Source organism: Phyllostomus discolor, chromosome 11, assembly GCF_004126475.2.
Source record: "Phyllostomus discolor isolate MPI-MPIP mPhyDis1 chromosome 11, mPhyDis1.pri.v3, whole genome shotgun sequence".
NCBI classification, from domain to species: domain Eukaryota; kingdom Metazoa; phylum Chordata; class Mammalia; order Chiroptera; family Phyllostomidae; genus Phyllostomus; species Phyllostomus discolor.
In genome coordinates, this window is record NC_040913.2 from 57,911,097 (window position 1) to 57,983,185 (window position 72,089).

Sequence of the window (72,089 nt, forward strand, 5' to 3'; positions counted from 1 at the left end):
GGGGGAATATAATGGCTTTGAGGTGCCAACCCATGTTAAATCTTTATGAAACTTCTTTCTTCCAAAAGTCATGTCGTATAAGTTTCCCATCCTACAGTCTTTAGATTTGTGTGACTGCTTTTAATCTGGGGCATGCACATGCATCAAGCCTCCCACTACACCTGCTCCTGGCTTCTTGGACAACAAAATGGATGTCAACACAACAATACCATGGAGTAGCTTAGCTAAACTCTGGACAACTTCGCACTGAATTCCCAGCATTCTCTTTTCACTCCATGGGGAAGATGGTGGCCAAATGGGTGGAAACTGAGTTCACTTGCTCTTGCACCCAGCTCAGACACTTGGCTGATCTAAAAAATAAACTGAACATTCAATAAAATCTTAGCTGATATGAAGTTTGGAAGCCAAGAAGTACAGAAGATGCTTCACAATGGGCAGTAAGGAGTTTATACAGGTGGATGGGGAAACTCCCCTGGTGAGGTGCCAGCAGCCATGGTACCTACAGCTGGCACCTGCATTCTTGGAGAGCCTGGTTAGAGATTGCAGCATTTCAGTTCCCTCTCCTTCCAGGGTCCCAGGGCAGAGAATCCCCAGAACTGGGCCAGGTTCAACTGGATACACAAAGTTGGGGAGATCCAGGCTGTATACACACACACACACACACACACACACACACACACACAGAGCGAATAGCACACCCATGCTACAGGCAACCAAGAGAGTGCCAGAGACAGAGAGAGAGAATCTATGTGCACTTGGGTCTGGTGGAGAGGCTGGCAGTGGCCAGCCATGACTGTGAGAGTCTCCTGACTTTTTGTAGAGGTGGTATATATAGTGACTTGGTGCTGCACTGGGAGTGCCCAGAGAGACTTTTTTAAAGGGGTAGCTGAGGCAATGCTGAGCAAGGACCTGTGCAACTCTGCCCTGACAACAAGGGGAAAGGATTGAGGGCTCAATTTGCTCCCACTCAGTGCAGCCAGGCATATTGGTCAGAAAGGAACAAAACAAGGGGATTTCTTGGTCCTAACCCAGAGCAGCTGCACAGAGTGGAGACAATTGGCCTCTGTATGCTACAAGGACAGTAGGCTGGGAACTATGCACCTGAGATTATTTAAAGCCAGACACAGCTCCCTTTCCAGTGGAACCTCTGGGAAGGGAAGATTGCAACCAGCCTCCACCTCTTGGAGGAGCTTGGAAGGTCTGCAAAACAGGCGGGGCAGGCTCATGAACCCTATAGGGTACAATTCCACAAGAAAAAGGCATGCCTAGATGAATGCCTAAAGGGCCCATTTTGAACTTCTCTCAGGGACACAAAATGCACTAGCTCCTAGGGCCCTGTTTCACTGAGATCATTAAAGCAGGGAGATCAAGAAATGGTGCAGCAAGGGGGATTCAGGGCACCATCTGGCCATGGCATGCACACAGAGCTGCTATCAACACCAAGCAGGAGAAAGCTGACCCTCTTACACAGACTGCTCCCTTTCCCCATGATATGGATAGCTATGTAATCAGAAACTATACATTATTGGAACTAAGTTGGGACAGACCAAGATGGGTGGTGCAGGGGCAGGGGAACACACCCACAATTTTCCCTAAAAGACTGAACAATGACTCTCAGGAGAAACCTAAAGGCCCCACTCTCTTGATCACAACAGAAGCTCCCTCTAGAGGCAGGTGAAGGGGATATAGACAGTGTTGCCAGAATTTGGGCCACCCGTCCTGGGACCTGGAACTGATAAAAAAACAGAGGTGGATCCAGAAAAAGAAGTCAGAAGGTAAACACCAAATGGCTGAAAAATTTCACCTCACTTTTCTTCAGAATTTGTGTCTTTTTCCTTTTCTGCCTTTCACATAGCTTTTTAATATTTCTTCTTTTGCTTCAGTTGTATTTTAACTAATTCACCACTCTTTATCTTTTGGGTTTTCTTTGTATTCAGATTTTATATATATATTTATTTTATTGTTATTACAAATCTCATATTGCACCCTTTCTTTGTTTTACTCCATTTTCCCTTCTTCCTGCCCTTTCTTATTTTTGTCGTAAATTTTATTTTCTCTCATGCTACACCTTGCTCCTATTCTTTACTGTTACTACATTTCCTTTCTCTATCCTCTTGAAAACATTCTTTCTTCTGTTAGTCAGCTTATATTCTTTTCCTACCTCTTATAATACTATTATTTCCTTTCCATCTTTAGAAATTGTCACTTATAATTTGTGGGCATGGATATAAAGGTTATTGCTATTCTTCTTCAATGGTATTCCTATTTGTTCACTATGTTTTGTACTTCAAATCTCATAGGTTACTCTCCCCTGTCTTACTCCATTTTGCCTCCTCACCACCCTTGATCATTTGAGTTAAGAATTTTATTTTTTGGTCTTTCTTAGCATGGATTCTACTCCTTACTCTTATTAGTTTTCTTTCCCTTATCCTTTCAAAATATTTTTTCTTTACTGTAGACATCTCATATTCTCTTTTCTATACTATTCTTATTCCCTTTCCACTTTTATCAGTCTTTGCTCACCTCTTGTTATTGACCCTGATTTAGTTTTTCTACAATTTTGTTCCCTTTAGCACATTACTGTTTTAATATTATTTCAAACCTCACAATATATTCTTCCCTTTTCTTACTTCATTTTGCCATCATCTTTCCCTTACTTACATTTTAAATTTTATTCTTTGCTTTTCTTTGCTTTGTTTCTATTCTCTACTCATTATTTTTCCTCCCTCTTCCTACTCAAAGCCATTTTTCTCTCCTTTTGTTATCTCATATTCCTTGTTATCTATATTATAATATTCTTCACCTCTCTCCACCTTTATCAATCTTTGCTTAATTACTATTAATATTGCTGATTTGATAAGGGGATATTTATGCTGGCATGGTTTTGGCTTTCTGGTAGTATTGTTTTACTAGCCAGCACCTGTACAACAGCATGCAAAATGTGGCAGGAGTTGTGACTCCCAGTCCAACAGCTGGAGGGGAGAAACCACTGATGAATGAGACACCAATAAGCAAGCCCATGTACAACAAGAGAGCCCACATAAACTGAAAAAGGGCAGTGCTACAGCATCTTGATCAGGAGATAAAAGAGGCTGCAGCACTGAGTCCCACAGAATTCCTACCAAAGAAGCCCACCTCAAGAAGACATACCGGAAAAGCAGAACAAACAAAAAGAGTCACCTGAAATGGGGAGACAAAGAAACAACACCCAATATAAAGGAACAGAGGAATCCCCTGAACAAGAGCTAAATTAAATTGAGGCAAGCAATCTATCAGACATAGAATTTTTAAAAAAATGTTTAATAGGATGCTCAAAGAACTCATTGACAAATACAAGGAATTGAGTGGGAACTATAGTGCCATGAAAAAAACATAGAAATTATGAACAAGCGCAAGGAAGAAATGAAGAATACAAAATTTGAAATGGAAAATATATGAGAAGGAAGTAAAGGCAGGCTAGATGGAGCAGAGAACAAAATCAGTGAGCTGGAAAATGAGGTAGAAAGAAATATCCAGTCAGAAAAACAAAGCAAAAAATGACTCAGGAAGAACAAGGCTAGTTTAAGAAAACTTCAGGACAACATAAAATGTAACAACATTCACATCATATGAATATAGAAGGAGAAGAAAAGGAGCAAGGATAGAAAACCTGTTTGAAAATATAACAGAAAACTACCATATCATAGAGAGGGGAAAAGTCATCCAAGTTCAGGAAAGGCAGAGGTCTAAAGAAGATGAACCTGAAGAGGTCTACTATAAGACACATCATAATTAAAATGTCAAAATTTAAAGATAAAGAGAAAAATTTAAAGACAGCAAGTGAGAAGCAACAACTAACATACTAGGGAGCTCCAATAAGGCTATTCAGCTGATTTCTCAACAGAAACATTACAAGCTATAAGGGATTTGCATAAAATATGTGAGGTAATGACAAGCAAGGGATTACAACCAAGATTACGCTATCCAGCAAGGCTCTGGATGGTGAAATGGATGGTGAAATAAAGAGCTTCCCAGGCAAAAGAAGGCTAAAAGAGTTCATCTCCACCAAACCAGCACTGCAAATGATACAAAAGGTACTGCTATAAAAAGGAGAAGAAAGAGACAGAGAGAGGGAGAGGGAGAGAAAAATAGGTACATAAAAAATTGCCATGAATAAGTATCTATCAACAATAAATTTAGATGTAAATTGATTAAACGCTCCAATCATAAGACATAGGGTAGCAGAATGGATAAGAAAACATGACCTACATATATGTTGTCTACAAGAGACCCACATTGGAACAACAGAGATATAGAGACTGTAGAGCATATAGACACTGAAAGTGAAGGGCTGGGAAAAAATATTCCAAAAAATGGACATAAAAAAGCCAGTGAAACAATACTTGTATTAGACAAAATATATTTCAAAACAAAGTCCATAAAAAGAGACAGAGAAGGACACTTCATAATACTAAGAAGGAATCTATCAAAAAGATATAACCATTGATAACATATATGTACCAACATAGGAGAACCCAAATATATAAGGAAAATCTTGGAAGACTTCAAGAAAGATATAGACAATAACGTACTTATAGTAGGGGATTTTAACACCCCACTGTCAACAATGGATAGATTTTCCAAACTAAGTTCAACAAAAATACTATAGCACCAAATGGCACTGTACATCAAATAAACTTAATTGATGTGTATGGAATCATTCACCTCAAAGATGCAAAATATACATTCTTTTCAAATGCACAGAGAATGTTTTCTAAGACAGACCACATGAAATCTCAACAAATTCAAGAAAATTGAAATCATAAGAAGCAGTTTCTCAGATGACAAAGGCTTAAAACTAGAAACCAACCTCAAGGAAAAAAACTGCAAAAATTCAAATTCTTGGAACTGAATAACATGCTATTAAACAATAAAAGGTTTAATACAGAAATCAAAGAAGAAATCACAAAGTTTCTAGAAATAGGACAATGAAGCCCACAACAGCCCAAAACCTATGGGACACAGAGAAGGCAGTCCAAAGGGGGAAGTTTAGAACAATACAAGTCCACTTAAAAATATAAAAAACAATTCAAATAAACAACCTAACCCTACAACTACAATAACTGGAGAAAAACAACAAACAAAGACCAGTGTGAATAGATAGACAAGAATAATCAAGATCACAGCAGAATTAAATGATGTAAAGACTAAAAGAACAATTCAAACAACCAATACATCCAGGAGCTTGTTCTTTGAAAGGATAAACAAAATTGTCAAGACTTTAACCAGACTCATCAAGAAAAAAAAAAAAGAGAGAGAAGAGCCAAATAAGTAAAATCAGAAATGAAAAAGGAGAAATGACCACCAATACCACAGAAATAAAAAGGATTGTCAGAAATTACTATGAACAACTATATGCCCAGAAATTTGAGAACCTGGGTGAAATGACAAATTTCTGGAAGCATATAATCTTCCAAAACTGAATCAAGAAGAAGCAGAAAGCCTGAATAGATGGATAACAGCTAGTGAAATTGAAGCAGGAATCAAAAAGTGCCCAGCACACAAAAGCCCTGGAGTGGAGAGCTTCACAGGTGAATTTTACCAAACATTTAGAAAAGAGCTAACTCCTATCTTTCCCAAATTATTCCAAACAACTCAAGAGGAAGGAAGGTTCCCTATTTCTTTTTATGTGGCCACTATTATACTAATTCCAAAACCAGGTAAAGGCACAACAAAGAAAGAAAGCTGCAGGCCAATATTGCTGATGAACATAGGTGCTAAAATCCTCAGCAAAATACTGGCAATCAGGACCCAGCAATATAATAAAAAGATCATACATCATGATCAAGTGGGATTCATCCCAGGGATCCAAGGATGGCAGAATATTCACAAATCCATAAATGTAATACATCACATAAACAAAATGAAAGACAAATATTATATGACTGTGTCAATAGATGCTGACAAAACATTTGATAAAGTATAAAACCCATTTATGATAAGAACACTCAGCAAAGTGGAAGTTGAGAGAGAATGCTTCAACATAATAAAGGCCATACATAAGAAACCTACAGCCAATATCATACTCAATGGGCAAAATCTAAAATGTTTCTACCTATGATCGGGAACAAGACAAGGGTGTCTGGTTTCATCATATTTAACACAGTATTGGAAGTTATAGCTACAGTGATAATATAAGAAAAAGAAATAAAAGGCATCCAAATTGGAAAGGAGGAAGTGAAACTGTCATTGTTTCTAGATGACATGACAGTGTACAAAGAAAACCTATAGACTCCACCAAAAAAGTATTCCACCTAATAAGTGAATTTGACAAATAGTGGGCTACAAATACAATATTCAGAAATCAAAGACATTTTTGTACATCAACAATGAAATGTCAGAAACAGAAATCAGGGAAAATCCCATTTACTATAGCAACAAATTTAAAGTACCTAGGAATAAATTTTATAGAAGGTAAAAGACATTTTCTGTACTCAGAAAACTACACAACACTGAAGAAAGAAATTGAGGAAAACACAAATAAATGGAAGTGCATATTGTGTTCATGGACTGGAAGAATTAATACCATCAAAATGTCCATACTATCCAAAGCAATTTTTAGATTCAACACAACCTCTATTAAAATACCAATGACATATTTCCAGATCTAGAACTAATATTTCATAAATTTGTATGGAACTATAAATGACTCCAAATAACCTCAGCAATTTAAAGAAAGAAGAACAAAATAGAAAGGATCACAAACCTGACATCAAACTAGACTAGAAGACCACTGTAATCAAAACAGCCTGGTATCGGTATAAGAACAGACACACAGATCAATGGAAGAGAATACAGAGCCAAGAAATAAACCCATGTCTCCATGCTCAATTAATATTTGACAAAGGGAGCACAACTATTTAATAGTGTAAAAATAGCCTCCTCAAAAAATGGTGTTGGCACATCTGGACAGGAACATAAAAAAATGAAACTCAACCACAAACTTATACCATGCACCAAAATAAACTCAAGATGATAAAAGACTTAAATGTAAGTCATGACACCAAAAAAGTCTTAAAGGAGAATATAGGCAGGAAAATTTGAGATATCTCACACAGCAGCATCTTCACTGATACTGGCCTAGGGCCAAGGCTATAATGGAAAGAATAAACAAATGTTACTACATCAAATTAAAAACTTCTGCACAGTTAAAGAAAACACCAGCAAAATGGAAAGGGAATCAACTGTATGGGAAAACATATGTGTCAATAATACCTCAGAGAAGGGTTTGATTTCCAAAATATGGAAAGAACTCATATGGTTCAACACGAGGAAGACAAAAAATCCAATTAAAAAATGTGCAAAGGACTTGAACAGACACTATTCCAAGGAGGACATACAGAGAGCCATAAGCATATGAAAGAATGCTAAACATCACTGGCCATCAGAGAGATGCAAATTAAAACCACAAGGAGATACTACTTCACATCAGTCAGAATGGCCATCATAAACAAATCAACAAACAAGTGTTGGAGAGGATGTGTAGAAAAGGGAACCCTAGTGCACTGTTGGTTGGAATGCAGACTGGAGCAATCACTGAGGAAAACAGTGTGGAATTTTCTCAAAAACTCAAAATGGTACTGCCTTTTGATCCAGTGATACCATTGCTGGGATTATACCTTAAGAATCCTGAAACATCAATTTAAAAACACCTATGCACCCCAATGTTCATAGCAGCATTATTTACAATAGCCAAGTGGTAGAAACAGCCTAAGTGCCCATCAGTAAATCAGTGGATCAAGGAACTGTGATACCTTTACACAATGAAATACTATGTAGCAGAAAGAGAGAAGGAACTCGTGATCTTCATCACAGCATGGATGGAACTGGAGAGTATCATTCTAAGTGAAATAAACCAGGTGACAAAATACAACTATGTAATCTCACTTTTAAGTGGAACCTAATGAACAAAACAAACAATTAAGCTAAATAAAACCAGAGACAATCTGACAGTGGCCAGAGGGGAGGGGGAAGGGGAATAATAAGGGAAAGAAGGGGAAGTGTCTACTCAAGGAACATGTATAAAGGATCCATGGACATGGACAACAGGGTAGGGATTGACTGTGGAATTGGGGGTTGAGCAGGGTAGGGGAGAGCAATGGGGGCAAAATTGGGGCAACTGTAATTGAACAACAATAAAAAATAAAACAAGATTTCTCATCCTACAGTCTTTAGTAGTCATCCTTTCTTTTGACATCAAATGAAATGATTTGAGGAACCATGCCCACATTTCAAAATCAATGACAAATCCTCTTTCTTTACTTCTTTTCTTGTTGCCTTCCTCTAGTAGATTGGGGAGAAGGAAGTTTACCTGGCCAGCTCTCCTAAATTAGTATATGCACTACTGTTTTTATTTTTTAATTTTTCCCAATGTTACCTGAAGCTATTTCCTCAATGTTTGTTCTAGGCCCTTATGACCAATGCTCTTTTCAGCATCATTTAACCCCTGTCCCCAGAACCTTTACTAGCCCTGCTACAAAGTGCATTGATGCTAGGCTATAGTAACATGGCAACATTATGCTATAGATCTGAATACTGGGGAAACTACCACATAAAAGAATGAAAACAGTAATGAATTCGATCTTTCCTAGAACTAAATTTGTCTTCCTTTATGGCACAGTATAGTTTCTAGCCTTTCTTTCTTGTCTTAAATGTTCAAAACTAGGATTATTTCCTACCATCTTCTTTTTCTCTCTTCTCTTTTCAAGTACTTATATTGGATGCTACATCAAAATGCTGAATTCTCATTCCTTTGTTTCATAATTTTAAAACACATCCACACATTATTTGTCATTTCTGTCTATTGAAGGTATACTATATGACCCTTCTCTTGAATATCCATAGGACTTTAATGCTACCTCAAAGACTAAGAATGTGACCGAAGTGATGATGCTTGACTTCAGAAAAGGCAGTGCATTCTTTTATACCTCTTGGGATATTTACTGTGGGAGCCTTCAGTTGCATATAAGTTGTCTGTCCTGAAGCCACCATGTGTAGGGTCCACTGGGATCCTGGAAACTCATGAACACATGCAAGCATACACACACACAAACATGCTGGTGGAGACGATATCACAGAGCCCCAAATGTTCCATCTCTAAGCTGTCTGAATCTTCCTAGCTCAGGATCCAGGCATGTGAGTGAAGGAGACTTTAACTTGACCTCAGCTCAGCCACCGTGTGACTTCAACTATTTGATAGGATTCTAGGAAGAACTGCCTTACTGAGTTCAATCAACCACACATTTGTAAACAAAATGCATGATTATTAATTTTTGAGTTATTATTTTTAATGATTTGTTATGTGTCAAATGATAAGTGGAACATTTTGTTGTACAAAGACTTATAATTGCTTGAGATTGCTGTGGATTGTAAGAATGTCTTTTTCTGTCATCATGTCACAAACGATTTGGTAAAAGAATTTCTTTATAAACCTTAACTTGGATACTGAGTTAGGAGCACTTATCTCTTGTTTGCTTTGATTTTACTTTTATTATTATCTTGTAGGATGAGTCACATCTGAGGATAACTCTGGTTGCACTTTTAAACTCAAGTGAATAACACTTTCTTGTATTAAATTGCAGTGATCAGAATACAATGGGAACAAGTAAAATAGTAACTTGTGGTTGAATATTTGAAAATTTGTTTTAGGGGCATTCATTGCATTGCTCAGTTTTGTTAATGCCAGTTGGATGGTTCTTGCTTTGGTGAAGTGGACATAGTCATTACTAAACCCATCTGTAACTATAGGAGCTTGAACTTTACTTGTCATTAAAAGAGACAGGCATCCTGAACCTCAGTACTCAAAAATAGCAGTGTAGTTAACTGAGGGGAAAAAAAATCAATGCTTCTTCACTCCAAGGATTTTGATCAGTGACTCTCTTTACAATACCCCAATTCTTAATCCTATCTCCTTCTTTTTTACAAAAAGAGAACAAATTCATAGAAATAAATATAAATTCTCAACTGAGCTATCTCTTATTTCCTTTTAAACAATTCATCCACTCCAATTCTCTCCTTTCTTTGCTTAATACTAAATGATGCCTTGGTTCTTCCACTAAAAGCTTTTTTATTCTTCTCTTTTCAATTTTGCTTTATTATTTTTGGCATGTCCATAGCTTTGAAAAACAAATTTTGTGCAGAACTGCCTAATTTAAAAAAAAATCTCTCTTTTATTCCTAAAGGTGTCATAGATTCTTTTTTTTAATTGTGGTTCAAGTACAGTGGTGTCCATTTTCACCCCACCATGGCCCCCCACTCCACCCATTCCCACCTCTCATCCTCCATCCTATCCCCTTTGGATTTGTCCATTTGTCTTTTGTTCATGTTCTTTGATGGACCTTCTCCTATTTTCACCTATTACCCTCTTCCCTCTCTCCTCTAGTTACTGTTGGTTTGTTCTTTATTTCAATGTTTCTGGTTATATTTTCTTTGATTATTTGTTTTGTTGATTAGGTTCCACTTATAAGTGAGATCATATGGTATTTATCTTTCACTGCCTGGCTTATTTTACTTAGCATAATGCTCTCCAGTTCCATTTATGCTGTTGTGAAAGGTAGAGCTGCTTTCTTTTTCAGATATTCCACGCAGCAATATTTTCACCAATATATCCCTTAGACCAAGGGACATAGAGGAAAGAATAAGCACATAGGACCTCATCAAAATAAAAAGTTTCTGTATGGCTAAAGAAAACAGCAGTGAAATGAAAAGAGAACCAACTGTATGGGAAAATATATTTGCCAATGATACTTCAGACAAGGGTTTGATCTCCAAAATATATGAAGAACTCACATGACTCCACTCCAGGAAGACAACTACCCAATTAAAAAATGCACAAAGGACTTGAGCAGACACTTCTCCAGGGAGGACATACAGAGGGTCCAGAGTCATAGATTCTTAATGACTATAAACCCCACCCCACAGCACTGCAGTGATATAATTTCAAGGAACTGGTGAGCAGGATTCTAATCCTGGTCCAAGGCCCTCTTCAGTGATGAAAACAATGAAGTGAATCAGTACTAATTGACCTTGTAAAACAATTAGATATTCTCCTTTGCACATAATTTTTTACACATGGAGTCCTCTTGTTTTCATCCTCACATAGCTCTTTAGTGCATTTAAGTCAGAGAATGTGCATCAATATCCCAGATGCATCACATATGGCATTTTTTTTCTGTCTCCTCTTTGCATAGAAGCTGCCACCAGCAATATGTAGGTTGTCAGTCACATGTGCCATCTTATGATGAGTGGGACAGAAGACATATGTGTCTAGCCTTTATGGTATTGGTCTCAACTCTCTTATAAAAAGTTAGCCTGGCTAGTTCTGATATCAGTTGAACTTGGGGCATGAACATTTAAAGTAAAAGAATCTGTTTGGGTGATGTTTCACATTTTTGGTATGATTATGATTACTCATCATGAGAGAATAAGAAGCAATTCTTGATGCTGGTTATATCAGTCAGTGTTATCAAGAGGAGAAGATAGATTGAAAGAGAGGGGAAAGGGTGAAAGATTGATTTATGGAATTGGTTCATGCAATTGGAGCTGGCAAATGTGAAATTTATATGACAAACTGACTGTGTGGAATTGTAGTGAAGAATTGATATTGTAGTCTTAAGTCAAAACTCCTCAGAGAAGCCTGCTAGAAACTCAGGCAGGACTTCTATGTTGCAATCTTGAGAAAAATTCCTTCTATATCTGATAACCTCTGAGTTTTTCTTAAGGCATTTAACTAATTAGATGAGGTTGGCAACATTATGAAGGGGGGTCTGCTTTACTCAAAGTGTAATGATTTAGATGCTAAAAAATACCTTCACAGCAACATATAAATTAGGGTTTCAACAAACTACTGGGCGTCATAGTCTAAGACAAGTTGACACATAAAATTAGCCATCATTTTGGCTCCTATATAAGGATGTGTTCAAACTATCCAACCATTGGCTTTCTTCAATTTCAAATTAAGTTTTAAAATCGAGATGTTGGTGGAGGTTGGAAGAGAGTATAAGGGGGATAAATGGTAATGGAAAAGTACTATAAAAATAAACAACTAAATAAAAATAAAAAAATTTTAAACCCTCCATTAGTCCTGACTGATGTGGCTCAGTTGGTTGGGTGTCATTCTACAAAATGAAAGGTTGCTTGTTTGCTTTTTAGTAACGGTACATGCCTGGGTTGTACCCCAGTCGGGGCACTTACAAGAAGCAACCAATCATTGTTTCTCTCTCACATAGAAGTTTTTTCCCTCTCTTTATACCTTCCCCTTTCTCTAAAACTAAATAAATAAAATCTTTAAAACATAAAATCCCTGTGTTAAAATTTTCCCTAAAGTTTAACTTTTATTTATTTATTATTATTTTTATTTTTTCTAAAATTTAATTTTATATCCACTTGTCTTTGTGTTCTGTCAAGTAGAAATGAATAATAATTAAATACCTTATCTAATTCATATGCTTCTATAAGCAACTTTTAAAAATAGTCCTCTAAGAGATGAAATTCCAGCCTACTTTTGCACTTCTGAATTTCAGTTCCTAACCTACTTCTATTGTAGCTACATGTTGTGTGTTCTCATTTGACATTATACTACTTACATTATAATTATATAATTATTATATAATGACCAATTATAATTATTTTTAATATAAAATTGTCAATTACTCATTCTTGAAATTGTCTTATTTCCTCCATATTGCTTCGTGTTAGGTGTTTATACCTATATATTATGAAAAAGTGATCAGCAACATTTATTGACTAAATCTTGGTTGTATCTATAGTTATTTGCTTATACAAAAGAAATGGTAATTTTCTTAACTGAAACTCAGAAAAAGAATTTTTTATAGTCATACAGCAATCTCTTCCCATTACATATAGATATTTTTAAAAATGTGGCAGGCAAGTATATAATTAACATGTATATAACTAATACTTTAATGCCTGTACAAATAAAAATACTTATTATATTATGTATATATACATATATGTCACACATACAAATGTATGATGTGAATATTTTTAAAATTTGTTTCTCTGCAATCAACTCATTCTTTTAAAAACAGGGTGCTTATATAAATTATAATGCTATAATAATTTCCCTATATATTACTATCTAGAAACTTTATTTTCAACTATATTATATTAACCAGTCAATACCATGAACATGAATATTCATGACATGACTGAATTCATATCAAATTGGTGATACCTCAATGTCTGGAATATTACTGGGAGAGTGGGCTAGAGATTGTGTTATTTACCTGATGCATTGATTTAATAACTGAACTTTCTGTACATAGGTAATTGTCCTTTGTAATATTTCTTGTCTTATTTTTATAAAGTGACAACAGTAGACTAATGGGGTACAGATTTATTATTGTGGAATATTTGTTTATTTCTGTATTATGTCACTTATTCTTGAGTGCCTAAATTGTCCCAGTCTTCTATCCTTCTATCTGTGTTGGAAACCCATGATGAACTGAGGGAACCTGCCCTCATAAAAATCACATTTAGACTAATAAATACAAAATTACAACTGCTATAAGTGCTGAAAGGAAAAAGCATGCAGAAAAGATGGTATCACATTCTGACTTCAAGGGAATGAGTGTTGTTTGTTTTATTTTATTTTTAAAATATTACCAGCTGGTACAATAAAACAGCAATTTTCTTTTTCAGCATTCTATTGACAAAGGTCCAATCAAATGTGTTGGCATTTCTCCTTTGAATGACATTGTAAACATTGTGTTTCCACACTGGGAGAATAGAGCAAAGCAAAGGCTGACAAAGGGCAGAAGAGGCATTACATCATTTATCCAAATAGGAATACCTGAACTACAATTATTGATAAGGAAGTTAAAGTTGCTTCATGGTATGCTGTTCCCTTGTGAGAATCACAGACTCAATTCTCAGTAACCAGCTCTGGAGCATGTCTTTGGACCAGCAATGGGATCATCTGTGTCTTTATTTTTTTTCAGAGGGAGGAGGGGGCCACCTGACCTTTTTTAAGACCTTGGTTGTATGGGCAGTGTTCTACCTGCCCTGTTGGTCTGGGTTTAGACCAACTTCTTTTTTGCTTACTCTTTCATGTAATATATAAAACAAAAAATAGCATATGAACATATATACTGTTTATAAAAATTAATACATATGCCTTCCAGTTCTCTACCAATGTACCTCCTAAAACAACTGTTTTCAGCCTTTTTCATCTCATGGCATACATAAACTAATTACTGTGATTTGGGGGCACACCAAAAAGTATAGATTTTTTGCTATTCTGAGAAAAAAGGTATAATTTTGACTCATTCACACCAGATGGCTATTTTTGTATTGGCTGTTGTCATTTTTTATTTGACAATCCAATAAAAAAAGAGGTCAATACCCCTCACTAAAGAGTCAGGTACTGCATGTTTTAAAAATCTTTGTGGCACATCAGTGTGCTTGCTGTGGCACACCCGTTGAAAATCACTGCTCTAAAACAATGCAAAATTCTGGTTCGATCTACCTAGGTGTTCATTACTGAACATATCTTTCTATTTTCTCAAAGGTAACTGCACTCCTGAGTTTTCTTTTTCAGCAACTCTTGCTTAATATGTTTATCACTATATAAGGTTCCCCTCAAAATTTAGCTTAGCTTTTGTGAATCTCCTGCAGCATGCTTTGTTCCCTAGAAACTTGTCACACTACCACTCTCAGTGAACTCTTAGAAAACAAAGGCCAAGTCTAAAATGAGGGCAGCATGGTTTAGAAAAAAGAAATTGTGAAAGCCTGATTGGCATTCTATGTGTATATAGAATAAAGAATAGGGTAAAAGTTGAAAAATATTTTGGAGTTGGCCAGTAGGACAATAAAAGAGATAAGCAGCATAGGATGGTGGAAGATGGTGAAGGCTCTAGAATGAGACAGGTCTGAGTTTGAATCTCAGCTTTTTCACTTTGGAGCTGGTGGCCCTGAGAAGTTAATTGACCCTTCTAAACTTCAGCTTCCTCAGTGCAAAATGTATTGAGAAGGACTCTTGCAGCTTGTGAAGATCTGGCATCTAGTAAGGCTTCAATAAATATTAGATTCTTTTCCTCTGTATGACACCCACTTAAGCACACAATTTCAATAATTGTTTCTCTCTGTTTCCCATCTGATTTTTTAAATATATTATGATCTTTGTCTTGGCTTTGTCATGATTGACTATTTGCACTGCCAGACCACAGTATTGTAATTTTATCTAATTCTTTCTTTTTAAGCAAAATTTCACCCCAAATCTTGGATTTTTAGGTTATCCTGCTACCTTGCATCTTAGCTTAGTCTTTTCAGCTTTTTTGCTGTTTCTTAAAAACAAAATTTCAGTTTTCTCTTATGCCATAATTAACTGACAATAACAATATGAAGAGTCTACATTTATCAATACAAGTCAGATGAGCACAGAGTCAGGAAGGACAAAAGTGTTAATATCAGATTGATTCTCCTGGGACCAAGGGCTGATGAGGCACCTGATTCCACCTCTTGGTCACTTACTGCAGTCTCCGGGCTGCTGTGAGCTTGACCTGTGGAATTCATTGGCTACAACTCATTGTTCTGTGTTTTATGGAAACTTGGATTTGGATCTCTGTCTTCTGCACCTCTCATACCTAGACCAACACGCAATAAGTCTATAGTGACCTGGTAGGTAATTGAACAATGTGGGTATTTCAGACTCAGAAAAGGATGCAAATCTGACACAAATAATGATTATTATTTCCTGCAACAAGAGCTGGATTAACAAGAAGTGGTGATAACATAGTGATGCATTGGAAAAATGTTGGCAAGAACCTTGGAGTATAAAGTTCTCCTTAATGTTTTCTTGTATGTAGTTGCACCTGTATCAGCAAGTTCTTTTTTAAAAAATTGGTACATGAAAAATTTGTAGGTTAAATGTCAGTATTGAGCAAAATGTTAGAAAGTGCAATACTCTTCCAGGACACATGCTATCGATTTATTTTATTGAGCTTCTACAGGCCTATTAAGGCCATGCCTTGATGGGTTTTTTTACATCTGAAAGCACTATTTATATCCATTTATAATACTTACTCAAATAAAACATCTGAAGATTTATATCCATTTATAATACTTACTCAAATAAAACATCTGAAGATAACAGCCACAGAGATCCCCCATCCCCTCCCCAGACAGCTTTTGATAAAAGACACATATGAAACTTGTTTCATTTAGCCACCTGGGAGACAGTAGAAAATCAGTTGCTAAATGTAGGTGGTTGAAGAAAGGATGGTGGCTTTCAAATAATAGTCATATGACATTGTTTTGGAAACTTTAGAGATTTTTTAAAGTAGTTCTGTAAGGCAAGAGGTTTCTTTGTATAGGTAGCCCAGGGCTTATTGAAGATTATAGGATACTGAAGGAAGGCACACTTACATGCTTTATTTATTCAAGCTGTGTGTTGCTAAGAGAGTAAGTGAATTATAGATGGGAAAATCTGAACATGCAGGAAACTAGAAAATTAAATATTTAAATTGGCTATTAATTTATGACTACATTCAAGATGCTTGAATATGATGTAAGCTGTTTATATATCATATTTGCCTCATGGATGTGCTTCATGTGATGTGATGTGATTTATTAATTCTTCTTCTGAGCCCAAGCTGTATGTTGCCTTTATGACAACTCTGCACATTAATGAATGTCCTTGAATATGAAATTGTTAAAGTTCATAAGAAGTTAATAAGTTTGGAATGTAAACTGAATGAACAAAGGAGAAAAAATGAATATCTACAACAGGGCTTGGCAAAGATGGAACATTTACTTCTTTTAAAAACACTGACAAATGACAAGTAGATGATTAATGATCAAGCATTGATGCAATTTTTCTTCTTTATTCTCTATTGATATTGGTGCAAGAGACACAGACTAAGACCAGAATTCACACCAACTAAGTTCTAGTATGAGCTGTATCTCCTCTAAATGTCTTTGTTTCCTTATTTTTCACTCCTATCATATGAAAACCAAAATATATGATTTAATATTTTTATTATAAAAATAGTATCTTAACTACTGGAAAGTTACATATCTTCAGGCAGGTGAATGACACTAACATGAAAAAAATTATTCTGTGTCAATTGTCTTGCTGATTGATTATATGGTGGGTCATGTTCAAATCATGAATCAAGGCCATAGCTCTTATTGGCCCAAGGAGTGAAAGAGAAAACAGTGGCTCAGGTCATATACTGTGGCTTAATAATCTTAAACCTGTCCAGTATGTTCACAATTTGATGTCTGGCTGTAAAGTTTAAATACTAGATTATATGGTAGAAGAGCAGTCCTTAGAAGTAGTCAGAAGGAGGGAAATAAAAAATATCTTAATGGTTACCGGCTTCTAATTTGTTTCAATATACAAACTGAAATGATTTTTTTTTCCTAAAGGTTAGATAAATGGTGACTTATAACAGGAAATTTAAAATATGACCAATGATAATAGTATAATTAATAATGGATTCAAATGAAAATCATCCTCTTTATGAGGTTTTGGGGTTCTTTTTTATATATTTTTTAACCCTTAGAATACAAAATTTATAACCTTGGGGTGTTGGGAACCACCCTGCCTGGTATCAGAAGCTGTAACCCCTGCCTAGGCTAAGGCTAAGGGAATGCCCTTGGAACCATAAGCCAGCAGGGAGACAAAGCTTACCTCCCTGACAGGAGCGCCACTTCTGCTCCTTATACCTCATCCCAAGGGGGGAACGACTTAAGACAGGCATGATCACGTGGGAGGCCCCCAAAAGAAGGACTTTGGGGGCTATGGCAAAAGGGGCTGATGGACTCTCACCCTTTGGTTTTGACAAAGCCCGAGTCCTCCTGCTCTGCAAGAAAATCTCTTAATCTCTTGGCTGCCTTACTTCCCTTGCTCCACCTAAGCCTGAAACAATGACAGGGTGGTACCGCCCTGTGCTGGAAAGGGCAGATTCCCCGGGTGATCAGGCCTAAGAAAGAACCTGTAAATTCCCGTGAAATCTTCTTTGTTTAGAATGCCCTCAGTTGAATGAGAAGGGTCCAAGGAGGAAGTTAGTTTGTTCCTTAAAGTCTTACAGCTCTTTGACCCTGAATCAGACCCTCAGAGTTCCTTGTTACCTATCTTTTGATCCTTACTTCCTCGCAATGAGTAATGTGCTTTACCTGAATTCTTATGCAAAATGAACCCAACAAAAGCCAGGTTGTACAGTAAATCTGCATGCTCCCCACTAGAGGGGGTGGCCATTCCGTCCCTACTTCTCCACAGAAGAATGCATAGTCTGTCTCTGTGCATTTTTTTTCTCACGTTTTGAGGAGCCATCTGCAGCGTTCCGTGATTACTGCTGGCCGGTGACCCACGCATCATTGGGGTTGCCTTCACTCTTATCCAATATCTTATGTATCATATCATGTTTAAAATCCTATGATTTATTTACATCTCAGGGGCCTTCACTTCTACTGTTTTCAGTCTATTGCCTCCTACTTAAAGCCTTTCTCATCAGGCTCAAGCAACATGTTATGCTATTGTATCAGGACCATGAAGTCTTAGGTGACAAGTGATTTTAATATTTAAATGAAGGAATTACCTCCTGAAAGCTGCTTTTTAAAAATGAATTTAAGGAAGTTTACTATGTTGCTTCATTTAGTCATTAACTAAATAGGATTTCAATTTTATTCCCCTTCAATTATTATACTTATGAATTGACACAACCAAATAGGAATTTCCCTTCCATAAGTGAACTCAGTATAAAATGGTGAGCCAGTTATGCTACATTGAACTTGGGGCACATGCAGCATTGTTATCATTTGCACATTTATTTTTAAGGCATAGAATTGTGTACATACTATTTTTTTCCATATGTATTCATCTGTCTAAAGACATATTTGATCAAAGACTGAATGTATTAAGTAAAATAAAATCTTGTTTCAATACAAGCAGGTGTCAAGACCATTTCTAAACAAGTTTCATTTATTGCTATGTATTATAATGATATTCATTTAACTGATATTTTATAGGAGAAAAAATTACAGTAATGATTATACCAAAAGTGAACAAATTATTGAGAATACCTAAGTGATCAAAGACTTTATGTTGTTCATCTTTTGTAAAGCTCACAGTCCTGTGATGGGGGCATTTGTTACTACTCTAATTTTCAGTTGAGGATTTGAGGCTTGGGAAGTTAAGAAACTGGCACAGGATCATACAAGTGATAAGGGTGAGAAAAAAAGAATTTAAATCAGCTTCCCAGACCACATGATCTGAAATTAGCACTCAAATATTCCTTCTCAAACCTTGATTCCAGAACCAACATCAGCAGTAACACTTGATGCCAGACAGAGGCTCAGAATCTCAGGTAGTGTCAGCAATTCATACTGGTTTTCTCAGCATGTTCACATTTTAGCTATGCAACTCCTTTGTCCCCCAAACACTTTTAGTCTTGGGAAAACCCAGATTACCATCCCCATCTCAGTCCTTGCCCTGGAGTCAATGAGCCAGAGTCTACATTTTAAATATCCCAGAGTCACTCCTGTAGGGGGCCGTTCTGCGTGGTGTGGGCCCAGCTCCCACTCAGAGATGCACAAGACCCATGCCCATGGATAGGTTCTCCTGTGGGGAATCAGGCCTGCCATGTACCTAGGCCACTTTGAGTCTTGCTTTTGCTAAAAAACTCCCTCACTCTGAATTGAGAACATTTACTGCAAAGTAACTTCCTAAAATCCATGCTAAACCTTCTAAGGATGAGTGAAACCAGTTCAATCACTTTTTTCCTTTTCATTTGTAAATATCCCTCTTCTGTGATGTGATTAGTGGCATTGGCTCCTTTGTTTTCTGTAAAAGGTAACCACCTAAAGTGAACCTGTGCATAGTAAATGAGGACCTTCAAGTAATGTGCAGAGAAACCCAATAAAGGCTGGTTATAGCAAGGGCCAAGGCTTTTGCTCCCCTTGAGAGAAAAGCCACACTGTCCCTTTTCCTCCCCCAGACTTGGTAGTTAGTGTGAATGTCTCATTTCATCCATAATGACATGGACACTTCGGGCTGGTGTCTATATCACACTATGATGCACATAGTAACTAAAATGCACATAGTAAGTGGGAATCATTACTTTATAAAGTTTCATTCATTTAATGAATATTTTGTAAAAACATTTCTAAAGAAACCAACTCTTAGAACCAGCTTTTGGTTTTAGCATTGACAGCAACACAACTGATCTAGTCATACACAGTGCTCATATGAATTAAAATTCTGATTTACTTGTCTCCAGAAATTCACTTCTCCTGAAGGAAGTTGTCCCACTCCAAAGAAGAGACATTAAACTACTCAGAGATGTCATGATTTGAGTTCACAATTCTATAAAAACTAAAAAAAATAAAAAATAAAAAAAGGAGAGAGAACACAGTGGGATTATTTTCACTGATTTAGCAAGAAGGATGTAGGTTGCCAAAAACTGTAGTTTTAAATGAAAAGTGACATATAAATGCATTGATATAGTACAGAACATACCTGACAGCTGTATTGCCAGCCTTGGTTTGTATCCTCCCTGGATTAGGAAGCTGCATCACTTTATTAGCAAAAGCATGCTTGTCATACCTCAGTTTAAATGGTATGGCTTGTTTAATAAGCCTTTCATATTTCACTTATACACTTTTATGTCTAAGATTTTGCAGATAACATTCTCCCAGCATGTGAAATCTCAGGGGACATAGCTAGAATACTGAGAAAGTTGGCAGTGGCTGTTTCTATTTTATAGCGTAGATTAAAAACAGTTAGACCTAGAAGAGGCCTTGGGGAAAATATAGCCCATCTATTTTATGAATTAGGAAATTAGACCTATCACAGTCAAATGACTTGCTATGGCTATCCAGCTAGTTCACAGTGCAAACAGGTCCAGAACTGAGTGTGGTTGAGAACAGCTCTGACAACATTAGGTTTACCTTTAATGTTCCTCATGTTATTTGAAATATAAATTAATAACTGTTACACTGAAAGAAAATTTTACTCATATTGAAAAATTATGTTATTGCAGATGTCCATTTATGACATTGCAGAGAGATTCAGTAAGGATATCTCCCTTTTCCACTTGTGATCAAGTCAGCAACAAGGAGTTTGAGCCTCAGGGAATTGTTCCACATTCAATTTAATTTTAATGTAGGGAAATTAACTCTTCTGTATTTTACTCTTATTATCTCTAAAGTAGTCTCAAATCAGTTCCTTCCATGATGGAAAATGATTATTGGAAGGAAGACATAACTAACATCTAGCACTACAAAGGGGAAATAGTGAGGGGGCTTTCTCATAATTATGCAAATTTTTTTGCTACAGAAGAGAAGAAGGGGGGTTATAAGATGGGGAGTATGAGTCAAGAGGGAGATGAGCAGCAGTGAGATAAAGAACAGGAAAAAGAAACTGTAATCAAAATTTAAAAGTCTCCATTTCAAACTCAGAAATAGAACAAGATAATAAAGTGTTGAGAAGAGGAGCAAAAGTAGTAAAGTTTTTGAATTTTAAAGAAAGGAAACCATTAACTTGAGAAGGAAAGTAGAACATCTTTATTAACTGTAGAAAGAATGAATGACATTAATATTATTAGATTAAAGAACAAGTTTTATTTTTTTAAAAAACATTGATTTTTAGGGAGGCTTGAAAACAGATGTGTGCAAGGTTCCACCTTTAAAGCACTTTTTTCTCAGAAAATCTTGATTAGAAAGCCAATGAAGATGACACAGTCCATCTTAGCAGTCAGAAATGCTTAGGAGTGGGCAAACTATGAAAATTTATGAAAGAAATTTCTGGAGAAAATGAAAATTGCTGACTGAACATCACCAAATGGCATGAAGCAGAAGCAAGGTCAGACTGTTTATACATTATTTACAAATGAAATGCTTGCTAAAGAAGACATACATATACCTATAATGAAAAGGCATTAGAAGATTATGTCTACTATGTAAGAAACTGGATTGTCCTTAGGTGTAGACAAGAGTATATAAGTGTGAGGACATTTTTTTTTTTTTGCCTAGGGACACTAGAATAAAAAATTTATACTTCAACTTATCTCAGGTTGAAGATAAGTTCAACCTGGGCAGCCATACATTGGCTATAAATGCAGACCTGCATACTATTTAAGGATGAGGTTTCTCTCTTACCTCAATGTTTGAGGTGGGAGGCAAGAGGACACAGAAGCACATAAAAATTTCTGTACTTTGTGCTAACAAGGGAGAATAGGTTTACTCCAAGAGCTTACACTCAGAATAGGATTTAGAAGAAATTCCGGAATTCACCAGAAGTATGAAAGAAATGGCACTAAAATGGATTTGTCTAGAAATTTACATACTAATAATAGGCATAAAATGTTCAATGAATGAACCTTATTAGTATGGATAATAGTATATAGGCCTATTATTAGTATGAGAATAAAGATTTCCAGAGACTACAATATGCTTAAGGGAATTCAATAATAAATATTAGCTGTGGCTATCTTATTTTCCAAGGCTGAAGGAGGGGAAACAAGTTAAAGATAAAAAATAAAGTGTATCTATGCAATTATCTCTCTCTCACTGCTAATTTATAATCCAACAACAGGTTTGGGCCATTGAATGGAAATTACATTGGTTCCTCACATAGCCACTTCCCCAACTCCGATCCAGAATTTTACAGCAGATGCCTGCCTACTCCTGTAGACATCACTCACTTTGTTCTTTCATTTACATTATAGTCACTGTCATTCTGCTATTTCGCCCCTAACAATTCTCCAAGTCCCTCTAATGTTGCTAAAATAAAGTCCCAACTACATAAACTGACTTGTCCCAGTGTGGACTTAATTTGCTTTTCCCACCATATTTCTTAGGAGTCCTCTACATAAACTTTAGGCCCTGTTGACCCTGTCCTTCAATGTGTTAACTGATCCCTAAACTAGGCTTTTAAGTAATCCCATTTATGTTTTTAAACACATTTGTTCCTGAATAACTGTCCACACCCCACATCTACACCATCCTGCAATGAAACCTCTTCTTAACTGTATAGAGTGTATCATCTTGAATAATTGATATTTATAAAACAGAGTCACCCATGTTTAATTCTGTATGGTAATATCTTATATCCTCAGATATAATAATAAATCCTTGGGGCATAAAGACAATATTTCTTCTTTGCCTGTAGGAATTAAATGTGGATAAATAAGTTCCATGAGAAATACTGGAACACAGAACACAGAAGAATTATTAAAACTAATGAAAAATGAAAACTAAACATGTGACATAAGCAGAAAAAAATCAGAAAATCACTAATATTTATATAACTTGTTAAAACATGTGGTTGACTAAAGAAAGCCCAGGTTAAGGGATTGAAAATGATTAGTAATCAGAGGGAGATTCCCATTCACTTTCTAGCAGATCCAAAGTTAAAGATGACCAAGGAGACACAATACATGGAAAGAACTCTGAGTTTTAGGAACAATGAGTTGAAAATAATCTGTGTAACTTTTATAGAAACCACATAGAAGGGTAAGTTAGAGTAAATGCACAATTAAAGACAGATTTAATGTTTGTAGCATGGATTAATTATGCAAACAGTGGACGTGTGTCTGCTGTACAACTGCCTTGGCAAAGAAATGATGTCAATGGGAGTAATCAAGGCCAGTAAGGCTTTGACTTGGTTTCACTTCTCTGGGCTGCGAGGGTAAGTCATATTGATGTGTTTTTCTCCCACTTCCTTTTTCATTCTATCATAACAGAGAAGCCACAGACATCTCTGGGTATAGCCTAGACTTGAACTTACAATCTTTCCTTCCACCACTAGTCTGGTGTGTGACTTATGTTTCACCCTAAAGATTATCATAAAAAGAAATAAGAAGATAGTGAGTTCTGCAAAGTCTGTGGCATCCCGCACATATACATGCATAGGAGAAAATGTTTCTCAGTGCTATCTCCATTTCTGGATATTACAAGTTTAATGTTCTGAAGGGACATTTGCAGCACTATAGGAAAAACTGTTCCAGCAGGAACTGCCAAAATAAAAAATTGCATATGACACAAAGTGTCTGAAGTCTTTCTGTATAAAGGGAGAGATACTATCCATACCATATGCCATGAGAATTCATTTATAGGAGAAAATATACAGCAAACTAAATTGTGGAAAGTTTATTTCTCACCAAGAAAAAAAATTGTTGATATTGTGGTATGAGAATTAACAAGTTTCTTAGATGTGGCATTTTGCCTTGGAAAGGAGAAAATGTAGAGATGGATAAAGAAACCCCAAGATTGGCTGGATTAAATAGTGATTAAATGGTGAGGAGGACACTGGGTGGGAAAAATATTTTTAAAAGGTGGAGAAAAGGCAGTAAGAAAACAAAGCAAAGCCACTTAGAAAAGAAAACAGTCCTTGGTGTTGGGAAAATATCTTTATAGACACATGAGCAAAAGAGGAATGACCTGAATAACAGATTTAAAAGCAAATGAGAAAAGCCTGTTTTATAGCACCGAGGAGGTAATGGGGAAAGAAGCTGAAGAGAAACCTGAGGAATAGCTGGTGGCCAGAGAGATCCCTCAGGTTGAAGCTGATGCTGGGCCTCCTGCTGTATTGCGCTCTCTGTCTCTCTCTGTCTCTGTCTCTGTCTCTGTCTCTGTCTCTGTCTCTCTCTCTCTCTCTCGCTGTCTCACACACACACATGCTCACATTTAAAAGATTTAAAAGAAGTCACTAGGAAGGATTTGTATTGTGATTTGTAAGAGGATATGTGGCCAACTGATTTTATAAGATGCTTGATTGGAGAAAACAGGTGGGCTTTTGATGCAAGGGATTTGCTAAATCAGTTACTGATAGTTTTTTCTTCTATTATTTAAATATATGTGCTTTAAACAAATGTGTTCAGCTGAAAGCAAAACAACACCAAACCAAACCAAAACAACAAGGAAGCACAGGTGAAACCTGGGTAGAATGAAGATGCATATTTCTTACCCTTAGGGCCTCAGTTCACACCCAGGTTCTGTCTGGCTCATGGTGACTGCTCAGAAACTTCCACAATAGTTTTGTAATTCTACCTCAATAACATCATGAAAAGTAATGAAAAGAGAGAAAGGGAAGATGTGTGAGCTATGTGATGCACACCCATAAAAGAGGAAGTACTTTTTTCTTGTCTCCACTTTTCTTTTTGTCTTGAAGGCATAGGCACATGGGTAGTGATGCAATTACATTTACTTTGACATTTGTCCAAAATTCAGGTTTCCTTTTCTCTCATCCATCAGTTCTACAATGATTGCACTCTCACTTTATTCAGAGCACAATTGTAATCACATTTCACTGAGCCTGACTTTGTTGTTACATATAGTGGGAGAAAAATGAATGTAGACATTAAAGGCTCTTACCCTGCCAACAGACCATAAAACCTGTGATCATACTTTGGTGAAGACTGCAGACAGAAGTGTGAGCAGGCAAAAATGGAGGGAGGACCTGGCTAAACTAAAAATTCCCCAAACAGGCGCTGATGTTTGGTGAAGCCACAAGAAAAAGAAGTTCTCTTCTTTGTGGTTTCTGTTTCTGGAAAGTTCTGGTAGACTCCCATACTGCCACTTATTGCTCACACCCCCTCCAGTGTGTCTTTTCAGGGGAATATTCTTTTATAGAGCATCTTCCATTATTAGCTTCCAACTCTGTTTTTCTGTTCCAGTATGCCTTTCCAGAATTGTATCTTATTATCTGTGCTCTTCCTTCTCTAAGGGAATAACTGTGGTAAATCAAGCATAATACACAATAATGCTGTTAATATATTTTTGATATTTAATTTGTAATTCATTTTCATACATATGTTTTTTGATATTCATAAGAATCTGGATAATTGCAGACAGTTATGACAGGCTCATTTTGTAGATCATTGAAATGAGATATTTAACATCAACCACATGAATAGAAAAAGGTAAAGTTTGGAGTTGAACCTGACTTACTTTATTGCAAGTCCAAATATCTTAACCCTCCTAGTGATATTTCATCTAAAAAGTCTTGCTTAACCACTTAGATATTCATCCTGAATGGCTGAATTTCAAGCTAGCTAGCTGGGGTGATTATTTTGTGGTACAGGAGCACTTCCAATAATGAAACTGAGCTTATAAGACCCTAAATTTTGGAAGGGGAAATAGATGGTGAATAAAATTCTCAAAGTATTTAAATCAGGCTATCTTTGGGCAGGACAGAATATTTGTTTTTTAATTGTATTCTAAATTGATTTGATAAAACTTTAGGCTGCCTGACAAATCTATGAAATATGGGAATATTTGATTGTTATTTAACTGAAATAGTAAAATAAATGGTGGCACAGTTCACATAAATGAGCCAACAAACTATTAATAAATACAAAAGTAACAAATGCAGGAGGAACTTATAATAGGAATAAATGTATTGGCAAAGCCATTTATTGTTATTAAATTAACTAACAGACTAGTGATGACAGAGAATGTGACAAATTTCTGTTTTCAAGGTCATGATAGAACATAGTGCATTTAGTTCAGTATCAATAAATATGCAGGGAGAATAATTTGTTTAAGAAGGAAAAATTATAATGAAAAAAGCTCATTAAAATCCTAGCTATATTTAAAGTTGATCACAAAGAAAGAATAATGCAAAAGTCTGGACAGAAAACATTTTTTAAAAATCTATAAGGAAATATGAAGGAAGGATAATTGCTCTCTCTTTGAAATAAAAAATATACGATTAAATGTAATTAGGAATTCTGTTAACATATAAAAATGGTTTGGGGGAGTGAACTGAAGGCATGGTTGGGAAACCACACAATCTACTTCATCCCCCTCTTTGGGGGGGGGATGACACATGGGAGGAAGACAAACCATTGATTGACAATAGGCAGCCTTTCATGCTTTGGAAGTTGGTGGCTGTGTGCTAAACTCAGAGCATTGTACATTTCCTTTCATGAGAGACAACTGCTGTGGTTCTTGTACACAGAAAACTCACATGCTTGGAAGCAACCCACAGCCCCTTGTCACTGCTCTATGAAGACTTCTGGATTTCTACACACCCTGTATTTCTATGAGCTCATCTTCTCTCCAGCTCTCAATGGGGGAAGATTGGGCTCACTTATAAACCTGAAAATGCAGCTCATTTCTAATAAGTTCAAATTTTATGACTTAAAAATCCTTATCAGTAAATAAAGGTCAACTGTCTGGCAGCAATGTGTCTATTTGGCTCCATTTTGGTTTTCTACACTGTTATAAAAATATTACAGTCTGATATGATATTAGCAAAATGAGACATCTGGACTTATACAAAATATAGGAATTGGCAAGGGGACTAATTTCACTTCTGAAAAATTGTCATGGCACAAAGGGACCAAAGACAACCCAATGGCTGATAATACAGCCCTGGACATTGCTGTAATTAGCTAGCAGCATCATCCAAAACATCTGCCTGGAAAATGGAAGAGGCCTAACTACGCCAGAGGATCACACTGATGGATTGCCATGAGCCTTTGAGGCTATTTTAATTAAAGAGAATTTTTTTTCCTACAATGTTCATATACTCAAAAATTATATGAGACTGCTTCAAGAAAAAAAAATACTGTAGGTATAGCAATAATAAGTCCAGGAAGCTTTTCAGTGGGTTTAGATGTTAGAGCATTTACTTTGGGAGTTAAAAATGAACAATTAAATTTTGGCATTGCTTTTAGGTAGTAATAACTTTTATTAAATTCCTTTTTTGTTGACCTCTTTTATGAGTTCAAGACAAATGGCATATTTATATTTTCCCCTTAGGCTCTCTGGGTACATTTTAACTCACAGTAATCTAAAAGTTATCAAGCCACTGACAAAAAGAATACATTGCATCTGTACAGGACCATTGTGCAATTTCACTTGGAAGCTAATTTTTTTTTTTAAGAAAAGAGAGAGGATCAAGTTTAAAGGAAATTTCTTACTTCACCCCTGAGCACTCAATTTTTGTGAAGATTCAGGCACTATTAATGGCTGGTGGTACTATCAGTGGGAAATTACAGTAGCAATTTTTCACAGGAGTTAAAAAATCCCTAAAATTAAAGAAATTTGGATGTTTAAAGCTGTAATGCCTAGTTAGGGGAAACTAGAATGAAAAATGATCAATCAGAAATCCAAAGTATTGAAACAATGAAAATTTAAAGGTTTTACAAAATGGTGTATAATAGTAACAGGGAACACATTTGTGACTTGTGGTGGCAGCATGGCATTTCCTTTTTTTCCCCCTGGTAAGTGGTGGTGGCCAAAATTAAATACCATTAGCTTCCTTCTGAGTGCTCAATGCCCATCACTACTTGATTTCCTTATTTAAGATTAAAATAACAAATTGTTGCCAGTTCCCATGTGACTTCCCCTGAGCACCTTTCTTAAGGGACCACATAAAGAGAAGATTATTTAGGAGAAAGGGGACAAAGGGTGCCCTCTCCTGCCACAAGTCAGGACATTTTTGGAGCCCACCTCAGAATAAAGGAGATGAAAGGTTTTAGCATTTCCAGTTTCCCTCCAAAGAACTCACAGCATGGAGAGGTTCCAGGGCCCAAGAGAGGATGGGCAACCTAGCATGAAGGGCAGGTCCCTGGGCTCCTCCAGTTTAGCTCTTCTCAGCTAATTACCACCATCCATACCAGGGGGCTTTATCATTTGTTGTTATGCTTCAGACTCTGAATAATTTGCATACTAGTAGTTGTAGAGAATGACTGTGGGCTTCTGGAACTTACAGGTATGATTCCAGGGTTAGAAAGGGATCCGGGCACCAGCTCAGTTTTGACTTGCCTTGATTAGTTCTATTTCTGGAGAATTAGCTTCGCCAGAAAACATCATAACCCCTCCATCATTTCGTGATCATAAAGATGCAGCACATTTTGTTACTAAAGAAACTAAGATACAGTGAGTGCCACTGGCAGTGAGATTTCCCTGCCCTTCACTACTAGAAAAGGCTGCTCTTCTCCTTTTTCTCATGCACTTTTCTTTCTTTCCTCAGTGGAAAAGAAAAAAGATAAAAGAAGATCCTGGAACCTAACTCCCATAGGTTGAAAGTTGTGGCATCCCCCACGTGCCCAGTGCACTTGGAGATTCATAGACTAATGACCCACCTTGCTCTGTCAGAGAACACACATGTCTGATCTTGACCTTCTTGTGTCTTTTCTCCAGCTCCTGGCAGTTGTCTATGTTGCTGCTCTGCTTGCAGGTAAACTCAGGGCTCTGCCTTAGTGCCTGAGTCAGGAGAGGGCAGGCTTCAATGAAGAGTCCCTCCTCCACCTTTTTCTAATACTGAGGGTTACATTGGAGATACATAATCAAATTGGGAACTGAGTCAGTGGTTTATGTCATAGCACTGCATGCTACCAGGAACACACTCTTAAATGATACCTCTCCACTTCCCTTTTCTTTTTATTGAGATCTAATTTTCATACCATAAAATCCAGTTTGGGAGTATGAAATTCAGTAGATTTTTCATTGTACCATTGTCACCAATTCCAGAGCATTTTCATCACCCTGAAAGTAAAACTATACCCATTCAGCCCATTCCCGTTTATTACTTTCTCATGGCAACCACTAATCTACTATTTATCTTTACAGATTTTCCTCTTTTGGACATTGCATATAAGTGGAATCATGCAATATGGAGCCTTTTTACCTGGCTTCGTTCACTTAGCATAACATTTTCAAAGTTCATCCAGCTTGTAGCATGTGTCAGAATTTCCTTCCTTTTTAAGGCTGAATAATAGTCCATTGTATGTGCATACCATTTTCTTTTATCCATTCATCCATTATAGAGAGTTGAGTGGTTTCCACTTTTGGCTATTAAAAATATTGCTGCTAGAAACATTGTACACATTTTTCTGTGATTGTATGTTTTTAATTTTCTTTTATGGGCTTAGGTAAGAGAAGTAGATCCTTTCATTTTTATCTTTTTTTTTTGAGAAGCAGGTGTTCAGTGGAAAAATATGGATTTTTTAGAAAAGAGCACACAAAACTGGGTACAATTTCCAGCTCTGTTGTCTAATTTCTCAGCCTCAGTTTCATCTTTAAAATGCATATGAGTATTCCTATTTCAAAAGGATAATGTGGTTTGGGTGAGATGTCAACCCTTTTTGGGGTGAATATAAATTCCTGATACTTTAGCCTTAATTTTAGTTTCTACCAGTTTAATCACTAAAAGTTCTAGTTTAACTTTGTCCCAAACATAGCAAAGAGACCAGAGGTCCTACCATTTGCTTTGTCATAAGAGCTGTACACTCCCTCTGAGACCCTCTTAGTTGACCTTCATTTCTGAGGATGATTTGAGTTATTTTCTGAATTGAATCCCCTGGGGCTCACCATTGTGGGAATGAAGGCTAATCCTGACAATCGGGTAGCCTCCATTTCTCAGGTATCAATGTCCCCCTGGAGCCATCTCAAGGTCAAGAGACATCCCCTAGGCCTGGACTCTATATTCTTTTTTTATACTCCCCCTTCTTCTAGTGACATAGTAATGATTAGAGCAATGATTATGATTTGCACTCCAAGCCTTTATTAAGAGATAATAAAAGAAAGGAAAAAGAAATAATGAATATGTATTTTGGAAGACTTTTTGTGAAGAGGGAGGCTGAAACTATATTGAGCACACTGCATATATTGTTACATTTAGTTCTTGCAACAGTCCTGTAAGATAGGTACCTTTTTCTTTCTAGATGGGATGAATTAAGAGATGTCAATTAATTTGTTGAAGTTCACAAAGCTAGATTTGGTATCTGATCTTAGATAATTTTGATGTGAAGACTCTAATTCTTTCTGCAAAACTGTGGCCTCCAGAGCCATAAACAGCATCTTACTTTATAACTGTGCTATGTAAAATGTGATGTTTTCCTCAACTTCTTCTAGTTTATGCTGTAGTTAATGAGAAATCCCCAAATCTTAGTGACTTACAGAAACAAAGTTTTATTCTTTATTACATTAAATATGGGTATAGATCTACTCTTCATGTTTTCTTCATTTTGAGTCTGTGATGAATGAGAAGCCCTATCTGGGATATGCCTTTCTTGTCACTAAATGTAAGGAATACTGGTAGAACCATGGAACAGCTCTGAAGGCTTCTGCTTTGTGTATAATGTATCACTTCTTCTCATAGTCTATTGGCCACAGCTAGCTACATGGCCAAGCCTTATGTCAGTGTTGTATGAAGAATATTACCCCCACAGGGAAAGCCACTCTAGAGCAGTGACTGGTAGAAAATACAGTGAATATTTTGACTGTATTTCCATGAAGTCTTCCATATGTGACTTCCATGTTACCATGTAGGTAGTAGTAATAGTAAGAATTTTGACGTCATGTTTCCCTGGACTTCCTTCTTCATTGATGGCTCCTCTATCCCACTTTCTCTGGTTGGTTTTTCCTCTTCCTTTAACTAGCCTCTAAACTTGAGTTTGTATCCTACGATACTTTTTAGGTCATCCTCTTTCTTTATGCTCAAACTCCAGATGACCTCATCCTGCATGGTTTTAATTACCCTCAACTTGCTGATAACTGTCTAATTTATCTTTCAAGTCCTGATCTCTTTCTAGGCTCCAGCTGCTTTATGATATCTAGACTTGGAATTCTAATGTACAGCTCAAATGTAATACATCCAAAATGAAACTTCTGACTGTTATCCATCCCCACTGTGGCTGGCAATCTTCACTGTTGTAATAAATGGTTCCATCCTCCACCCAGTTACTCAAAGGAGAAATATGGGGTCCCTCTCTTCTTCTCACTTCCAAGTCAAATCCATCAGTAACACATGCTATTTTCATCTTTCAGATAGTTCCCCCAAATGTCCACATCCCTCAGTTGTAAATGCCAACACTAACTCAAACCACTATTACCACTCACCTTGATTACTGCAGTAGTCAGCTCATTGGTGTTTGTACCCTTTTTCTTTTCTATCAAAAACTTTTTCTTCACAAACTATTTCAAATATACATGTATTAGGTTTTATGTATTTTACCCTGCTAAAAACCCTTGAAAGATTTAACATTATGTTCAGAATACAACAGCAATCCATTTCATATCATGGGTTACAAGATCCTGTATGATCTGACAATTGCCCACTGTATGGGTTAAAAAGTTTCCCATAAATTTTGTTTGCTTGGAACCTCAGAATGTGATCTTATTTGGAAATATCTTTGCAGATGTATATGTTAAAATGAGGTCATATTAGAAAAGCCTGGACCCTAAATCTAAGCCTGATAGAAGAAGAAACATAGATACATTAAGAAGATACATAGGGATGAAGGTCATATGAAGATGGAGGAAGAGATTGGAGTAATGCAGGTATAAGCTAAGGAACACCAAGGGTGGATGTCAACTATGAGCAGCTAGGAGAAAGGCATGGAACAGATTCTCCCTCAAAAGCCTCCAGAAGGAAAACATTTTGCTGATACCTTGATATCAGTTTAGGGCCTCCTGAACTGTGAGAGAATATACTTCTCTCATTTTAAGCCAACCAGTTTTTGTTGTAGGATCCCTAGGAAACTAATACAATCACCTCTTTTTGCCTCATTCCACCATTACCCTCCTGCAGTAATGCCACAGAGGCCTTTATTTTTATCACAAAGCTTACCATCATCTCAGAGCCTTTGAACTTGCTCTTCTAATTGTGTCCCACAGCTTTCCTTAGGACTAGTTCCTAGTTATCAAATATGCCTCTGCTTATACTACTATAACCTCTAATGTTAGTTCTACATGTTTACAGTAATTTCTTGACCTGGATGTATTCAGAAAGTTTCATGTATTTTCTTCTTTGGTGTCACTTATTTCTATACCTAAGAAATCCAAGGAATAGTGTACACAAATACTTGAAACATCTTTAAAAAGTAGATTAATTTGATTCCAAGCATGGGTCAGATAAGATCAGTATGGAGGTGGGGATAGGAAGATATTATTCAGTCCATGAAATTCATGAAATTTAGGATGAAGTGACTCTCTGTGATCTGTTTTTCTCCTTTCAAAAACCAGAGGCAATAAATTCCCTCCCACTGTGGTGATGTCACAGAAACAAAATGTGCCTGTTTCACGTAGCCACAGAGGAAATTTTCAGGGCGAAGTTGGTCAGAACTTTCAGAACGTACACATTGGAAAAAGCAAATTTTGGAATTAAAGAGATAGATCTCACTTAATTCCTAAACTCTGAAAAAAATCTGATGGAGAATTAAAAATTTTCTAATTTGGAATAAAGTCCAGATTTGAGGAAATTTTTATTTCAGTACAGAGGTAGCAGGGTCTGGAAGTGAGCTTATAGATACTAATTACACAGAAATCGGATGAATAAGGAAGAATGTTTGCATGGTTTAGAATATTGTTTCTTTTTTTTTTCTGGCTTGGTCACATAGGCGATAGCACTTGTTGGTTCCCAGTGAGAAAAAACTGGAAATAAACATATGAACAAATATGTATGTTATTTGCAGCTTGAGTGTATATATGTGTGATTAAGCTTAACTAATTTAGCAAACTGAGTAGAGTTCACATTTCTTTGGTTTGTGTGGTTATTCTTTTTTTAAGTATATTTTATTGATTATGCAATTACAGTTGCCCCAATTTTTTCTCCCCTTTATCTCCCTCCTTCCTGCACCCCATGCTACCCTCCAGAACCCCCCACCTTGGTTCATGTCTATGGGTTGTACATATAAGTTCTTTACTTCTCCATTTCCTATACTGTTCTTAACCTCCTGCTGTCTATTTTGTGCCTTCTTATTATGCTTCTTATGTCCTGGGACTATCCTCCCCATTCTCCCCCTCCCACTCTTCACTGATAACCCTCCATATGATCTCCATATCTGTGAATCTGTTCCTGTTGTCATTGTTTGCTTAAATTTTGTTTTTTTAGATTTAGTTGTTGATAGTTGTGAGTTTGTTGCCATTTTGCTCTATAGTTTTGATCTTCTATTCCTTATATAAGTCCCTTTAACATTTCATATAATAGGGCTTGGTGATGATGAACTCCTTTAACTTGACCTTATCTGGGAAGCACTTTATCTGTCCTTCTATTCTAAATGATAGCTTTGCTGTATAGAGTAATCTTGGATGTAGGTCCTTGCCTTTCATGACTTTGAATACTTCTTTCCATCCCTTCTTGCCTGTAAGGTTTCTTTTGAGAAATTAGGTGATAGTCTTATGGGAACTCTTTTGTAGGTAACTCTCTCTTTTCCTGTTGCTGCTTTTAAGGTTCTCTCTTTATCTTTAATCTTGGGTAACTTAATTATGATGTGTCTTGGTGTGTTCCTCCTTTTGTTTAATTTCTTTGGGACTCTCTGAGCTTCCTGGACTTCCTGGAAGTCTGTCTCCTTACCAGATTGGGGGAGTTTTCCTTCATTATTTGTTCAAATAAGTTTTCAATTTCTTGGTCTTCCTCTTCTCCTTCTGGCACCCCAATGAATCAGATGTTGGAGCATTTGAAGTTGCCCCAAAGTTTCCTAAACGTCTCTTCATTGTTTTGAAGTCTTGTTTCTTCATTCTGTTCCAGTTGGATGTTTATTTCTTCTTTTTGTTCCAAGTCATTGATTTGAGTCTCCATTTCCTTCCCTTCACTGTTGGTTCCCTGTACATTTTCCTTTATTTCACTTTGTGTAGCCTTCATGTCTTCCTTCATTTTGAGACCAAGCTCAATTGATTCTGTGAGCATCCTGATTACCAGTGTTTTGAACCTTGCATGCGATAGGTTGGCTATCTCTTCATTACTTAGTTGTATTTTTTCTGGACCTTTGATCTGTTCTTTCATTTGGGCCATATTTCTTTGTCTCAGCATATCTGTTACATTGTGAAAGGAGGAGTATTAGGTATTTTCCAAGGCAGGACAACCCTCTTTGCTTCATTGTCATGCTGTATGTGGGGGAGAGGTCAGAGAGGGAACAATGCTGCTTGCTCAGCTCTTGCCCCACCTTCCATCACCTCCTTCACTTCCCACAAGTGGATTGTGCCCTTTCAGGTGTTAATTCACAGGTGGGTGGGTTTGTGTACATTTTAGGACCTTCTGGGCCTCTCCAATGGACTCTCCTATAAGATTAGGAGTTTCCCTCACTGCCACAGCCTCCACAGATTTTTTTTACAGCCAGGGGTTTTGAGTTTTTATTTTACTGCACTGCAGTCCTGGGTTTCGCAGTCTGTTTCATTCTGTCTCCACCTCTCCTTCCAGTCCAGATGAATTTTTCTTTAACTTTATACATTTTAAAAATAAAGACCCCCTTTAGGTAGTATATAAATATCAAAACTGAGTTATCCTTAATTGTTATAGGTTAGTATCTAATGACCCAATCAAACCAATAAATCAATAACATTGGTAGTAGGGGAAGAATCCTAACAAACTAACTACCCATTTTAGGAAACAAAACATAACCCCTGTTCAGTGTGGTCATGAATGTTTTTATGGCTCACAGACCCATAATCTCTTCAAACAATGGCTCCCCACAATAGTGTTTATCATTCTGGGAAGTTCTCAGTGGCTACAAGGAAGTCTTTAGCTCTGTAATTTTACCATAGTATCAATTCTTACTCTTGGTTTTTACTATTTATTGGGGATACATTTCAGAACTAGCAGTGTCACTGTGTGTACCTCAGTGAACTTCCCCAGATGATTCACTCAGTAATGTTTCTGTTCTCCAAAGTTCAAACTCTTGCTACAATACATGGCTCCTTTGTAGTCATTCAAGCTCATGATTATATCAGAATTGAGCTTTCTAAACTTTTATAAACATGCTTTTAACCTTTGTATTTAATTTTTTGCACAAAAACTGAGGAGGAATATTTATTCTCCTCAGCTGATATGGAACCAGAGATTCCTCATTGTTGATTTGCCCCTGGGGCATAAGTGTCTTGAACTCAGGTTAATTTCAAATTCTTCCTGAACCTGGAGACTGGGTAGAAGATCAGACCACCAGCACTATAATAGACTGAAAAGTGCACATTAGAAATGAATTTGTTCAGGCCTACTGCAAACATAATCCTAGGGAGGGCTGACCATATTAATACAACCCTATAGGTTTAGATAAATTCTGATGCCCATTTTTGAAGTGAGGCATCTGAAGCATGAACACATTAAGAACCTTGCCTGAGGGTGCACAGACCTAGTGAGTGCTAGAGTAAAGCCAAGAAGAACTCCTATCAGATGAAGCTATAGATGATATTTATGCTCGCTTGTCTCGCTGCCCAAAACCATGGGTCCAATGTTGGCAGGTGCTGATCTACTCATTGTTACATCTATGCCCACATGCTCTAAAATCTCTAGAGAAGCCAAGTGCAAAATGGAGTTCTTTTCACTGGTGTCTTGGACAGCAGGTTGCCAATGGCTGAAAGCATACAGAAAGGAACAATAAAAATAAAAGAGGGAAAAATTAGGATTTCAATGATGAAAAGTAGTTTGAAACAATGAGGTGCAATAAAATACTTGTTACAAATTCTTTGTAAAAAATAATTTGCTTCACTAGATTTTAAGACCGGAAGAAGTGAAAATGCAGAATTATTTTTATTATAAATTGGTTACCTCTGGTGGGCCCCTCGGAGGAAATGCGCAGCATTCATATGCTTGAGAGTGTGACAGATATGCTACATGGTGAAAGTGTATTAGTCATTCGGGAGTAGAAAACAACCTTACAGGCATCAAGCCTCAAGATGGTTAATTGTCTTTGCCTTCCATCTCTACATTTTGTTTTCCTTACCAGTTTGCTTGTTAATTTTTGTCTGAGTTTTACTTAAAGAATGTGCTAAAGGAAACAAATCATTCAGCTCAATTAAAATGTTATATTCTCAAAAGCATTTAATTTAAACTATTTTTTTCTGTTTTGAGAAATACTAAACCAAGATAAAGGTTTCCTTTTTATATTATAATTTCAGCCCATTAATTTATTGTGTTCCTTCTTCAGCTGCCAGCAGGTATCTTATATATATTTTTGTTGAACCAATACTTCTATTTTTAGGTGAGCACAAAGTCATTTTCGTTGACTTGTAAGTAAAATAGTCATCAAATCACATACATTCCTCCAGCATTCCTTTATCCCTAAATGATTATAAATGCTCAGAATAGATCACAACAAATATTGATGTTAAAATACAAATAAATTTTGTATGAATTTATTTTAGTGCTCTACACATTTCTTCTCTTCAGGAAAATTTAAGTATCATTTTCTGCTATTGTTTTAGAAATTAAAACCCCAAATCTGAATGTGAAATAAGAATTTCTTTTACCCCTGCTTTACTCAATACAAAAAAATCAACTCAAAATAGATTAAAAACTTTAACCTGAAACTTAAAACTCCTAAAAGAAAACATAAAATAAATCTTTAGGACATTGGTCTAGGCAATGATTTGTTGGGTATGTCACCAAAGGCATAGGTAACAAACACAAAAATAGACAAGTGGGGCTATATCAAAGTAAAATGTTTTTTTCTGTATAGTTAAGGAAACAACAGAATGAAAAGACAACATATGAAATGGGAGAAAATATTTGCAAATCATATATAGCCCTTGCTGGTGTGGCTCAGTGGCTGAACACCCTCCTGTGAACCAAAGAGTTGCCTGTTCAATTCCCAGTCAAGGCACATGCCTGGTTTGCAGGCCAGGTCCTGAGTGGGGGGTGTGGGGGGTGTGAGGACCAACCATAGACTGATGTTTCTCTCCCCCTTTTTATCTTTCCCTTCCCATCTCTCTAAAAATAAATAAATAAAACCTTAAAAAATTAAAAAATAATTGAAAGTCATATACATGTGATAAGGGGTTAATATAAAAAATCTATGAAGACCTGCTACAACTTAATAGTGAAATAAAAGTTAACCTGATTAAAAAGTAGACAAAGAACTTGAATAGTCATTTTTTCCAAGAAGACATACAAATGGGCAACAGGTATATGAAAAGATACTCAGCATCACTAATTATCAAGGGACTGCAAATTAAAACTATGTGAGAAATCACCTCACATCTATTAGGATGGTATTTATAAAAAGAAAAGATAACAGGTGCTATGAGGATCTGGAGAAATTGGAACCCTCATACACTGTTGGTAGGAGTATAAAATGGTTTAGCTGCTATGGACAATAGTAAGAGTAGTACTCAAATAATTAAAAGTAGAATAGCTATATGATCTAGCTCCCGCATGTCTGGGTATATATTCCAAATAATTAAAATAAAAATATTGAAGAGATGTGTGCAGTCCCATGTTCACTGGAACATTATTCACAATAGCCAAAACATGAGAATACCTTAAATGTTTATTTATGGACAAATGGATAAAGGAAATCACAAATTGAGATACACACACACACACACACACACACACACACACACACACAGTGAGATGCAATTCACCTGTATAGAAGGAGAAAAGGAATCTGTTGGTCACTAAGAACTTTACTACAAGAAGGAAGAGAAGGTGACTTGGGATTGACCATACCACCCTAAACACATTAATGTTTGGACTTCTTTTTATACATAAGTGTAGCCTTGAAATTACAAAATTTCTTTACACTTAAGTTCAAATGAAGGCCCTTTGGATAACTTTGTTTAGGCACAGATCAGATGGGGCCACTGGATACGCATAGAGAGATCTTTGGCGATGCCGTAGTGGAGGAGGATGGGCTTTTTTGTCTGAAGTTAGCAAATTTATGGGAGCTAATAACATACATCCAAAAGGGATGATGATATTCATCCATTTAAGATAACAATTAAGAACCTATAATTTTTGATAGCTTTGGTTTTCTTCCTCTTAACTATGTAATGTTATCTTATTATTTCTCATTCTTATATCTGGTCACTTCTGTGATATATCTGGCTTCAGAACAGTTATATATCTCCCTTTGTCACTACAACTAAGGAACATGTTTAATATAAACATATTATTCCAGTATAAATGCTAGTAGATGATGATAGTGATGTAGAGAATGATAATGATGATGACATTAATGGTGAGGACTATGAAGGTATTTTAATTTCACTGTGAACCCCCAAATAACTAGTTTGGGTCTTGTGGTTGCACAAAAAATTCATGAGAGAAAACTTAAGCTATGTGAGTAGGTATATCTGTATATCCTCACACTAGTATTTAGTGTCACAGCCCTTATGTGAAAGAAGGAATCACCCCCTCTGGGATCAATGTGTTGGTTATCCCCTGATCATTATTATTCCTTAGTAACACACAAGGTAATGTAAGTGTATCTCTCTTAGTTCTTCATTTTGTCCTCATATCTTTGTCCTTCCTCCTTGTTTTTTTTTATTTCCCCAAATTTTGACAGTGATTTTCAAATAAATTTAGTATATAATACCATATGATCTCAACCAACTTGAGCATTCTGGCCAATTCCACACAGTTCTAACCTCAAACCTCAAATTATAATTCAAACCTATAATTCCTTCCACTTTACCATAGCAGATTCCTCGACTTTGAATTTCATAGGCAGCATATTTCACATTTGTTTAGGTCTGGATTAAACACCCACCTTAAAATCTCTAATATTTAATTTATTGTTCTTTCCCCTGCACAATGGTATTAGTCTAGTGTTTTGCATTTGCAATACATACACAAGCACATTAAAATGAGATAATAGTATTTTGGGTTGTAAATGAGTCTCTTCACTTTCATACACACATTTCAAGTGTGCGTCGTTGTAAATTAAATGAAACATTTATAAGAATGGAGAAAAAACAAGATCATTTTCCCTACAGAAATTAAAATATCACCAACTGAACTTTTTGACCTACTCATAAACCAGCCTTAACCCCATTAATTCTCCTTCTCATTTTATGGACACTCTAGAGATTGTCTCTTTTGTAAATGGGAGAGTCCCAAGGGTCCCTTTGGACACCCTTCTCATGTTTTGTAAGCATGATTCATGTTGCTAAATTTCAAATTGTTTTTTCATCATGTGTCTCACACTATATTACATTATCCTGATGACTCACTATTGTCATTTGGAAGTTACCTCAGATTTAAATTATTTCATGCTAGCAGTATATGCATGAGGCTTTTGCTTTAGTAATTTTTCTCAATTTACTCAAGTGGTTTAGAAAGGTCCAGATGGAAATGAACATATTGAATGCTTGAAAAGAAATGTTTGTGTTGTTTATACAAGAAGTAAGACTCATTTATTAATACACAGAGAATGTTGTTTCTCTTTCTATTAGAAGTTACAAATAAAGTAAAATCTTGGACCTCTGCTTTCCCCTGCAGTAGTTAAGCTGATGCAGCTGATAAGTTGGTCTTAATTATTTATGGATGAGCCATGTGAAATGTCTGCCAAAGGTAGCAAAGGGAAAATAATGCCTGGTATTACACAACTGACCTTGAATCCAGCTCTGATAGAAATTAAATACCCAAAGTTTTAAAATCTCAGCTTTTTATATTGGTGATAATGTTCTTTTCTGGTGATAATGAATAACCCCATTGTCTTAGCATGAGCTTTGCTTATTACAAGTATTTATTTCAGAGAATTTGGTGCATCTGATCCTTGCAGGGAAAATTTATTAGTTGATTTGATTTTCCCCTTAATTCCTACATATTGTGTTACCCTAACATTTAGCCACTGACATGCCATTAAAGTCAGATGTTATTTTATAGAACAATTATAAAAATTAGCTCAATTTTTGGCTGACCTCTAGAATATTTAGCCACTCAGAAGTAACAAACAGATTGCCTCATTTTCTTTTCTTGTGTTTTGGGTTGTCAAACTAATGTGCATTAGAAGTGAGCAACAGAATTGGGGAGATTATTATTTCTGTTAATTCTCATAAGCTGTCAGTCTTCCAAAGGGGAGGATAGTGGGTCAGGATGGAGCTGATGTTAACTCATGAATCCAGTTTTTAGAAAATATTTGCTTTGAAGGTACAGTGGCTTCTTCTATTATTTTTAGGATCTATTTTGTTGTTACATATTTGGGTATTGACAAAGGTATAACCCCCAAAATTCCAGTTGCTGTTCCCCACAATCTTCAGGTTTGTTCATGCTGAGGATCATATCAATGGTAGCTGGAGGCGGAGGTTCCACCAGAGGAAACTTCACTGACAGAAAAATGAGAAATGCCACACTGAAATGCTGAGAGAATTCAGTTGTAATAAACAGTAATTAAACAAGGGTTATTAGGGTGGCACATTTACGATGTGAAAGTAGAAATTGTGTCAACACCTTATAAAGTCTTGAAAGTAATTCAGCTGAAACATTTGCTCTGGGCTGAAGAACAAGGTTCTATTCTAGGGAAGACATAAGTTTGCTGTTTGTTTTATTGAAAAATTCTTTATAATAGTCTTTCTGATTTTAAGCATTTAACTAAGATATCTCAGGGTTTATAGTATTATGGCATCTAAAGGACTATTGCTTATCATTGGTCCTTTCTCATAACTAATTCTGTTCCCTTTCAAAAGGTATTATTAAAATATATACATAGTAACTTATTTTTTTTTTTTGGATATTAATCTCAGGCAAGATAGCTTCCCTTTTAAAAACTGTTGTTGGAGAGGTCAGGTCTCCCTTTTTCTTTGTAATCTATCTCTGCCTTTTTGTTTCACCCTTCCAGCCTACTGGACTCACCTATCAACTTAGTTTTTAATAATAGCCTTAGGTAAAGGCAATTATGCTTCCCCTCATGCTCTGTGCTTATTTCATCACTCCTATTTTCTTCCTCAAGAACCTTGTTGGAACTAAACACTTCTATGTTTTAGCCTCCCAGGCTTGGTTTGTTTAATCTCTGATGTGTTCATGGAGAGTGTGTAGGAAGACAACCTTTTTTTTCTTCTTTTTTATTTAATAATGTAATTATATTTTAACATTACCATTTAGTCCCTTTATACCCTCCACCCCACAATCACCACACTCTTGTTCATGTCCATGAGTCCTTTTTACTTTTTGCTCAATCCCTCCACCCCTTACCCTCCTCGCCTTAGCTGTCATCCTGCTATCTATGGGTCTGCCTCTATTTTGCTTGTTAGTTCAGTTTGTTCATTAGATTCCACATATGAATGAAATCATACGATATTTGTTATTCTCTGACTGGCTTATTTCACTCAGCATAATGTTCTCTAGGTCCATGCATACTGTCACAAAGGGTAAACTTTTCTTCTTTTTTATAGCTGAGTAGTATTTAATAGTGTAAATACCCCATAGTTGTTTTACTCACTTATCTACTGATGGACACTTGGGCTGTTTCCTTACCCTAGTAATTGTAAATAACACTGCAATGAACATAAGAGTGCCTATATTCCTTTGAATTAGTGTTTTGTGTTCCTTTGGATATATTCTGAGAAGTGGGGTTGCTGGATGAAAAGGCGGATCCATTTTTAATATTTTGAGGTGTCTCCATACAGCTTTCTACAGTGGCTGCATGAATCTGCATTCCCACCAACAATACAGAAAGGTTCCCCTTTCTCCACATCCTTGCCAACAGTCATTGTTTATTGATTTGTTGATGATAGCCATTCTGACAGGTGTGAAGTGATATCTCATTGTGGTTTTAATTTGCATTTCTCTGATGAATAGTGATGTTGAGCATCTTTTCATATGTCTATCAGCTATCTGTATGTTCTCTTTGGAGAAGTGTCTATTCAGGTCCTTTGTCAATTTTTTAACTGGGTTTTTGTGTTTGATTTGTGTTAAGTTTTGTAAGCTCTTTATAAATTTTAGTTATTAACCCATTATGAAATGATTTGGTGAATATGTTCTCCCATTCTTGGGTTATCTTTTTATTTTGTTGATTTCTTTCGATGTGCAAAAGCTTTTTAGTTTGATGTAACAACAATCCTGAGAAAGAACAAAGTTGGAGGCATCTTGCTATCTAATATGAAACAATACTATAAGGCCATGATAATCAAAACAGCAGTGTACTGGCATAAAAAGAGACACATACATCAAAAGAACAGAATATAGAGCTCACACACTCTTATAGTCTATATTTGACAGAGGAAGCAAGCACATACAATGGGCTAAAGAAAGTTTATTTAATAAATTGTTTTGGTAAAATTGGACAGATACATGCAGAAAAATGGAACTAAACCAACTTCTTACACCATACACAAGAATAAATTCAAAATGGATTAAAGACAAATATTACACCTGAAACTATAAAAATCATAGACAAAAACAAAGGTAGAAAAATTTCAGACAGCTCATAGCAATATTTTATTAGCTATATCTCCCCAGGCAAGGGCAACAAAAGAAAAAATAAACAACGTGACAGTTTCCTTTTTCATAGTTCAACATTTATTTGGCCTTCTGGAAACATTTCTGATTAATAAATAAGGATCTTTAATAGTAAGAGTTTCAATTAGGTAAGAAAAGAAGATCAGCACAATGATTGTTCAGTCAGGACTAGTTGGAAGGTTGCCTTAAATAGGGTTTGTTTTCCTCTTCCAAATTATGTTATCTAGTTGAGTGGACAAAATATACCATGTAAACATTAGACTTATCCTATGGGAATGGTATAAAATTTCAGTTCAAATGATTTAAAAAAATAAAAGAGAAGGGCATAAGACAAAAGAATCACATTTGCTTTCAAAGCATCAATACCTATCTTCTAGACTTTCATTTGGAACATGTAAAAACTTTTCCTCCCTCATTGTTAAAATACCATTTGAAGGAACCAATAGTGGTGTATTGGTCTAAGTTTCATTTAATTCATATTTATTTTGCACCTCCTATATTCCAGAAACTTTCTAGCTAATGGGAAAACAAAGGTGAATAAGATAACAAATTCATATTCAGAAAGGTTTTTAGCTAAGAAAGCCAGCTATCAGATTTATTATTTCAAAACCCTATAATATGCCTTATTAAGTAAATTAGCTTTAAGTATCCTTTAGCATACAGAAACAGAATATTCATCCTAAGAAACATCCTCTGCACAAGTCATCCATGATGACTGTTGGGACTCTCAGCCCCAAGAAAGGACTGTGGTACTTTCTTGACTTGAAAAATGGCCACTTGTTAAGAGAGGGAATTCCAGAAGAAACAGAAAGCTTACTAGAGTAGGAAGATGTAGTAATCTATTTCTACTTTCATCTCACAAATAGGGCATTTAAGTTTACAATCACTGCTGAATAGCAATTTAACCAAGAATAATTGATTGTGATGAAACAGAAAAGAAGCTCAACAGACAAATTTGGAAAAAATGGAGATTTAATTTTTCTTCCAATTTATGGTAAGAGAAAATTATTTCTAATGGATAGAACATTGCTAGAAAGAAATGGATAGGCTCTCAAATAAGAGGTTCCTCCAGGGAAAGATGTGGGGGAAGCTAAGAACAGAACAGCCAGTAAATGATGGTTGAGGGATACCTCAGAAAACAGGTGCCTAGAGATCCTAAATCAGAGGTCTTTTGAGAGTAGATAGCTTGACCAAGGTAGATTCAGAAGTAAAACAAGCTTAAGAGTTAAAGAATTCTTGGGTTTTTTTTTTTTGGAATTTTAATAATTAGAGTAATATTTGTGGAACACATACCTAAAGGCTCTGCCTTTAAATTCATGTTGACTATCAAAAGTCTTCTGATTAATCTTACAATTCTTAAACTTTTTCTTAAAATATCCTTTCTAAGTGTATAACTCTGGGATAGGTCAGTAAAATAAATTTGCTCAGGATTCTTAGTTGGGAACTAAGATGCACAGGAAGAACAGGATTTTGACATCATTCCTTGTCAGCCCTTCTGCAATAAAATTACCCAGGATTCTTTATGACAAGATCATTTTTAATACAAGAGTTGCATGCATGTGTTGCTTGTTAATCAGAATGGATTCACAGTATAGTATAGTGGAAATTGCCTAAATATGGGAGTCAGGAAAATCTCAGTTTAAATCTAAGTTCAATAATTTACTAATTGTGTGACTTTCACAAACTGCCATAATAGACACATTTGTGCTGCTTCCATTCTTTTTTCCATGGGAAACTAATGATTTCCTTACCTATGACACTACATTGCCCTTTCTTTCAATTTACTTGAGCTAATGTTTATGTAGACTTCTTGCCCAGAAAAACTGTAGTCAGTGAATTAATTCAGTTACTATTCATAATAAATGTAGAGTTAAATTCTACTCTGTCAATTTCACAATTTATCAGAAAACCCAAAGAGATTAACTAGGATTTGCTGACGCGCTGGAGGGGAGGAATGCGGCAGGCAGAAAACTTGGAAAGAAAAGAGCTGTGATCCATCCCTTCCACTGAGAACATACTTTCTTTCAAGGAACCTCAGTTGTGTGGATGCAGGTGTGCCAAGACAAAAAAAATGGCCCAAATGGAAGAACAGATCAAAGCTCCAGAATAAATACAACTAAGCAAGGAGGAAGAGATAGTCAACCTATCAGATGCACAGTTCGAAGCACTGGTGATCAGGATGCTCACAGAATTGGTTGAATTTGGTCACAAATTATATGAAAAAATGAAGGCTATGCTAAGTGAAATGAAGGAAAATGCTCAGGGATCCAACAGTGATGGGCAGGAAACTGGAACTCAGATCAACGGTGTGGACCAGAAGGAAGAAAGAAACATCCAACCAGAAAAGAATAAAGAAACAAGAATTCAAAAAAATGAGGAGAGGCTTAGGAACCTCTAGGACATCTTTAAACATTCCAACATCCAAATCATAGGGATACCAGAAGGAGAAGAGGAAGAGTAAGAAATGGAAAACTTATTTGAGCAAATAATGAAGGAGAACTTTCCCAATCTGGCAAAGGAAAGAGACTTCCAGGAAGTCCAGGAAGCTCAGAGTGTCCCAAAGAAGTTGGACCCTAGGAGGAACACACCAAGGCACATCATAATTACATTAGCCAAGGTTAAAATGAAGGAGAGAATCCTAGAAGCAGCAAGAGATAAGGAGACAGTCACCTACAAAGGAGTTCCCATCAGACTGTCAGCTGATTTCTCAAAAGAGACCTTGCAGGCAAGAAGGGGCTGGAAGGAAGTATTCCAAGTCATGAAAGGCAGGGACCTACATCCAAGATTGCTCTATCCAGCAAAGCTTTCATTTAGAATGGAAGGTCAGAGAAAGTGCTTCTCAGATAAGGTCAAGTTAAAGGATTTCATCATCACCAAACCCTTATTATACGAAATGTTAAAGGGGTTTATCTAAGAAAAAAAAAGAAAAAAATGTGAATGGTAAAATGACAACAAACTCACAGTTATTAACAACCACACCTAAGACAAAAACAAACTAAGCAAACAAGTAGAACAGGAACAGAACCACAGAGATGGAGATCACATGGAGAGTTATCAACAGGGGAGTCAGAGAGGGAGATGGGGGAAAAGGTACAGAGAATATGTAGCATAAATGGTAGGTAGAAAACAGATAGGGGGAGGTTAAGAATAATATAGGAAATGTAGAAGCTAAAGAACTTATATGTATGACCCATGGACACGAAAGCAGGGGATAGGGAGGGGAATGTGGGTGGAAGAGGCTGTGCAGGGCAGAGGGTAATAAAGGGGGGAAAATGGGGCAACTGTAATAGCATAATCAATAAAATATATCATTAAAAAATCTGTTGTTTTTGAAAAAAAAAGATTAACTAGGATTGATCCTGAATATATTGCATTGTTCCCAAAACTCAGAAGCATTGACTATTTCTTCAGGAAGCAATGCCTCCCAGCGAGTAAAGGGAATTAAGAAAACTGCATTTACATATAATTTTCCCTTTACTAACAATCTAAATTGCTAATAATGCTTCTTAGTATAATTCATACTTTATATCATTTAAAAATATTTATTGATTGAGTTAAGAGAGAGGAAGGAGAGAGACGGTGAGAGAGAGACATCTATTTGATGTTGTATTTATATATGCATTCATTGGTTGCTTTTGTATGTAACCTAATTACAGATTGAACCCATAACCTCAGTGTACGAAGGTGATGTTCTAACCAAAGAACTTCCTAGCCAGGGCCCACATTACATCATTCTTTATGCTTAAAGAAATTATACTGGATTCTACTACAATATTCTTTGTTCTTTCCTACCTTTATTTACTTTCTATACTTAAAGTTCTCTGATAACATGTCAAGAGAGGAGTATATATTAAATAAAGGGCAAAGACTAAACATATAAAATACTTATTTTTTCAATTATATTCTTTCATAAATCATGTGTCATGTATAGTATGTATCTTTGGTATTATGGCTGAAATGCAAGGGGAGAAATATTATAAACTATAACTAGAAATATCATTTTTATATGTGAATTTATAGCCAATAAGCTCAAATTTATCAAACAACAAACACAAATAAGGAACCAAACCTTGTAAAAAGTTGCAAAATTCATGACAAGTTTTAAAGCACAAATTAAACAAAGAACAATTAGTATGCACTTGGCTTCCGTTTGTACTTAACAGCTCATCTAGGTGTGTTTAGGAGCCTGAGAAGGAAAATCAGTTACCTGTAAGATTTCTTGTTTAAAATGACCTGCATTGCTCCTTGGATTGTCATTTTAAATGCATTAGTTTCCATTAATTCTATTTAAAGTGTGACATCAAGTATTTAGCCAATTTTCCCCTTACACATTCAGCAGAAGGAAAAACATTAGAAAATACAATGTAAATGGTTAATAATAGTATTATGACCTGAAGACAATATATAACTTTTAATGACAGACTCATTAAGATTTAATTTGACCACCAAAAAATTTCTTTTCTATATCTTAAGCAGCTGAGATCTATCAGGTTAAACTATCACAGCTATCCAGTTGTGTCAATATGTGCAAATATATTCAAGGTAGATTATAGATCACACTCTACATATGGAGCCATCATGGTAACAAGAATACTGTTACAATGTGACTTGTAGTCTGAAGAAATTTAACTGTTATTGGGAAAGACATTGATTTCTCAGTTGTCTTTAAAATATATTGTAATCTGAAATTATAATATCCTTTCATATATGAATTTAGTCATTCATTCATTCATTCATTCATTCATCTATCCATTCACCCACCCATTGACCACTCCATCTCCTTTATCCTTTGATCCGTCATGCATCCATCCACCTTTTCATTCCTCCATCTACATGACAATTATCTATCGAGTGACTACTCTATGTTGGGAAATGAATCAGGGACTTGCAATGCAAAGAGGAATAAAATAAAATTCCTAATTTCAAGTCGCTTAAGACCTCCTATAAAAAGACAGACATATAAATCAATTGTTACAACAATGGATTGTGGTGAGTGCTGTCCTTGAGAAAGACTTTGGAAAAAGCAACTAAATTTATCTGCCTGATTGGGGTTGAAAATGGAAGAAATGAGAAAGAACCAAAATGTAGTTGATACATTATATGGAGTTTGAATTAAATCGATGGCTATAAATGATGAGGGACTATAAAAGCAGAGAAATTTAAAGTGCAAAACATGAAAATGCAAGGATAATTTAGACAAAGTAGGCTCTTTAAAGTAGTGGAAGTACAAGGTACATTTAGTAGTAGGAGATGAAGGTGGCTGGATCAGGGAGAAAATTAACATACTGAGGTATTGAGCTTGTACACCAGAATTTCCTAAAGTTAAGTAACGTATGGATGCCACTGAAAACAAAATAGCTCTTAAGGCTTCCATTGCTCACTTCAATACCTTATCATAATCTTACTTACATATGTACACATAAAAAATGAATTGTAAATTCCCTGTATATGAAGATCTTACATAACCAAAAAATAAGTATAAGTTAAAAATAAATAGAATTATAAGACTATTACAATTCAAGGTTGACGGGATGTTACTTTTCTTTTTTATTTAAAATGCTTCTCTAATGAGAACTGCTTTGATTCAGGTCTTTTGACTTTGACATACCTATACCTTATGTCAATTCACTCACAATGTCTCTATAAATCATAGGGAAACTTTGGTTTGTTTGTATACTATGCTGGAATACCATTTGGGGTTAAGATATGTTAGCATATGTACTTTTTTTTTCTCTTAGCCACAACAATGAATGTAGTGTCTCTGGTTGCTAATGAGATTGTTAACACTGACAACAATGTAGCCTTGGAAATCTTATGAAATGATTATGTCATTTTTATCATATGCTTATGTTTATGTTTTGGATTTTCATTGGAAAATGAACAACTTGTAAATTCATACATAAGTCTAGGAATCCTGGAATCATGGATAAAAACTATCTGCAAAATATAGCCAGAGTCAGGTAAGGTGTCACTAAAGGGTCACAAGCAAGAGAAACATGCAGATGAATTTTCTTTTGGAAAGCTCACTCTGCGAAGTTAGACAATTTAAAATGGTCTAGGCAAAAGATGATATAGAATTTTTAGCAGCCATGGGAAAAGGGAGGAAAAGAAAGATTTGAGAGTGAGAGGTGTATAATTGATTGGGTCTGAGATTGGATGTGGGGGGTAAGGGAAATCAAAAATTCAAAGATGATTCTCAAATTTCTATCATGGTTGCCTGGGTAGCAGGGGATACCATAGGTTAATAGGGAGAATGTTAGAGACAGATTAGGCTGTGGGTAGAAAACAGTAAGTTTGGCTTTGGATATGTTCCACTTGAAATGAAACAGCTGTAATGGAGTAGACAATCTGAAATGTGAGACTGATGCTTAGGGAAAGAAACTGGGTTGTGGTGGAGGTTTGGTCACCATCAGCATATCTGTGGTCATCATGGCTTTGGACTTGTCTGAAGTTCCTATGGGGAATGCATACGGAGTTAGAAGGAAGCCAAAAATGGCCTCCCAGGGGATAATGATACTTCAGGGTGCACAGATGGAAGAGGGCAGCTCCAAAGGAGACTGACAAGGGCTAGAGAGATGAGGAGATTTAGAAGAGTAGGGTATCATTGGTGATCACTGAAGATACTGTTGTCTTGCCTGAATTACTGTAGCAGGCTCCTAAATTATTTTGTTTTGAGTATGGTGTCCTCAAATCTATTTCCATCTCTGTTGCCATGGTAAATATGTTAAGCTTAAGTTGTTCCTACTCCTTTCTAGTCCAGTATTTTTAGTGTTCATTCATGACTTCCTTACTAATGCTTAACATTGTGTTCCCCTACCAATGTCATATTTTCTGCAATTTAAATATTTGAAAACATGGATTAAAGCAAGATGCAGTACATATATGCAATGGTTGATTCTCCCTACAGAAGCACAGCTCTCCCTCCCTTTTACCTGATTCCCATTTTGACTGTCCTAGGAATCAGCCTTAGCCTCTCTTCTTCTATTAATATTCTTTTTCATGGTGATCTATATGTTGCTGACTTCCAAGCATTTCCTTCCTGTATCTACTTCAATCTATCTCTCTATATGTCTATCTATCCATCTATTTATCACTCTGAACTCTAAAATTTATATCCAACAATCTGCTTGCACTCTACTTGGCTCTCCATAGAAAAATCAACTTTTAATGTCTCCAATCTCCAAACTTGCTTATTCCCAAGTTGTGCCATCTGAGTAATTAAAAATCTTAGCAATAATCATTTCTCTTACTCTCATCTCCTACATTAAAGCATCAGCTAATTCTTAACAATATATTCTGAATCCAAATATTTATCTCTTCCAAGATCCCATTAACTCTCACGTAGATGCTAGCTCACTCTGCTCACTTCTCTACAAACTATTTTTGTATAGCCATGTGAATGATACTGAAAAAGACAACTCATATCACTCCCTAACCTGAAACCCACTAATAACTTTCCATTGCTCTTAGCATGAAATCCAAGCTCCTTATCATGATATATAGGATGCTACAAGATCTAGGATCATTGAATGCCCTGTTCTCTTTTTCATTGACTTCATTCTGTTCTACAGTGAGCTATCATGTATGTGTTCCTCAAGTAAGCAAAGTTCTTTGCTGCGCTATTGCCTTCAACTTGCTGATTCTTCTACTTCATCTTTCAGAGTTTTGCACAACTGGTTTCTTCTCATCATTCTAGTTGCAGCCCTAATAAGACCTTAGATATGTCTTCTCTGTAACCATTTTTAAAACATAATTTTGGCCTCTCTCTCATCACTCAGTCATACTACCTTGTAATTCGTTGTGCCAGGAGAGGTTGCAGGATGGAATGTTTTCAGTTTTGGGGCAGTATGGAGAACAATGGATAGGTGTGGATGGTAGAAAGGTGTTGGCAACAAATCTGGATTTGAAACCTATTGCTTTTTTGCCAGTATGGCTAGTGTCTGACAATTTCTAAATTACAGTTTTCTCACCTGAAATAGAAAAATGAATTATTTCACAGTTATAATGAGTATTAAGTGAAAGCACATATGAGTAATCTAACATGGCTCAGATCTTAGCACATTATAATTGCTTATAAAATAAAATTCTTTTTCCATGACCTTCATCCCTACCTCTTTTCTATTTTCCCTGGGTAAATATTAAGAGTATAATATTTAAGATATCACAAAGATTCTGGCTAATATCAAGTATTTGTCTTATTCTCCAATTGGATATTATCTAAAAATTAACTGGAAATTTGGCCATCCAGCTCACAGAGGAAGGTTCTAAAAAAGATTCAATGAACCCTGTACAGGCTATTCTACTGAAAACATCAGTCAACCCTTGACAAGAGCTGCTAACAGTCATGAATATAGAGCTATTAGAAGAAATATTAGAGAAACCTTTGCCAGGAGTTACTCTTCAGGTTCCAAAGAGTTCTATTGCACTGGCCCTTTGAGTTCAATCCTGATTTTGACTTTGAAACTTTCTGTCCTAAACCAACTATGAACTGGTGTCTTGCTTTTAGATTGGGCCTAAAGACCACCATCATACATATTAATCCAGAGGTCATCAAACCATAGTCTGTAGGCCAAATTTGGCCCTCAGACTACATATGAAAATAAAGTTTTATTGAAGCACAGCTGCATTCATTTACTTACATATTTTCAAAGGCTTCCTTCACAATGTAAGAGCAGAGTCAAGTAGTTGCAACAGAGACTAGATGACCCACAAAGCACAAAATATATAAAATTTAGTCTTTTATAGTAAGAGTTCCTAGAATCCTATGTTATACTGTTTAACCCTTTATACTGCCATTTTTTTAGTAACAGAACACGCATTGGGTACTTACTAGATGTCTATCTCTGGACCTGATACTGAAAGTAGAACAGGGAGCCAAGGATGCTCTGTACTCAAAGAGGACACAGTCTAGATAAATAGGTGTTATTTTCCAGCTGATAGAAAAATGGTACCTTTTCTACTTCCTCTTATTTGTCTCTATTCAAATGATAACATTAAGAAAAATAACAATAAATATAAAGATGTTTCATACACAAGAAGTTTCCCACACATAGTGAAGTTTGTCCCGATTCAAGTCTTTTTGCCATGGAAGTATTAGTTGTGGCAATAATTCTTATGGGAAAGGAAAATAAACTCCTTCTTTCCTTTTGCCAGTTGCTTGACTTAGCACAGCTCTGCTCTCTGGGCTGGACTGGACTTTAAGATTTCAGAGTCATTTTTTTTTTGTATGGTTAAGACAATTTGTCTATTAAAAATGGTTCTTCTTTCCATGAGAACTTTCATGTTTCAATATAAAGCCTCTAGGTTATATTGTGCATCAAATGTTGCTTTATAAGTTCTGTGAAATATATAAAGTGTTCTCTTTTGTTCAACTATAATAGTAGCATATTGGAGATTACAAGTAAAAGTAGGTAAATAGGATGTTGATACATAGCAGCTGAGTTCAAATAAAGTTCTTTACCTAGATAATAAGATGTGTGTGAATTTGATATATTATGCAAATGGGGTTCAAGTTTGTGGGAATATTTGTTATTTTATTTAGAGTAAAAAGTCACAGCAAAAGAGAATGTGTTGATATAGCAAATCAACCCTCAAGAAAATGAATAAGGTATTTTCTTTAAAATATTTCAGTTTGTGAAGTAAAAGTACAGTGACACACAACTTGCTATTTTCAAACTTTCTATGGTTCCCCACACTTTGAGCTTTATAGCAACAAGTAAAAATTTAGAGTTTTCCAACTTAATATGCTATTACTACTTTACTGGTGAATTAATTTTTTGGTGTAAACAGAAAATATTGGAAAAAACAGAGGCCAATAGTTATATTTAAATCAGTGCATTTTATACACAGGGCACAGCACAAATAACAGCCCATTTTATTACAAAACCTTTTATTACAAAATAATAAGCATGCAATTCTGTAATATAACAATATCACTCTCAAGGATACTATGTGACATTTTAGATGAAATGTTCAAATTGTTGTCTATCCTGTGAGAACCATTCATGTACCATACCAACCACACTCAAGCAGGCGTTACTTCTGTTGGACCCTGTGTATAAATATATATATATATATATATATATATATATATATATATATACACATTTTTATGTTTATATGTAGATATGTAAATATATATTTGCCTATTCACTTATTAAAGTGAGAGTTTTTTCAGATATTAAATATTTGAGGATATTATCTAACTTCTGATTTTTTCTCAGATTTATACATTATCTTTTCCTTTTTCTTAACCAGAAAAGCAGAATTTATTATTTTAAATTTTACCTTAAATATTTTATTATTATTAATTTTACATTCATAATAACATTTTAATACTTAAAAACTGGATTAACATTAAGATTTCTCTCTGCATATTCTACAGTCAGACAAAAACTTCAAGTTTGCACAAATTTAAAATGGGATAGCACAACAAAGTCAGAGCAAAAACAAACATACTTTCCACCTTCTTTGCCCCTTGTGCTTCCACTACATCCTCAGTCTGCCTCTCTGACTTCTCAGAACTCAGATGTGCACCTTTCAAAATTTCCACCCTCAGCTCCACCTTGAACCAATAGAGCCTTTCCAGAGCCTGTGATCAGTGACATGTAAAACTTGGTGAGCAGCAAACTGTCTTCTCTGCTCCAGAGTTCATTTTCCTCTATACCTTCTCATATTTCATGTCCCACCCCCCTCACTGCAGCAATAATGTTATACTCTTCTCTGAAACTTTTCTCTGGACCCACCTGTCCATTCAAATGTTCATTTTTTATTTCACGCCTGTCTTATTGACTAAGGATTAATGATTATGGTGATGCTAATAATAAATATGGTGGCTATGACTGTTATCTATTGAATGCATACTATGTCCCAGGCTCTGCCCTGTGATAAATGACTGACATTCAGAAAATTCTTTTAATCTCACAATCTCCCATTAAGGTAGATATTATTAGGCTCAATTTAGAATTAAGGAAACTGTGGCTTAGAAAAGTGTAATTCTAAACTTTCCAATCAGACTCAGTTCAAAACCTATGACTGTCTAATTCCAGGCTCACGTACTTGAGCCCTGTGCTATATTTCTTCATTTCCTCACTTCAACTTCTTCCTTAAACTTCTTCATAAACACTCTGAGTTTGAAACCTGGTCCTCCGCTATCTGATTTCTACACCTCTTTCCTTTGTCTGAGAAACCTGTGCCTCTCTGTTCATGGTTTGTGGGTTTTGGTTTTTTTTTTGGCTTTTCTAAAAAAACCCACCCCAGTTAAGTCTGCATTATTATTTCATGTGCATTTGTGACCCTTTTCAACTACTATCTTCATTGAATAATTTTTATAGATCTTTATGGTGACTAATGTGTTGGGTATAGATGGATATATAAAAGAAATGCAAAATATATTTCTCAGCCCCTGGTTGTGGAGACAAGAACTTCACATAAAATATAAACTAACTACACAAAGGAATATTTACCCTAAGATGTTTGGCAATTTGCTAATCTAAAATAAAGTTATTATTTTGGTTTTCATCTCCTCATAAATTCTCTACTTTATTTAATTATGGTTTTTCTCTAACTTTCTTACTTTCTATTTACTTCTCTGACTACATTTCCTACCTTCTAATCATTCATTTTAACTGTTTTTTTTTCTTTTCTGTTCTGTTTACTTCCCTGAAAGATTTGTTCTGAGACACTCTTTCTTATCACTATTTTTCTTTATGTTACTATGCCTAAGTAGCTTACATTTATTATCCTTAATCCTAAAAAATAAAACCTCTTATTTTTCTAGGTGGGGATAAACTTTTACAAAATAGTTAAGAAACTTCTTTAAGTTTTCACAGTTAGTGTTAAACCAGTGTAGCTGAGATTCAGTCTAACCTATGATATGATGCTTCTTCATTAACACCTTGGTGTTTAAATTTTTCTTTATACTAATTATTTTGTCTGTCTTCCTGACACTGTCAGAGTATTTTAAACAAATTATGTTTAAAGAAATTTGGCTTGGTTTAGTTTGATGATTTTATTTGAAGAGATGGAGGAACAACACTAGACCTGGAAGCCAAATGTGATGGCAAATTTGCTGGAGTCTCATTCCAAACAAATGAATGACTGTCTTCATTTTCAGAGTACCTGGGGATCTATGGTTATGACCTATAGCTTAGTCTTCCAACTGTTATTAACAATTAGTTTCCTACCTTTTCTTCCAGGCAGTGGCTAATTAATATTTTCATTTAAAGTCTTGGTGCAGATATAAAAAAGAAGTCCAAATAAAGAAGGGTGGATGAATCATACGTGCAATCTTCCTTTTTTTTTCATATCAGGATAAGATCATGCCCAACTAGATAATTTCTTCAATACATTCAATCAGCTCTGTAGTTCACTTGGCAGTTAGTAACCTCATGGGATGTGTCGGGGAAATGAACAGGGGGAAAATGTGTTGTCCTCTCTTTCTATAAATTTAAGCCCATTTCCTCTTGTCTTTTCTCAGGGGTAAGCTTATATTTCCATTTTAAATATGAGCTCCCAAAAGGCATTAACCATGCCATTTTTACTTAACTGCATTTTTACCCCCAGTATGATGCTGTACTCACATAACTGATCTACAGTCACAGGAAGAAAATGACAAAAACTGCATTCCAATATTATAAGCTAGTATTTTATGGACCTCTGTGATGAAAGTTTTGACCACTATTATAAATCATACCTAGAACATACATAACTCATGGTCTGTATTGACAATACTGTGAATATGTCATATGACATTACGCCATTGATTTGAAGTCTCCTAATTGAGGTTTACTGATAATTAAGCATAGCAGAATAATAATTCCTCCTATCCTCTCTACAAATTAAGACATTTATAGCTAAGAAGCTGATAAGGTAGACAAAAGCATAGAGTAATGTATCACATTGTTCTGCAAACAGTTTTATGTAAGTGGACTGTATTATTGTAAACTCATGCTAATGGCTCTCTCTCTGTCTCTCTCTGTCTCTCTCTGTCTCTCTCTGTCTCTCTCTCTCTCTATATATATATGTATTTAAAAATAAGTTTTAATTTCAATTCTAAAGTCACAGTATTTATAGTTTATAGTTATATCACTAACTTTATAATTATAAAGTAAAATTTATTTATTTATCAATTACCTCCTTTGAGAACACTAATTTAAAATCACTTTGCTATGATTAAGTACAAATTAGTGAGAACATACCTATTCTCTCTCTCTTTTTCCCTTCTTGCTTCCTTCTTTCCTTTTTGGTTCTTTTTTTCTTTTTTCCTTTCTTGTAAAAAGTAGTACAAACTAAATATATCTTACTATATAAGATAGTTTCCTCAAAGCTTTTAAACTAGATGATAGGTCAATTTAGACCTATATCTTCATGAAAATATCTCTGTTTTAGAGAAAATGTCTTCACTTATTTCTTTTACTATTAACTTTGATGTGAAAGGGCGACTCATTCTGTTCTCCCAGCATAGCTCAGTAGAAGTATCTGTTGTTCTGGTTTAGGGCTCCCTATTTTCTAAACCCTGGGTAGTTCAAAGTTTACCCTCACTGATTAACAGAGAAATAAAAATGAATTAACGATGTGCCTGGAGAGATCAGGTGGTGGAGGCATGTACAGTTTAAATGAATTCTGATTTTGTTAAATACATTTGCATAATTTGAAGAATGTATGTGGGTTACATAAAAGTACTGAATTCTTTTTAAAAGATCACTCATCTTCATTATTTCTGCAATTTTGGGTCTATGAATGTTAAAAGGTACCTCCCAACCTCTTCTTTATTGATGATTCTAATTATTTTCACTAAGTTAAGTCTTCAGAGATAAAAATAGCAGGGAATTCCCAGGCATCCTCTCTGGAAAATTTTTGAGAGAGAATTGACTATTTTTGAGAAAAATGCCTGTTTCTCTCCTTATATGCCACCAGTCATGTCCTTTTTTTACATTTGAAAGAAGTTCAGCCCCACTCCAAGCTTAGTTCATTGACTAATGGGGACTGGGCATGCTGAAGCCCTACCATGTCACAGCATTTTTATGAGGCTGGAGTACACTGCAAGCAGGGTAGATAACTAACCCTTTTATCTTTTTGCTTCTTCCTGACCAAATCCTGCACTTTTCTAACTATAATATTATATTTTTGTCTACTAAGAAATTCAGGTTGCTGCACAGAGGATTGCCCTACACATCTAAAATAAAATAGGCAACAGAAGTGAATAGGAAATTGCAAAATAACTGGTTTTAATTGACATGTACCAATGAAACCCAACTTTACCCTTGATCTTTGTGTCAAACCATAAGGCAGTTTTCAGTGTTTCGACACCTACTCTCCCCTGGAAAACCCCCAACAAGATGAATTATTTTGGTTGTTTATTATCTGCAATGGATTAAATGCTTGTGCTCTATCAAAATTCATGTGCTGAAATCTCAACATGAGATTTCAACATGATGGTATTTGGAGGTGGGGCCTTTGGGAAGTAACTATATTATGAGTGTAGAGCTTTCATAAAGAGATTAATGCTTTTATAAGATGAGGCCAGGGACCTAGTTAGTTTGGGCCAAGTGACAATGCATCAAGAATATGACCTTCTACAAATTAGGAAGAAAGCCTTCACCAAACACTGGATCATTCTGGACTTTCCAGCCTCCAGAAGTGTGAGAAAAAAATGTCATTTGAGCTACTCAGTCTACAGTATTCTGTTATAGTAACAAGAACTGACTAAGACACTCATCTTGTAATGTGCATTAAAATCCACCTAAACATCATAGCAATAATGCTAGATTCTGGATTCTGACTAAACTTATTAAAAAATAAGTGGCAGTGTATAAAGTGTTGTAGAGACAACACAGGAGTTGGAGTTGGGAAAATCTCACCTAACTTAAGGCCCAATCATCTACTGATATCCTATTTTCATTATTCATATGGTAGAGATGTTAATAATGGTGATAATAATAGTCACAATATCAGGAATTCCAAGATGGCAGAGCAGTAAGCAGAAGTTAAATTAACCTCGTCCCAGGACTAATCTAGAATTACAATTAAATTGTAGAGAAATATTCTGGGATAATCAATGGAAAAATGACTGGAGAGAAGTCTTATAATCATAGATAGATGGAAGAAACTACTTCACCACAACATGACTGGTATGGAGTATGGAGGAGACACAAGAGGGCTGGCTGGGCTCCCACAGATGACACCTGAAATGTTGGAGAAAAATTCAGTGGCTCAGGGGTTCTCCCTGAGAAGTGTGGGGTCTAAACCCCAAGATCGGCTACCCAGCCCGCAGCACCAGAGCCAGGAAGTAACCCAGGTAATATCCAGCTGAGAAAAGTAGCTAGGTTTCCGTCTGCCAGAGAGAGACAGTTGGAGTCACAGAGAGTCTTTGTAAAGGGCTAATGCACCTAATTTCATTTGCAGCCACGTACCCTGGGGTCCAGCAAATGGAGGGCAGAGTGGACTAGAGTTGCTGGAAAAGAGCTGGGGGTGGAGGCTTTGCAGAGAGAACAGAAGGAGCAGCCACCAGGATCCATCCCTCTGCTGAGTCATTCCCCATATTGTGGGGGCCATCTTGCTCAGGCAAAGCAGTCCCCCTCCCCCAAGTGGCATCAGTATGAGGGGAAGCAATAGTCCTACCTGCAGGAATTACTCTGCCCTACCCTGTGGTGCTTACAACTGGCTGTTGATTACAGATTGGCTAGATTAACAAAAGAAGGAGAGAGCTACAGGCTGTGGATCACTGGTAACCTCAAACAGGTTGCCTAGAACCAGGCTGGGACACCATCTGACATCACCAGGGGCAGATCCAGAAAAAGCAAACAGATCTGTACAAGCACATACAAGATGTGGTGGGTGGAGTGACTCTCAGCCAGCCAGATGGAGGGTAGGATCTACCAAAGCAATACCTGCTCATCTCTGAGAGCTCAGAAATCACAACATGCTTACCCAGACAAAGTGAATCAAACAATTAGCATTTTTGTACATCTATTTCCAATATAATAATGTATTATATGTATTACTTACATCTTGACATTTTCAGACAATATAACTTGAAAATTTTCAATTAGTGATATACGTATTCAATGTGACTTTAATGACTCTTAATTAAAACACCTTAAGATAAAAGAAATTTAATAATGTTAATATTTTATAATTTTATTTGGAATTATGAAAGTCATACATTAACACATTAAAAAAACTCAGAGTATTTCTTTAGGATGAATTCTCAGAAGTAAACTTGCTGGTTTTCAGGAAATATACATTTCCTAGTTTTGATGTTTGGATGCCAGTGCTTCCCCCCAAAATAGTGCAATTTACTCACAGTAATAGTTTATCAGTGTCCCTTTTCAATCATCCCCATCAGCTATAGACACATTAATTATTTTAAACCATTGCTAATAGGAAAGTCTGCCATAACTAGAGGGATCCTTAACATGTGATTTCAGCAATACAATCAGTTGTATTAGTCAAACACATTAACTGAAAAAACAAAATTACCGAAATCTCAGTGACTTCATATAAGAAAAGTTTATATCTTATTAGCATACCAGTTCAGTGCACATGCTGGGTGGACAGCCAGCTCATAATCATTCAGAGATCTCAGACTCTGTCCATCCTTCTTTTTTGTAATGCCTCCATCCTGGGTGGATCCTCTTCACATGTCCATCACTCATACATGGGAAATTTTAATAGTCAAGGCAAGAAATGTCTGACAACACTTGCTCTTATATTCTATTAGGCAGAATTCAGTCTCAGGACTACAGTCAACCTCAAAGAGCTGCCAGATAAAATGTATTCATATGCCGAGGAAGAAATGCAACAAGTACAGCCATTATCTAACCATCTTTGAAACAAATGTTGTTTGTTTTTATTTTAATGTAATTGAAGAGTTTTTAATTTTTAAAAATAGAATTTAACCTATTCACTGTAATATATAGTAGTCATTAATGTGATATTATGGTGCTATTCTATGCTTTTGTATTATTACCTTGTTGGGTGCTTTTTCCCCCTTTACTTCTATTGGTTGGACAAGACTGATATTCATTCCATTTTTCCCTCATTAATTTGAAACTATTTCTATATTTTTCAATTCCACTAAGGGTTGCTGTACCATACATAACTCTCAATAAGATTGATTGTGAACAAGATAACCTGTATTTCTACAATGGCTCTATAAATTATTAACTTCTCCATCCTCCCTTCCTGATATTAAGTCTCATATGAAAAGAACTGTTGAAACCTTTTCCTTTCTCTCTCTCCTTTCTTTTTCCTTCAGGAGATCTCTGAAGTACATTAATCGCCTCCTAGTCACTGCTTCCTACTGTTTCTAGATTTTGTGGGAAAAAATTGGAAATTATCAGTATTCCTATGAAAGAATTATTATGTTTAAAAATACAACTCTAGAAGATTGTGGAGGAGTAAGTGGAAGGTACACTATCCTCCAAGGACCAATCTAGAATTACAGCTTTAAAATAGTAGAGAAATAATCTGAAACAAACAACTGAACAATAGCTGGTGAGAAGCCTCATAACCATGAACAGAGAGAAGAAATCATTTCACCACAACGTAACTGGCAGAGTGTGGAGGTGACACAAGAGAGCTGGCTGGGCTCCCAAGGGTGGCAGCTGAAGTGCCAGAGGAAAATTTCAGCAGCTGGTGGATTGTCCCTGAGAAGTACAGGATCTAAACCCCAAGCTATACTCCCTAGCCTGCAGTACCAGAGCCAGAAAGGAACCCAGATAACATCCAGATGAGAAAAGTGTCAAGGTTTCTGTCTGCCATGGAGAGATGGCTGGAGACACAGAGAACCTCTTAAAGGGCCAACACACAAAATTTCATATTCAGCTTCATACACTGGGCTTTGAAAAAGGTGTGGGGGGGGCAGTGGATTAAAGACACTTTAAGAGAGTCTGGGGATGATGGCTTTGGGGAGAGAACTAAGGGAGCAGCCTCTAGGATCCCTATACTGAGTAATTCCCCCTACTACAGGAGCCATCTTGCTCAAGCAGAGCAGTCTCCTCCAAGTGACCGCAGCCTGAGGGGGAACAATAGCACTTATAGGAATTACTCTGTATCCCCCCCCCCCCGCCCCCCCGCCCATGGTGCTTAAGCCTGGCTGCTGATTACTGCCTGACTATTGACTAGATTAACAACTGTAGGAGACAGCCACAGACTGGGGATCACTGGTCATCTCAAACAGGCTGCCTAGGGCCAGACTGGGACACTATCTGACATTACCAGGGGCAGATACAGAAAGAGAAAACAGTGGTAAACACTAGATTCTATTGAGATGAATGCCACCATGGTCTTCTTCATGATTTGCCTTATTTTCTGTCCTACATAGATTTCCCCCCTTACTTTGGGTTTATTTATTTTTTAAAAAAATTCTTGTATTATTGCTGTTCCAGTTTTCACCCACTGCTCTTCCTGAATGGCTTTTTAACATTCATTTCTTGCCCTTCCAGTTTGTGCCCATTAGGTCATTAGTTTTTATGCTATAATTTGTTTCTAATCTCATATTCTGCTCCTCCATTCTCTTACTTCATTTTACCTTCTTCTTTCCTCTTCTTATTGTCATTTTGAATTTTATTTTCTCTCTTGGTATGACTTATTTCTATTCCATACTCTTACTGTTTCCCCCTTCTTCAGCTTCTCAAAACCATTTATTTGTTATGAGTCATCTCACATTCTTTTCCACATTCTTAAAATATCCTTAGTTTCTTGCCACCTGTATTAATCTTTGTTAACATGTTGAGGATATGGAGGTTGATGTTGCATTTCTTCATTTATTTATAGATCTTCACTATTTTTGTATTTCAAATCTCAATTTTTACCATTTCCTTCTCCTACTCCATTTAGCCTTCATAATGCTCTCTCTCTCTCTCTCTTTTTCATTTTAAATCTAAAATTTTCCCTGAATTAGCCTGGCTTTCATTCCTCATTCTTAGTATTCCTTCACCCTCTATCCTCTAAAAATCAATTCTCTTTCTTCTAGACATCTCTTAAGCTTTTCTTAATTTCTTTTTTCCCTCTTATTACCTTCCCACCTATATTAATTTCTGCTCATTTTTTGTTGGTAGTGCTGTGGTGGACCTTTTTTTCCCCAGTTTGATCCTTATTTTTTCTCTCTCATTAATATTTTTTAAATTTCTGTTTAAGCTTAATACTATATGATTGCCTTCTCTCATTCCATTCCACCTTCTTCCCTTTCTTTTATATTCACAATGTAAACTTTACTTTCTCTTTGCCTTGTCTCTATTCTTTACTCTTACTATTCCTTCTCCCTCTACCTTCTTAAAATTGTTTTTCTTTCAGTAGTCATCTTATATTTGTTTTTCTTTTCTTATAATAGTCTTAATCGCTTTACACCTTTATTAATATTGGATCATTTGCTGTTGATAGTGTGATTGTGGACAGAATAGTGGGAAGAATTACCAGCATAGTTTCTATTCATCTTGTCTCTCTGGCCAAGCACATAGAGTAGAATAATTGAACATTACACACACATTTGCTTTAACTCCAGTGTGCTATTTTCACAGTCTAAGCTCCATTAAAAGTGTTAATTTAACAATATATTTGGCCCTTGTCCACTTTGTTAAAAATGGGTGGAGCTGGCCTCTGCTACTTAAGAACATGCATTTTCAAGGGCTATTATGACCTTTTCATCAGAATAAGAAGTCACTTTTGGAATTTGAGGCTGAAAACAAATGGCATCCTTTTTGCTAAGACGTTTAGTGTTAAGGATATTTATTGTACTCTAAAATCTTTAATCCTAACCTCACAACTCATTTTTCTCTTGTCTAATGCAGCATCTGACTTAAGAGACTAAAATCAGGAGAAATTGCACACAAATACCTATCAGAATATTTTAAAATCATGTGCACATTCAAGTTGGTGCATGTGCTCTGCTTTGTTAAAATGGCAATTGCATTGCAAGTGTTTAATGAGGTGCCAGAACTGGAGACTTAATACAACCTTCTGTAATTTCACACCCAGATTACATGTATTTTGTGAGGAGAAAATTAAAATTTCCAGCTGCTATAGCAAAAAATGCAGAAGTCCCCAGTACACTTATAAATGATATTTCACTCCACATGGAAGAGATTAGGTTCACATCTGCTGCAGTTTAGTTGATGAACATGGAGTAGATGGTATCAAGAATCATACAGCACTGGAGTCTAGTAAGAGAACAGGAGGCCACCACCCAGAGAGGGACAAGGTTCACAGGTTCTTATGAGACACCATTTAGTTAGGTTGGCTAAGTTCAGTCGACAAGATGAAGCATTACCCAGTACTCCCTGCAAACTCATTCATGATGTTTGCCTACACATGACACTTGGATCTAATCTAGAAATATTTATTCATAAATTTGTTTGAGGCCATCAGTTATGGTGTGTCTCCATAGTAATGAAATGTTATAAAAGATACAGAAGCATTGCCATTGGTCACTATAGGCTTGCTGGTATGGAGGCAGAGAAAGTAATGGTTGGAATGTGTGTAGGTGAATTACCAAGAAACTTCAGCAAAAAGAATGGGGATGCTGTTTCTAAATTGAATTCAATACTAGAGTGACACTGTCATATAAGTTACAAAAAGAGGACACTGTTTTAAAGATTACACACATATAAGAACAATGTAGTATTTTTCCAAGGAATATTAATATAAACACAAAGTAAAAGCATGAATATAGTCATAATAAGTTGTTTTGGTGTATTAAATGACATTTTGCACTTGCTTTTATGGAATAACCCCCTGTAACATTTCTCGAATAGCAGTGGTTCTAATTATTATTAGCTTTATTGGTATTAGCCCTTCACATGGTGGTTTCCTCTACACTTTGGTGTTTTCTTTTTCAAAACCCTTGGATCCCCCTGAAATGTGTTTGGAGTGCAGAATTTTTTATGCAGTATAAACCTGAATTGATTGAGGTTTCCAATAATGAAAAGTCTGGTGTCATCTCAGGTTTTATATATTTGTCAAGATATTGTGCTTACTTTAATATTCATTTTTCTGGTCATTACTTCGGATATTACATTTTTTTTTTCAGTGCAGTAGACTACCATTTGGTGATTTAAATCTTCAGTGACTTATCTTCCTAGCATTATCAAATGAATAGCCATGGAGTAGCCTGGATCCTCAAAATCTCTATCTTTTGAGTAATGAAGATGATTATCATCAGTGATAAATTCACTTCAGGGATGTTATTTTCTATCCTGAAAATACTTTTGATTATAAATTTATAAGCAAAGAATATGATAAGTTTTTCAGACTTCTTCAAAAACCTCTGGGGTAACATTTGGCTTAAAACTATTTTACTTTAATTAGTTTGCTGAAACAATCCATATATTTGGTGCTAGGGGACTCAACTTCTGCAATTGTTTATAAGCCTTTGAGCCATCTGTAGAACAGAGAGTTAACAGAGAATCTAGCTACTAGATTAATTTAAGGAACATAATGAGAAACCACTTGGTAAAACAGAATTTGTACTTTATGAATCAGAAAATAAGCATTTTGTGTTACCTGAACATGGAGTATACATTGTGTTAATGTATACCATGATTAATCAGTTGCTGAGATCAGGCCTTTTATTCTTATTGTCCTGAAAATCTACTCACTGTGTCTCTTTTCTGTCACTACTACTCTATACTGGTGTCAAGTCTGGACTATTGGTTTCTACTGGAGGATTTTCAACTTCTTTTCTTTCTGGAAAAAGTTATACAAATACATGAGGCCATGAAAGATATTCTTCTGGATTCCCCCACCCTGATGAATACCTAAGGCCTTGCCCCTTACTATGTAACAAGTGGGCTGAGACAAAAAAAAAAATATGACCCAAATGAAAGAACAGATCAAATCTCCAGAAAAACACAACTAAGCAATGAAAAGATAGTCAACCAGTCAGATACAGAATTTAAAACATTGGTAATCAGGATGCTCACCGAAATGGTTGAGTTTGGTCGCAAAATAAAGGAAAAAATGAAGGCTGTGAATAGTGAAATAAAGGAAAATATACAGGAAACCAACAGTGAAGGGAAGGAAACTGGGACTCAAATCAACATTTGGGCCAAAAGGAAGAAATAAATATTCAGCCAGAACAGAATGAAGAAACAAGAATTTAAAAAAAAATGAGGAGAGGCTTAGGAACCTCCAGGATATCTTTAAATGTTCCAACATCCGAATCATAGGGGTGCCTGAAGGAGAAGAAGAACAAGAAATTGAAAACTTATTTGAACAAATAACAAAGGAGAACTTCCCCAATCTGGCAAAGGAAATAGACTTCCAGGAAGTCCAGGAAGCTCAGAGAGTCCCCGAATAAGTTGGACCTATGGAAGCACACACCAAGGTACATCATGATTACATTACCCAAGATGAAAGATAAGGAGATAAACTTAAAAGCAGCAAGGGATAAGCAGAGAGTTATCTACAAAGAAGTTCCCATAAGACTATCATCTAATTTCTCAAAGGAAACTTTGCAGACAAGAAGGTGCTGGGAAGAAGTATTCAAAGTCATGAAAATCAAGAACTTACATTCAAGATTACTCTATCCAGGAAAACTATCATTTAGAATGAAGGACAGATAAAGTGCTTCCCAGATAATGTTAAGTTAAAGGAGTTCATCATCACCAAGCCCTTATTATCTGAAAAGTTAAAGGAACTTATCTAAGAAAAAGAAGATGATCAAAACTATGAACAATAAAAAGAAAACATACTCACAGCTATCAGTAATCAAACCTAAAAAAAAAACAAAACTCAAAAACAAAAGTGAACCAAGCAAACAACTAAAACAGGAACAGATTCACAGAAATAGAGATCACATTGAGTGAGGAGGGTGAAAGGGAGGGGGAAGAATAAGGGAGAATGTACAGGGGATAAGAAGTATATTTGGTAGGTGCAAAATGGACAGGGGTAGGTTAAGAATAGTATGGAAAATGAGAAGCCAAACAACTTATATGTATGAACCATGAACATGAACTAAGGTGGGGGAATGATGTTGGGAGGGGAAATACAAGGCAGAGAAAAATAAAAGAGAGAAAAAATAAAAACAAAATAAAAGAGAAAAAGTAAAAGAAAATAAAAGCAAAAACACAGCCCTGGCTGGCGTAGCTCAGTGGATTGAGCGCAGGCTGGGAACCAAAGTGTCCCAGGTTCGATTCCCAGCCAGGGTACATTCCTGGGTTGCAGGCCATAAACCCCAGCAACAGCACATTGATGTCTCTCTCTCTCTCTCTCTCTCTCTCTCTCTCTCTCTCCCCCTCTTTCTCTCTCTCTATATATCTATCTCCCTCCCTTCCTATCTCCCTCCCTTCCCTCCCTAAAAATAAATAAATAAAATCTTTAAAAAAAAAAGTGGGCCTGGTCACTTCACTCTCCTGAACTCACTTTATTTAGGAAAAAAAAAGCAAAAACAAATAAAAAAGTGAAAGGAATTTAAAAAAGAAAATAAGATATTCTTCTAAGACACTTTTTCAGTTTCACACTACAGATGAGAATGTGTTACACATTACTCAATCTAGCCATTTTATGGTCCTGTGAAAGTAATCCTCACTTTCCCATAGGCAGCCTGGTAATCTAAAGTTCCAGCGGGCACTGTGCAAATGTTTAGGAGGGAGGGAAAAATGTGGGGCTAAGGAGAGAAATAAAGGGTGAGTATAAGAAAGAAGAGAGATGAGGTCTTTTGTCTTTGGAAGAAGTTGCTATCATGCCTAACAGGTAATCTCTGCCAGGGGAGATAGGCTCAGTTGTAAAATTATGCAGCCTTTATCTATTTTTTTTGTCATGTTGAGGACACTTGTGGTAGGTGTTTCAGTGGCCATGGTGCGTACCCTGCATGCACGGGAGGGTGTGAAGATGGAGGATCACTGATTTATGTTTTTTCCCCCTGCTCTTCATAAGTCATTCCACCTGTGTTCCTGTGTCTCATGATCTGATAACCTTGTGGAGCTGAGAAGGGGAGTGCTGGGTATTGACTAGTGAACAAAGTCCACTCAACACTCACCTTGGCATACAGTAGAAAATACACATATAACTTAGTTGCACTCATCTCTTGGTATCTGCAGGGGATTGATTCCAGATTGACTCAAGGTTGGTTGAATCCACGAATGAAAAAACCTGGGGATACAAAGGGCCCACTCTACACTTATTGAAACAAATCCATATAAAACTGGACATGTGCATTTCAAACCTGTGTCACTCAAGAGTCGACCGTATTTCATTTTTCACTTTATATTGTTCCAAAGGTGGTTTTTTTGAAAGAAAGAAATTTTCATTATTTATGGACACTGAAAATATTTTCTCAGTAACATTGTTTTAAGTGGGTAGTTTACAGATTGCTCTAAGTAGTGATACTAAAGAAGAGAGTAATTGCCAGAGACCATTGTGTTCAGTATTATAGATACAGGTCTTCTAAAGAAACAGTTTCTACTCTATCTATGAAACTTCAGTTTAAATTGAAACTCAGTTTTAAAGTGTTTTCTGTGTAAATGATGAACACAAGATTTTGGCATTGTCCTTTTGTGTGCTTGGTGCCTATTGTCTGATCTTGGATATATTTCAATGAGATGAAACTGTTAGTAGTGGAGGAAAATGTATTTGTGAAACAGTATAACTGTGATAACAGTAATTATGGAGACAAAATATAAATGCCTTACAGTAAAAAATATATGATTTAATTTCGAGTTGCTTTTTCTTATTTGCCCAATAAATTCTATTTACATAATTTACTATAGCATTAAACTTCCAAGGGAAGTTATGCATGGTCTCCACTTGTTTTAAATACTGTGTGTCTCAGTTACAAACTTGCCCTTGTGAAACATTAGAGTTTCACAATCCATGTTAAAGCTAATGTTTCACTGGAATACACATCAGTTAAATTTAACTTAGATTTTATGTAAAACCCATGCATGGTAGTACTTTGCATGCCATTAACAGAAGAGACTAAAATCCTATTCATTTTTAAAAGTTAATTTTCTTTCTCAGGACCATGAAATACCAAACTGAACTTGAACCTAAACAGGGTCTCCGTTTCAAACTGGATATAAAAACCATTTAATAATCATGTGTGAGTGCATTTCATGAAAAAGGAAGGAACACTTAACGTTTCTAGGTCCTCTCTGAATCTTATATGACTATTTAACAATTCAGTGTTGCAGTTCTGGATATACAAAGACTTGAGTAATTGGTGTAGCTGTAGAGTGAAAAGAGCTGCTTGTATCAGTGCTGCATTTCCCTTCCTCACACACTAACCTGAATAGCTACATTTACAATTACATTTACTGCCAAATATATTGTTACATGGGCAAACGGGTCACTGGTTCTCTGCAGGTGGGTTCTTATTCATGAACCAGTCACAATTCACAAAGATATAAAAACTTTGGCTGAGATTCTGGAATGAAGCACTCTAAGCTATAAAAGTAAAATTACGTTTGTAATTTAAAATATGTCCTAGTTATAAAATAAATAAGAGGTGAAGTGGGGAATAGGTAAGCCCTTGAAAGTAAGAGTGTCACCACAAAAAAAGCAGGGAGATGTTCAAGACAAGATTGCCACCTGTCTGGAGCATGGCAGGAGGGCAGCTGACCTCAGCACTGGTTTGCAGCAATAATTGGACAAAGAGGAAGTTTTCTGTGACCCTAAACTAAGAATAGACTTTAACTTTGAGAAAATCTTATCTGCCAGAGGAGTAGTAACATGTTATAGAATTTTTAATGACTACTAATTTATCACAGGTTATTGTACTATAAAGTAGAATGTATGAATAGATCATAAATAAATTTATTTCTTCATGTCTTTATAAAAAAAGAAGGCTGTCTTTCATTCAAGATTTTTAGTTATTATTGAGAATATTACAGAAAGATGACTGTATAGTTAAAAGACTATGGAGTTTGACAGACCTGGGCTAGACTCTGATCTTTAAATGGTATTAATTTCTATTTATTTAAAATTAAATTTTATTGATTATGGTATTGTGGCAGACACTGGCCAGCAGTATCCATCTTGGCTGCGGATGCTCAAAAAACACGAGAAAAACATACACAGAGACAACCAGGTCCTGTGGGGAAATATGGACAGAAGGGCCACTCTCTCTAGTGGAGAGCACCATGGCCACTATCTCTAGTGGAGAGCGTGCCGCATCTATTCCCAAGCAGATTTTTATTGAGAATACGGACTTAGTTTGTGGATTCACAGTCTGGCAGAAAAGATCAAAAGAAGTAGGTGACTTACAAAGATGCAGACAGAACCCCCGCTGTGATTCTGGGCAGAGCCTGGGGTTTTATATAACAGGGCTCAAAGGGCTAATTTTGGTTTCCTGTCTGTGCCTTCAAATTCTAATCTAATAACATCTTCCAGCAATCAGATCTCACGGGATCTTGCATATTTCTATGTCCCAGGTCTGATTACCCTGGGGGTCCGCCATTTCTGGTCTGGGCTGCACCACCCCTGCAGGCCTGAGTTAACAGAGAAGACAAAGGCAGCAAGGAGATTTGGATTTCTCACAAGGACTAAGGCTTTGACAAAGCCGAGGGGGCAGGGGTTGATGTCGATCACCCCTTCATTTCCACAGCCCCATGAGTCTCTTCCCTTAGGGCATTCTCACATGATCACGTCTGTCCTAGATTCATTCTCTTTCTTAGAGAATTGTTACCAATCTTTGACTGCTGATCATGCAAGGGAACCAGGCATTAGAACAGGCAGTGCTCATGCCAGGGAAATAAGTTTTGTCTCCTTAGTGGCTCCTGGTCTGGAGGTCTCTCACTCAGCCTAAGTCACGGGGGGTTACAGCTTCCTGAGATCAGGCAGGGCGGTCCCCAACATGCTATTACAGTTGTCCCAATTTTTACCCCTTTGCCTCCCTCCACCCAGAACTTCCCACTCCCTCAGGCAACTGCCACACCATTGTTCCTCTCTATGGATTATGCTTAGTTCTTTGGCTATTCCATTTCCTATACTGTACTTTACATCCCCATGGCTATTCTGTAACTATGTATTTGTACTTCTTAATCCCTTCACATTTTCACCCATTTCCCTACAAACTCTTCCCATCTGGCAAACACCAAAATGCTCAATGTATCCATGCTCCTGTCTCTGTTCTTTTAGCTTAGTTTGTTTTTTAGATTCAATTGTTGATAAATATGTATTTATTGCCATTTTTTTGCCCATAGTTTTGATCTTCTTTTTTTTTTAAATGAGTCCTTTTAACATTTCATATAATAATGGTTTGGTGATGATGAACTCCTCTAGTTTTTTCTTGTCTGGGAAGCTCTTTATCTGCCTTTTGATTCTAAATGATAGCTTTGCTGAGTAGAGCAATCTTGGCTGTAGGTCCTCGCTGTTCATAACTCTGAATATTTCTTGTCAATCTTTTAACCTGCCAAGTTTATTTTGAAAAATCAACTGACATTCTTATGGGAACTCTCCTTTAGGTTACAAACTTCTTTTCTCTTGCTGTTTTTAAGATTCTCTCTTTCTTTAATTGCTGGCATTTTAATTATGATGTTTCTTGACATGGGCCTCTTTGCATTCATTTTGTTTGGGACTCTCTGTGCTTCCTGGACTTGCATGTCTTTTTCCTCCACAAAATTAGGGAAGTTTTCTTTCATTATTGTTTCAAATAGATTTCCATTTTTGGCTCTTTCTGTTCTCCTTCTGGTACCCCTATGATGTAAATGTTGAAATGCTTGAAGTTGTCCAAGAGTCTGGTTACACTATCTTCATTTTTTGGATTATTTTCTCTTGTTCTGATTGATTGTTTCCTGCTTCCTTATGTTCTAAATCATTGATTTGATTCTTGCCTTCATCCACTGAACTGTCGTTTCCCTATAATTTTTTTTTAATTTAAATTAGTATATCCTTTATTTCTGACTAGATCTTTTTTATGCTGTTGAGGTCCTCACTAAGTTCCTTAAGCATCCTTATAGCCAGTGTTTTGAATTCTGCATCCAATATATTGCTCATCTCCATTTTGTTTAGTTATTTTTCTAGAGTTTTGATCTGTCTTTCATTTGGGTCAGTTTCTTTGTCTTCTAATTTTGGCACCTCCCTGTGTTTGTTTCTACTTATTAGATAGAGCTACTGTGACTCCCTGTTTAGGTGGCATCGTCTAAAGTAGGTGTCCTGTAGGTCCCAGTCACACAACCTTCTCTGTCACCCAAGCTGGGTACTCAAAGTGTGCCTATTATGGTGGCCGAGTACACCCTCTTCTTGTAGTTCAGCCTTGGTTGCTGTTGGTAGATCTATGGGAGGGATTTACCTAGGCCAGTCAGCTTTAAGGAATAGCTGTGACCACTGATTATCAACCTCTGCCCTCCATGGAGGATCAGCTGTGCAAGAGCAAAGTGGCGGTGTTTCAATGTGGTCTGTATCTGTCCTCTGGGTGCACAGGCTCTGGGGTTTCCCAGATGGTGCAGGACAAAGCAGCCCCACCTGTGTTCTGCCTGAGGCCACCTTTCATGAGCTATAAAGCAATCTGAGATCGCTGCTACTTGTGCTGGGCTTAGACATTCCCAGGGGAAGCCAAGCTGTGAAACTAATCTAGCTGCTGCTAGTCCTAGGCCTGGGGCCAATTAGCAAGAGGTATGGGAGCTGGGTGTTACTGAGGCTGGCTATTGCTTGTCTGATAGGATTTAGGAAGTTGTGATGCATGGGCCAAGCAAGACCAGCCATTCACATGGAAAAGTCATGGTTAACAGTTTGGGTGGGCTTGTCAGTTGGATGGGACAGAGTCTCAGGGGATCTTCAGAGTGGGGCAAATAGTGTTAGCTAGGTTGATTGAGTCTCAGATATAACACCTGCCTACCAGCTTTGTTGCTTTGTTGAGTGAAGGTTCAGAAAATGGACAATGACCTCTGCCTGCCTTTCTATCTTGGAGAAAGCTATCCCCCAGTTCCCACCTTGATGCCAGAGACTTCTGTTCCTCTCTGTAAGCCACTGATGTTTTTCAAGCTGCTACCCCAGTGTTGGAGATCAGAGGGAATGA